The following is a 72,089-nucleotide window of genomic DNA, read 5'->3' as shown; positions in this document are numbered from 1 at the left end:
TCTTGGAATTAAAAATAAATAAATAATTAATGTAAATTACAAAAGTATAGTACTCTCGTCAATTTTACATTCACTTATTTTAAAGGTTTACGTATCCTTTAAAAGGATTCAAGTGGGGGAAAAAATCTGTACATCAAGTTACCTTCTGCACCACTTAGCACCCAGTAAGTGAGAAGCAATTATATAATTGTCCGACTTTTATGGTGAAATCAAGCCAGAACAATAAAAAGCATATGATTGTGATCTTAGGTTATTCTCCATCCTAATATATAAAAACTAAACGTGCTCTCAATAATTGTTAACATTTCCATTAAACGATTTCTAAGCATATGTTGTAGCAGAAGAATAGAGGTTATATCTGCATTAAACAAGAAACACTCTCCCCAGGCTGAACTCCAGCTACTAATGGACTTCAAATGATAAACATTGCTAAACTCTTTATAGGCTTGTAGAAATGTGCTCTCATCTCCCCCTACATCCATAATTTGTAATCAAGAGCATAACTTTGTCATTTTGAAGTACTAATTATCTAATCATGACACGCCATATAATGTACGTCTACCCAATTAGCTGGGACAATTATTAAAATTTGGAAGCCTAATTATGTCTCAATTTAATGCTGGCAAAACTCTTGTGTAGTTGTGTAATTAAAATGCTGTCTTTGCTTCTGCCTTGAGGGCAGCGGATGATTAGGACCTGTCAGGGGGTGTACTCAACCAAACCAGTGAAGCGTATGGAGCAACATGACCCTTCATTGTTAAGTGTGTCAACATATTAACCTGAATTCCCTTCAGTGCAGAAAATCACATTTGGTGGAGCTATAGAGGCTAAAACATGAAGCAATTTATTAAAAAATAATACATGCCTTTTAATTAATGCTTTAAAAGAATTGACACATCGAGTGTTTGAAGTCACAGGATCACTTCATCTAATTAGAAGCCCATAAGTGTTTGCTTTTGTCTGGGAGAGAAGCTCCTGTTTCTGTTATTCTTTTCTAGGCTTTTCATAAATGTTTTTTTTTACCTTCCTAGAAACCTGTATTGCAGCAAAAATAATAAGGTTATCCTTAAATGTAAAATGTTTTTTAATATGTGTGTACTAGTTGTATAGTTTGTTTAGCAAAAATATAATAACAATATAAATACTGAGTGGTAAGAAATTTTTTTTATTGTGGTCACTTTTTAAGATTGCAGGTTTTATGTTTCCTACAGTGAAAATGTTATGCTTGTGCTTTCGATGCTCCTATTTCAGGAGATGTACGTTGGCTTTCTTTGTGTTTCTGTGAGGTTCAGTGAATCCTGTAGTGTACCCAGTAAATTGAAGAAGACCTTTGCTTCCCTCCTGTTGTGTGTCCTTACTTCTTGAAAATGGTCTTGCATGGAATCTCCTTTGGATGGCTCACTGGAAGCGCAAATCTGTGTTCTGACTTGTTTTAGTGGCTGACAGCATGTTTCCCTCCTGTCAGCTTCAATTGACTGGCCATATTTACCCTTGTACAGCAATTACGACAGCTCATTGACAGACTAGTGACCCAGCTGGACCTGATAATAGAAACCTATTGATTTTTGTTGGCTTGGAAGATCTAAAACAAACCAATGTATTGTCATCAATTGCATCAAATTCTGACACTCATGGTGAATTAGAATTTCAGTAGTTTCCCACAGAAAGTGTAACTTAATTTGAGGTTGATTTAGACTGTGATGCACCCAATATCTCTTTTTGTATTTACTGTGTACTGTCCAGGGGTGCTGTAGAAAAGATATAAGAATAAGGACAGTTCTACCAAAATACAGTAGAATCATACAGATTTGCAAAAAGGATGAACAGTCAAAGTATCTCTCAATGTGAAATTCTTGCAATTCATTAGTTGATGATACTGCTTGTTCAAAATGAGAATGCATTCAATTTATTCACCACTGTTTATCTGCATAAAGTATCCTTTTTAAAGGGGACCTGTCACCCAAAGAAATAATTGCACAGTCTGTTCTATCATGTTAGTTGAGCAACATAAACTTTACTTACACTATATTTATTACTTGAATTTTGTTTCGTTCAGTTTTGGAATTCCACAATCACAGCAAGCAGGCAGGAGCCATTTTGTGGACACTGTTATTAAGACAAATTGCGTATAGCCCCAAAATCTTGTGTATGCACCAGAATGGGGAACTTAATGCCCATTTATAGGGAGAATGCGGGGAGAGCAGTGACATATAGAAAGTGCTGAATGGAAAGTGAAAGTAATTGACTGCCCCACCTCTATGCCTCAGACTGGGCAGATAATATTTGATTGACAGCTCAGATATTTAAATGCCTTTATAACAGGTATGGATGTTTTAATGAAAAAAATAATTCGTTTCATGTTTAATTTTCAAAGGGCTTCCATTATGCAGCTTTTTCTGTTTAGGCAACAGGTCCACTTTTAAGATACCTTTGCCGATGACTTCCATGCTAAATTCCAAAATGCAAAAACATCTGCAGTAGCTGATGCCACTGTAGCGCCTGCAAATTTGTCATGGTAGTAATTGGCTAACTGTGCCTGACTAGTATTTTTAAACATAACCCTTATAATCTAAACTATTTAGTTAACCAGGGATGACAGCTAGAGAAAACTGGCAGTTTCCAATCAGTAACACTCACTTCACGTCACTACCCAACTAACAGCATTAGTGTCTATCACAAGTGCCGCATTACTTATTCTAATAAATCACCACTGGCAGCTGGTTTCTATTTATCAGAATAGAAACCACTGGCAGCTAATATTCTAATAAATAGAAACCAGCTGCCAGTGGTAAAGGGTATTTCTGGGGTTCTTTCAGACAATAATGGAAATATAAACACTGCATGAAAGGTATGATATAAAGAATTATAAATATTCCATATCATGCTTAGTATTGTATAGCTCAAGTCATGATATTGATGGTGCTTTTATCAATATTAAAGAGGGGTAGAAGCACCTGTATTCTTAAGAAGAAGACAATAACTATGCACAAAATCATAATACATTTTATGAATACATTTATTGGCTGGAAGTGTTGTGCATCGTTTTCATGTAACTGCCAGACTATGCAACATATGTTTTGGAGCCAGATTTAAATCAAGTAGTGATGTCATACAAATGAGTGTGTGGAGCGCATGGGCATCCAAGGAACCATGAGAAAGCCTTGGAGCGTTGAATCCACCTTACAGATTGAAAGCCCTGGCCTAGATATTATCTGTCAGTCTGATCATTTTCCTTTCTGACTCAGATGAATAAACAATCCCTTGTGGCACTGTAGCTGAAGACTTCATGCACAATGTAGACTCTGAGACTGCATCTGACCCAACTGTGAGTGTCGGGAGGAGTTAAAACATAGAGTAAGCAGTCCAGTTTTGGTCTCCATGACACAAACAGGACATTATAAGTCTTGAAAGAGTTCAGAGAAGGAAATTAAGAATCTGAGTTATAAAGTTTACATGGTCAGGTTGGGATTGTTTACATAGCATAAGGGTTTCATAAATTAGTGTGTTATCATTGTATATACAGTAAAACATAAGGGGACCAAACAATTGTAGGGATCCTTAATTTGCAACAGATCTTGGTACAGGACATGAGGGCATTGCTTTAGGTTATAACCAAGACTATTTCATGTTCATGCATCAAGATGCATGAATGGTTTTTAACATGAAAAACATGAAGTTGTAGAAACGAGTGCACTGTCAAATATTTACATCGTTTTAAGTAAGCATTTCCCTGCAATGAGAACAGTCAGGGAAACACTGGGGTTCTGGCATTATTACTTGTAAAATAATGCTGAGGAGAGTCTGGTTAGGTTGATGGGAGGTTTACCTTTAACCTGGAAGGCTTGTCATCATTGATGGAACAATGAATTGTGAACTATACCAGAGAATTCTAATCAAAAATGTCAATACATCTGTCCATGAACTGAATCTCAAGAGACAGTGGATCATGCAGCAAGACAACAATCCTAAACACACAAGTTGTTCTACCAAAGAATGGTTAAAGAAGAATCAAGTGAATGTTCTGGAATGACCAAAGTCCTGACCTTAATCCTATTGAAATGTTGTGGAAAGACCTAAGGTGAGAGCTTCACGCGAGGAAACCCACCAACATTCAAGAGCTGACGCTGTTCTGTATGGAGAAATGAGCAGGACTGATCAACAAACTGCAAATGTTTAGTTGAAGTTATTGCTGCACGAGTAGGTCACACCAAATACTGAGCGAAAGAAAGTGAATACTGATTCACTTACATTTGCCACATGCAGATGTGTTATTGGATCATTTTTTTTCAATAAATACATGACCAAATAGTCAATAATTTATGTTTCATTTGTTCGATTAGGTTTTCTTCATCTGCTTTTTAAGACTTGTTTGGAAATCAGATGATGTTTTGGGTTCATATACAAATATAGAACATTTTAAGGGGTTCACAAACTTTTAGGCACCACTGTATGTTTTATTCACTCACATGTGGCTACTGGAATAAGCAACAATCATTTATTGACTAATTGTACACAATACTAAATTGACTTTGAAAACTTGTTTCTGTAAGAAGGCCACTCTACACAAAATAAAAAACTATATTGGTCAGCATATACTAATGTATATGAAGATGTTTATTTTTTTTCTAGAGACCTCATAAGGAAATTTATGCCAAAAGGCATTTTATTTGTCCATTAATTTGCTTATACTTAGCTAATCTTAAGCCCTTTCCCTCTGTTCTAAACATTATCCGCATCAGTATTCTTATCTTCTGTGATTTCAATGGTAGAGCTGTCTTTCATGTGTTAATGTCTATTTATTTTAACTTGTCTCTACATTTGCTAGGTATTGTTACGATGTCTTTGTAATGAAATGAATACCCTTTCAAATGCAGTAAGAACACAGGCATCTGTTCTGCATGTTGTCATCCATTATATGGCCTACATGGATCAACATGCTCTTGCAGCCTTTTGGAACTACAAGATACTGTTAACAACAGAATAAAAGAGCCCAGTCAATTACATTAACATGAAGAAAATAATTAAGGCAGCATTTTACTATTTTATCTTGGCAGTTTAGCCATTTTGGAGGAAATATTAAAATAGTCATAAGATCCCCCAGGGTTGTAGTTCCCACTCATACATATATATAAATTTGCAGATAAATGAGGTATTCTAAACTGAGAAGTCTGTGATATTATGTTGGACTTCATATGTTTTGAAAAAAAAAAAGAATTAAATACAAACTCAGTACATGTAGTACACCCTAAAGAGTTCATTTATAAAAAAGAGAAATTTAATTAACTTTTCAAACTTATGAAATTAGAGTGTGCAGAAAAAAAGACATTTGGACAAATCCCTGTGGCAAATGTATTAAAGTTCCAGATTGTGTTTTTTCCATCATTCAAGAAAATCACTGCAAAAAAACAAAAACCTAGGAAGCCAATAAGCGAGAAATAAGGAAGAAAGTCAGTGTTGTAACACAAAACAATTGTATGAGGATCCCAGCAGGCACCCCCCCACACACACTAAGGTATGAAGTCCAAATAAAGTGAGTTCAATACCCCTCCATAAGGGCAGTGACAGATGAGAAGATTGGAGAGATTTAGTCGCCCGGCGACAAATTGGCACTTCTTCGGGTGACTAATCTCCCCGTACTGCCTCCCCATTGGCTAGAATCTAAATCGCTGGTGGGATGGCACTCTGAGCGATTCTTTTTCCAAAATCGCCCGAAGTTGCCTCACGTGAAAACTTCAGGTGATTTCAGAAAACGAAACTCTCCGAGTGCCATCCCTCTCCTAGTGCCATCCTGCCGGCGATTTAGATTTTAGCCAGCGGGGAGGCAATTTGGGAATCTCCACATGTGTCTCTGCCCTAAAAGCTAATTTCCATGATACACTTGTTACCATGCTACACTTGTTACCTATCCCCAGCAGGCAATAATCTGCATAGAAATGTCAAAAACACAGAGCAACAGGAAAAGGCATTAAATAAAATTTCACCTTTAATAGTCCATAATAAAACATTCCCTGCACATCCGAATATAGAACAATTGATTATACGATTTACATGTTTCATGTCATCTCACAATTCCTCAGAAGAAATCACATGATCCATCTACACCACAGATAAATAAATATCCCATAACTCCACCCCTAAAAACATTAATCCTTTAGTACATCCAATATTGCCATGAACTAATAATCATTATAAATAGCATAAATAGCAAAAATCGACCTGCTGACTTACCTAATTTTCTAACAATCGTAGGGGTTTGCTTCCGGTAAAGTTCCTCTATAGTTGTGCCAGGGGAAAAAGTTGCTGTGATTTAGACTATTATGGTCTTCCAGGTGTTTGTGGAGTAACTTCCAAAACCTTCTGACCTCATTCAATACTACCATTTAATGGGCTGCCAGTTGGCCACAATGCATTTAGGGTATAAAAACTGATAGCTAGGATCATGATGCAGATCATCATAGCATTATATAATAACTTTCTCTCATTTGTGATCTATTCTTTTTACATTGCTCATTACAAACATATTTACATTCATGTACCTCTCTCATGTACCTTATGTCTCACCATTATTATAAATTAAGGGATGCACTGAATTCAGTTTCAGCCTGTACAAAAACTGTTTCCTCCACAAAAAATTCAACCAGATACCAAACTGATTCCAAACCTTAATTTGCTTCACCAGAAAATAATTTGCCGTCTCCACTAATTCGAGATTTTATGGTAATTATGCACTATGGATTCTAGATTAGTATCTATTGGACCAGATGCTTGAGTGAGTGCATTTCTAATACTACTGTTATTATGATTATGGATCCTTTTTTCATCCCTATGTTGGTGAAACATTAGTACTTCTCACTGCATTCTTTAATATATGGGAAATACCTAAAGATATTATAGCTCAACGTGTGTTACAAGTATGATCCCAGTGTTTACCAGCTTCCAGTTAAAGAAATACATACATCAACAAATACATTCTGCTGGCAGAATCGTTCTCGGGAAGCTTACAAGGCACATGTAAGAATACAAAGTCTTAGATAACAGACAGAGTAGAGCGCAAGACAACAGCGTCTTCTATACACATAACAATGCTATAATTAATGTCCTTTAGATCCTTTTGTGGATCAGTAAGAGATATTTACCCCATTTCTGTCTCCTTTTATTTTTTGTACCTAAGCCGAGCAGATTTAAGTAATCAAACAAAGGAGCTACCAATGAAATCCACCACAATGGCTGCAAAATGAAATCAATCCCCATGGTCCTTTGAAGTACAGTAATCTGGCTCTGCAACTAAGCTGGCAAAAACAATTTGTCCTAGAATGTTAGCAAATTGAAAGGCTGCTTTAAGCAGATCTACAGAGATTATTTTATTGTTTTTACAAAGAGATAACAGAGAAGCTTTAACATGTCTCCCACTATTTAGACATAAAACAAACCTATGTATTTGATTTGTATTGCTTTGCACTACACTGTGGGTTTGTTCGCCGTAAAACAGTAATAACAGTATTGATAGAAATTCATGGAGTTACATTACTCCAAAAATCAGATAATGCTAGAAATTTATGTAGACAGTAAATATTATAATGGGAATATTGAAACCATAGGGCAATGGCACATAGATTAATTGCCTGTGGTTTGCCCTCACATGATATCCAGTTTGGAATGTTGCAAAATGCTGGGAATTTTCCTTCCATTGACCTGACCAGCTATTGCCTGGAGTCTACACATCACGTATTCAGCAGAGTTGGCAGACAATCACTTGGAATTCATCACCATCAAACCAAAGAATACATTGAACTCTAGAAAACAATACCTAACCTGTAAACTGATATATTTATATATATATATATCAAAACATAAGTGGCAACATCATGGAAAGCATCTGTAATCCAAATTTCCAAATTTCAGAAAGATCTGATATTCCGGAAACCCTCAGGTCCCAAGGATTCTGGATAACAGGTCCCCATACCTGTAATTATTCTATTACAAGATTTTTAATGCAAAGCGTTTGATTCAGGGAAATGGAAAAAATATGAACCTAAATCATCAGCAAAATGGTAAAACAAAATTTTGTAACGTTCCCAACTAAAAAAGCCATTAGCTAAAAGGAAATTACAGTATAGCCTGGGGAATTTAGAAATATTGGTTGAGCAACTAAACCAATACAACCATAAACAGCTTTCAGGAAATCTAAATTTAATAACTTAAAGAATCTGACATGAACATATCCCTAAGTATTAGAGAGATTTGTGTTTTCGGTTACCTTTCTCTGTTGTTCCAATTAAAAAAAACTTTCCATTAATAAGAGCCTTACACACATAAAATTTCCAAGACAAAGTGCTGTGTAAAACAATAATTATTCTAATTGCCTGGGCAATGTGAAATGTATTCTTCTTGAGCTCAATTACTATAGTCATTAGCCTTTCTTCTTACTATCTGTTATAACCTTGTGTTATGTATTTATTTGGTTTGGGGTAATATTTATATACAAGCTAACAGGCAATGCCTTCATTTACATAATAATTTTAGCTTTGTATTCATTTGGTCAAATTAGCATACATACATTTCATAGATTTCTACTACCTGTACAAAAAAAACACTTGCATTTGACAAATAAAAATAAGATACAGTACAGGTTATATATCTTCAACCAATGTCTTTTACTCAAATTTGCATTGGTGTTGCTCCACACAATATATTTCAATCTGCATATAAAAATTGCAACCGTGTACTGGTCACTTTTTGCAATATTTTGTTAGTTTTGAGGGCTGTTCAGGCACCCACCCATACTGATTTAATTAGAGTACTTTGGCTGCCTCTACATTACAACGCTACTTCATTTTAGCATGTAGACAAAAGAAGAGAGTTGCATAATTCCATTTGATGTGGCAAGCAGCTAGGACTCAAAGAGATTTGGCATAAGGGGTACTGGCACCCGAGGAGATGGGTTGCCCACTATGATACCATAGGCAAGACATTTGCTAAATATGCCTAATTTTGCCTAATCTTTGGATCACCAGAACTAAAACTCACAGCAATCCAGTTTATTTCAAGCAAATTATGAAAGAAGACAGTGTGCTTTAAAGGAGAACTAAAGCTTAAGTAAAGAAGTCGCTACAAATGTTGTATCTTATGTTTTGGGCTTCTGTACTAACCCAAAATGTGTGCCTCCAAAGATGCCCCAGTAGCTCCCCATCTTATTTTCTCCTGATTCACTGCACATGCTCTGTTCTGCTGTCACTTGCTGAGCTTAGGGACTGACTCAAAGTTTACCATACACATAAAATATAAATGTCACAGTATAAGGCTGATTAGTAATTGATACAGATAATTACGACATTGCAGCACAGAAACTAGTGCAATTAGCATCAAAATTTAATAATTAGCCCTGTAGCATCAGCTTATATTACAGGCCAACCTCATTTTCTGCTTTGTAATTTGTGACAGTCCCTAAACTTAGCTACTCAGAGCCCATTGAGCTTGTGAGTATCTCAGACACTTTCCAAGATGGTGACCCCCTGTGACAAGTTTGAAGTCCTGGATCATTGCTGCTATTGAGAAGCTGAAACTTTAAGCTGGTGCAATAAGTTCAGTATATAAAATTTGGCATTTTTAATCACATTCATTTTTAGGGTTATTGCTCCTTTAATTACAGTGACCCGAAGGTTAGGCAAGGGGAAGGAAGTTTTAGGAGATTTGTTGCCCTTGGTATTTAAATATAGATTATATGTGCCCACAAATTGTTGGTTCTAATAATTTACCTTCTGGCCAAATTTTTAAAGGACAGCACCTCCCTAGTTGACTGTATCTTCAAATCTTCAAATGATTGATTGCTGGCTATGGTAAACATCACCAGTGATATTTATCTCCAATGTTAGTAAACACGCCTCTATATCAGCTAAAATTGTGGAAACATAGCAAAGATTACCAAAGCATTATTGGAGTTCTACTGGTCTGTCCAAAACCCCTGCAAAGACACAAAAGAATGTTCAGTGCACATACCCCGATCAAGTACATGAATTATTTAATTAATCTGTTTAACATTTCTTTTTGCATACATTATAAAAATAGGCATGTCACAATCTGGAAATTGAATCCTTATCAATAGAACATTCTGCCATCATAATGTGCCAATTATAACTTAAAAAAAAATGTTACTGCCCCATTGCATGGCAGATACCATACAACACAATACAATAATAGATCAACAATAATAGATACAATCTACAATATTGGTGTCCATACTGATGAACTTACAGTAGTACAGGTATGGGATCCGTTATATGAAAACACGTTATCCAGAAAGTTCAGAATTATGGAAAGACAGTCTCCCATGGACTCTATTATAATCAAATAATCCAAATTTTTAAAAATGATTTCCCTTTGCTCTGAATAATAAAACAGTACATTGTACTTGATCCAAACTAGGATATAATTAATCCTTATTGGAAGCAGAACCAGCCTATTGGGTTTATTTAATGTTTACGGTACATGATTTTATAGTAGTCTTAAAGTGTGAAGATCCAAATTACAGAAAGACCCGTTATCAGGAAAGTCGCAGGTCCCAAGCATTCTGGATAATAGGTCCCATACCTGTACTAACAAAAGCTATTTGTTATTGCCAGTTCTTTGACTACATTTCAATGTTATACCCTCTCTGTGTACTAACATTGTTGCAGAGTAGCACCAAAAGAAGTGTAGGGGATTGGGTTTTGTTGCTGGGACTTTTGTAAGTCACTGAAAGAACTTGATGGGCAGCTGTTACAGTATCTGTTCTGTATGGCCTTCAATCACCAGTAAGAGAGACAGAAGATGGGCAACATTTTCAGTAAACTAGGAAGTCAAGAACTATTCCCAGCAGTTCAATACATTCTTCATTTACTGACACTTTTGTGTCAAGAACATTTTCCTGACAGTCAGAAGAGTAATTAAAGGTGTTGTTCACCTTCAAATTAATTTTTACTATCATATAGAGATTGCTATTCTGAGACAATTTGCAATTGATCTTCAATTTTTATTTATCTGTGGTTTCTGAATTATTTAGCTTTTTGTTCAGCAGCTCTCCACTTTGCAGTTGCAGTGGGTATCTTGTTGCTAGGGTGAAAATGACATTTGAAAATTAGCATACAAGGCAGTGGTTTGAATGAAAGATTGGAATATGAATATAATAGGGGTCAAATTGAAGATAAGTAATAAAAAGTAACCATAATAAAATTGTTTTCTCGGAGAGCAATAGTTTTAGCTGCTGGGGTTAGTGACCCCCTTTTGGAAAGAGTCAGAAGAAGAAGGCAAATAATTAAAAAGCTGTAAGAAATAAACACTAAAGAACGATTGAAAAGCTGCAAAGAATTGGCCATTCTATAACATACTAAAAGTTAACATGACGGTGAATAACCCCTTTAAGGGACTGACAGAAAAATGAATGAAGATACATGTGTAGGTTCAGCAGAATGTGCCTCCTACTGTAAGCAGCTGAACACCATGCTGCTTCTTGGGGTGTTAGAGCTCAGCTGAAGCACTGAGCACTACTACCCCTATGAATCATTGCACAAAGAGAACAGATCCATTTACAGAGCACAAGGGATCAAATTCCTTCAAACTTTGTTTATTTAAAACTATAGTAAACTATAATATAATCATACTAACCAGATTCTAAACTATATTTAATCTGCTTGCATTGTACTGTATTAAATGATCATAAAAATCATTGTGTGTTTGAAAGTATTGAGTAAATTGTCTGACTCTTGACTCCAAGACTGATGAGTCTGGTTGGAATATTGTGCTGCAGTTTTCATGCATTAGTGGCTTTCTAATATTTGTGAAAGTCATGTATGTTTGAATGGGATGCTTCTGTACCTCTAGTATGTAGCTCATCAGTATATGAGACAGCTTCAAACCCTTTAAACTCCCTGAACAATTATGAAACTCTAAATGTAACACCTATGAACATGGACTATTAGACCAAAAATGTCCAGACACTTGCTTGTCAATCATCTCATTCCAAAACTTTATACTGAACATTGTTTGTGGGATATGCTTACTTTGTACAACAGGAAATTATCATGCTGAGACCAGAAAAAGTCTCTCCCAAACTGTTGCTACAAAGAAAGTGTAGGGACCTAAAGGGTTAATATGCCCCTATGGCTTTAAATCCCTACCCTTCCTCCTTTTCCCTAGTTGCTGGGCAAAAGCCCATGTATCTAGTTTACTTTCACCTATCGAAGTTATTGGCCAAGAGGTATAATGACCACTTCCTACCACACTTCAATATAGTGCTTGGAAAGGGGTGGATTTTCCTCTTTGGCTTCTGGTGTCCTTACCCACTGGATGTGCCCATTGAGCCTAGGTACACCAAGGCCCAGTAAAGCCCTTTTGCCCTAGAGGGACCAGTACCTCTAGTGTCTGAGTTGGGGAGCAGGGACCCCATGAACGAGGTTAGCTAGAAACAGGATTAGATCTGTTATAGTACTCTCTAGGAGAGTAAGATAGAGAGGAGAGTGAGAAAAAACAGCTTTGTGCTCCATCAAGGATTGTAGCAGAGAGTAGCTTCCCAAGGTTCCTAGATTGCTGAGCGACGTCGATTGGCGCATGCGTGTGGCGCCATTCACATATGCGGGTCAAGCAGCACCTATATGCATGCGAACCCAGCGGCGCATCAAAGTAGGGGGGCCCTGGACAGCCCCCAGTCTGACCCTGAGTGAAGGGTCCGCAGTGGATAGGGTGTCAAGCTTAGACTTCTTCTTCCTGACCACTCCACTTGGTGGGATCCGAACCACTTCAAGGTACATCTGCCTGGAGGTCTGCCTTACTACTTGACTACATCTTTATGGGAGTCACATTCCTAGCTGTCTCATCTGCCTGTCCTAGTGCGCTGGCATTTCAATACTGCAATTGCCTCATTATTGTAAGTAACCCTGTTGGTCATTTGTCTTGTTATCATCTATTTTCACTGCAAAAACCTCCTGGCGCCCATTCTTTCATGCTAGTAGCGTGTGGGAGTTGTAGTTACACTATACCACAACTTCAATCTTCCACTTAGCAAAGGCCCTGCCTTAAGTGTTAGAGTCACACGTAACCCATGCTCTAAGCACTAGCTCGACATTAACCCCTTTTGGTCTGCTAGACCAAGTTAGAGTTTAAAAGAAACACATAAATGTCGAGTGTAGCTTCAAAGTTTACTGTACACCAAGACATCATAACCAGCCCCAGACTTTTATTCCTGGATCAGCGCACAGAGGCCACCCCTTTAAACTAAAGGAAAATAACTTTCATTTGAAGAAATGTAGGTGGTTCTTCACAGTGAGGACAGTGAGGCTGTGGAATGCACTGCCTGATGCTTTTGCAATCTGATTCTGTTAATGCTTTTAAGAGTAACTTGGATGATTTCTTGGACAAGCATAGTATCCAAGGCTATTGTGATAAAAATCTACAGTTAGTATAGATATAGTTATATACAGTTTATGTGAGTGTTTGGAGGGGTCGGTGTGAGTGGGTGTGTGTAGGTATGTGTGCTGGGTTTCATTTGGTGGGGTTGAACTTGATGGACTTTGATATTTTTTCAAACCAATTTAACTATGTAACTAACTATGTAGTGATGTCACTGTGCCTATGTTGGGGGCATGGTGTGTCCTGCTGCAATGCCCACTGGCACCAATACCTTTTGTTAGGTCATATTGCCCTCAATAGTTCCTTCTGCTTGAATATATATCCTTGCTATTTATCATCTGGTATTGATGTTGGCCTACTCTCACCCCATTCCCTGCAAAATTAGCAATAACAATGCAAAAATGTAAAACAAATGCTCAGAATCTGTATTATTCTATTCAAGTCCATTTCATGGAGTCACTCACATACACATTTCCCTGCAAACCAGGCTCAGCACTGGGGAATGAACATCTTAAGCTGCAAAGGGGTTACATGTAATTAATTTCAGTGAATCATTATTAGGTTTGAAATTGAAAAAGCACAGCCGCCTGTCTGAACTAATTGTGGGGTATCCTATTAATAAATCTTTAACTAATTTCTTCTGCACTTTGTTTATTCTGGGAAGTAAACCCTTTGTTGTGTGTCCCATAATTTCCATTTTAATAATGGCTGCACAATGTATGTAAATTCTCAGCACCAGGTGCCATAGTGTCTATTAATTGACAGGCATGATATGAAGGCTCAAGGGGTTCGACAAGGTTGCATTCCAGATTTCCTTTTTATTCAAACTCAACATTAATCCACTTACTCGGACCCTCCAGGGAGAGGATTACAGTCCTATCTCAATTATTAACAGAAAGGTTGACCCTTTTTTCTTAATAAACAGATGATGCTGACTTTTCCTTTACAATAGTTGCCTACAAGCCTCCAGAGACACGTATTCCTGTATTCCCTAAGTGAAATGTCTGTTGGAGCTCACTGATTATTGGGGCTGGGCAAGGGTTCTTAGACCTGAAATGTACACCCAATATCCATGTTGTTATTTTAAGGATTAGAAATGATTTAATTAGGAACATCTATCTGTTGCCATATGAACATTTTTTTAAAAAAGCAATTTGAGATCCGGTTACTAAAGATGAATTAGCATATGAGCAAGAACAGGGAGTATTTGCCCAGGTGCAGTAACCCATAGCAACCATCAGCAGGCAGCAGTTACTGGTCACCTTTTTTTAAAAAATAAGGTCTTATTGGTTGATATAGGTTACTGCACTGGACAAACTTAGTGCTTTTATTATGGGGATGGTGTGTGAGAAATATACTGTATAAAGCATACATAAAGCTCAATAATTTTTAGTTAACTGGGGATTCATATGTATAATAATAGGTCAATTCTATTCAGAATCCTTATTTCATTTGCAAGTGTACACTGACACCCTCTGGTAAAATTTACACAGATGGACACGTTTGCTCCAAGGAAGCAAAAATGAACATTCTGATTGGAATAGACCATGGTAGTATTCTCTTGTCATCAGATTCAACTTTTCAGTGGCTCAGGGCTGTTTTATTGCTTGAATATCTATTCCGTGTGAATGTAAGGCAGTAATTTGTTTCATCTGGTCATCACTAACAGGAGTCCTCCTATTCTTGATCAGCTGACTGCTTGTGTCAGTGTCTGGACCAGACCTCACCTGGTCTCCCACCTCTTCCCACTATGGTTGCCACCTGGCCGGTATTTTACCGTTCTGGAAGGCAAAAATGATGGCTGATCCCAATGTTATTAATAGGGAAAAAAGATAAATATATAGGAAGGCCGGTATTTTTTTCCAGAAAAGTTGGCAACCCTACTTCCCACCTCTTTCTATCTGATTACAGAGAAAACTGGGGAACCCCAGGCCCCTTACCAAATCCATAAAACCCAGATAGAGACCTGCAATGGGTCAGATACCCACAAAGCAGTCAGGTTTAGGCAGGAGATTCCCTGGCCATGTGGGCTGTCCACAGGTAAGCAGTTTAGCTATGCAGCTAAAGTACGGAGCACTCCCCCCCCATGATAAAGTTGATTTTTCCCTTTACCTTGTTGATCTACGTTCTGGAGTGATGTCACTTCTGGTCAGCGGTGATACCGGTTTCGCAGGCCCCAAGTCAGAAAGTAAGTTATCCTATTGCGGGCCGGGTCAGGTGGCAGATCATTGGGGGTCAAAATACGGGTTGTGGGTCCAGGTTGCAGGTCGTGGGTATGGGTCGGGTAAGGAGAAAATGGACCTGAGCAGGACTCCTTCAGGGATCCCACACTAGTAAGTAAACTTTAACACTAAATTATTTGGATAATTGCATACAACAAATCATTGAGAAATGACCAGCTGCAATTAATCCTAATGACTTTTCCTATATAACTTAATATCGCACATTTGTAGTGTTTTTCCCATTGAATTAAAAGTTGTGTGCTACAGAAAGTAATAAGCAATAACAGATGAAATATGTTTAAAGTGGAAGTTCACCTTAAAACTAACTTTTATTGGTTTGTAGACCAACATAAATTGATTAACTTTGCAAATATTTTTTTTTCCATTACTTGCCTCTCTTTTAAAGATGTAGGCTACAAATGACAAGCTTAGCTTCAAAACAACTGCCTAGAGCATACTGAGCATGTACAATGTTGCTGACATTGGCCTAACAAAATCTAAACTGGCAGGCTCCTGTCAACAGCAGGATCTGGATCCTTACGGTAATAGGGCTGCCAATACTCTATGCTGGTACAGTAAATTCAGTACTTAAAATACAGCATTTTAATCCATATTCATTTGTAGGTTTTAGTTCTCCTTTAAATCTACATACCCATGAATGTGTATTTTTTTGTTGCTCAGCATACTTAAAATCTAATGTGCACACCCTATAGATCTTAGGGTGACATCTCATCCCACACACAATTTTTTACTGCCTGTGCAACAAAAGGGAAAAAAAACCTTTTCAAAAGAAATGTACTTTTCTATTCTATTCTACACAATACATGGACCTTCAATGAGCTGTAAGCATTGTTCAGCAGCAATACATATTGATGAGCTCCATGCGTTACAATAAATGTGACATTTGGGGTAGTTTAAATCACAATGTAATTATAAAATAAAGAAGAAACTTCCCAGGGACTTTGTGCCAAGTCCTCAGAGGACTATCTTGTACTGAGTTCATTTTAGTAAACGGCTGGGTCATTACTGCATCTTCTTTCCTATGAAGGAAAATTGCCCTTTCTCAAGAGACAAGAAGAAGAAAAGAGTTCTTTTCATAGCAGCTTAAGGGGACATTTTACATCTAGCTCTGGCCGCTGGCTCTTGACCTGACATAATTCCGGAGTCTGAACCAGTTACCAGTTATAATTGTCCAGAGTTTTTCACATTTAAAGAACTACATAGAAGGTGTGCAGCAAGTACAAATTGCGTGGGACTTTTACCAGCTCTTGGACTAAACCCGCCCAACCTTCGGGCTTACCTGCACATCACTAATCCCTAGTGCCAGCTGTATTATTATTATTTATTTAAAAAACACCAACATATTCTGCAGTGTTGTACAATAGGTGCACACATTGAACACCTTTATTAATCTGTTCATTAACACATACTGTATATGGGGCTAAAATAAAACTATGGGGCTACCATATGTGTATGTCCAAAAATGTGATCTACTTCCTTAAATACCCCTGTGGGAAAGATTATGTAGGTAAATCCAACAGGATGGTATGTGTGAGACTTCATGAAGTCAACACTGGGCAGAGTACAAGAACAATGTGCCCCAACTAGTTGTCAGGTGTTGGAGGAGGTAAAAATGAGCGGTATGAACTCGGATTAAAATAAAACCTCCTGGGAATCATATTGGATCTGGAAGTTGGACACATTGTCCCCCAAGGACTTGAATGAATGTTTAATTCATTCATTAATTAATTGGGGTTTAATTGCTTTCTGTAACTTTGTAGTGATGCACATGGTCCTCTTTTGCTTTGAGCTATGGAGAAAGTATGAATTGTGAATTAGTGAGATATAGACGTCCTTCTCCAATCTAGTCAGTGAGTAATGAATATATGTTACCTCTATGTACAATAAATGTTCAATTCTTTATATGTGATATAGGTTATTTTATGGATAATTATAGGATTATAACATTGGTATGAGGTACTTAATTTACACTATGGAATTGCTCCAGATTTAATGGGCTTCAGTTGTTGGACTATCTGTTGCACTTTTTTGGGGAATATTTAAATGACTTTGCTTTAAAAGCTTAAAGGGGACCCATCACCCCAAAAAAAATTCTAAATCCTATTTTATCACATTAGTCAAGCGAAATGAATTTTAATTAATTACACTATATAAATTATTTGAATCTTGTTTCCTTTAGTAGGAATTCTTAATTATAGCAAGCAGGCTGGAGCCATTTTGTGGACACTGTTATTAAGACAAGCCTTGCATCATCTCAAAATCTTGTTTGTGCACCAGAATGGGGGACCTGATGTCCATCCCCATGCACTGGTTACACAATTAAACAGTGAAAAGAATGGGAGAATGTGTGGACATCTAGGAAGTGCTGAATGGAAAGTAATTGTCTGCCCGCCTCTATGCCTAAGGCATAGAGGAGGGGCAGGCAATATTTGAATGACGGCAGGGATGTTTAAATGAGCTTACAACAGCTATGAATGCTGTAATAAAAAATAGGAATTGGAATTCATGTTTAATTTGAAAAGGACTTTTATTATACAGATTTTTGTGTCTGGGTTACAGGTCCACTTTAAGGATATGGGAATTCCCACCAATAAGGGGCACTGTGCTGTTACCTATAAATGATGTACAATCTCACTGGTACACCATCACTGAGGAAGGGTCATTGGGTCCCAAAACGTTTGATTGCATGTATAGTGTCATGAGCAATAATGAAGCTGCTGTGGCGGAGCTCTCTCCGGCGTGCAACGTTCTCTTTCTGGTCGCAGCTATCATAGTTGCATAGTTAAATTGGGTTGAAAAAAAACAAAGTCCATCAAGTTCAACCCCTCCAAATGAAAACCCAGCATCCATACACACACCCCTCTCTACTTTTAATTAAATTCTATATACCCATACCTATACTAACTATAGAGTTTAGTATCACAATAGCCTTTGATATTATGTCTGTCCAAGAAATCATCCAAGCCACTCTTAAAGGCATTAACTGAATCAGCCATCACAACATCACCCGGCAGTGCATTCCACAACCTCACTGTCCTGACTGTGAAGAACCCCCTACGTTGCTTCAAATGAAAGTTCTTTTCTTCTAGTCTAAAGGGGTGGCCTCTGGTACGGTGATCCACTTTATGGGTAAAAAGGTCCCCTGCTATTTGTCTATAATGTCCTCTAATGTACTTGTAAAGTGTAATCATGTCCTCTCGCAAGCACCTTTTTTCCAGAGAAAACAACCCCAACCTTGACAGTCTACCCTCATAAAGTCTTCCATCCCTCTAACCAATTTAGTCGCACGTCTCTGTACTCTCTCCAGCTCATTTATATCCCTCTTAAAGACTGGAGTCCTATCGCGAGACTTCGGGTGCTAGCCCCATACACTTCAATCAAACTAAAGACATTCCTCGCTTGCAGCGCTTGATATACAGTGAAGAGATTGATATTATTATCGACGTTCTCTTCACTGTATGGCCAGCGCTGCAAGCGAGGAATGTCTTTAGTGTCGTGAGCACCATGCAATAAAGTTGGGATCACCCCGTTTGCTGCATAAATTCAGGTATTGGTTTCCAATTTGTCATCAATGTATATTGCTTGCATGTGTATCCCATAAATATCCCTTTCTTTACATTGCACATATTATTTGCACAATGCACTTTGAGGCAGCCTGTAGTACACTATGAGACAACACAGAGCGAGTTGAGGCTCAAGGGACAAACATTTTTTTTAAATAAATTTGTTTTTCAGTAACCAAAACACATACAGCCGACCATGACCACGGATTGTATCTTTTGGTTTCCTGAAGTCTGCTTACCATTACAATCATTTGCAAGCATTTTGAAGACAAAAGATGAGACAATATAAATACAAGATGTTTTCCACTGAGTTGTGTGAACAGCGCTGGGAGCTTGTAATCCAGATGGCTAATGTAGAATCTTCTGCTAAAATACATCTTTATAAGTATGCTCCTGCTTTCTACTTGATATCTAGGCTGTCATCATGACTCTGCCATACTATTTACATCACATTAGACTTTCTTTTATTCACAATGCCCCATGTGAGCTTGTGCACATACCATGAATGCGCATATCACTGACCATATAATGTGCCAGAATAAGTCATTTTAATCCCTTCTGGGACTACAACCCCCTAGCCATGCATATAATAGACTATATTCCTTTTTATGTCCTATGATTGATCACATACATAATCTTTATGATTGCCAAACATATTATAAATTTCATATTGTCATTATTACTAACCACTTTCATACTGAACATGTAACAAAGCAACATGGGTTGCTGTTAAGATAAGAAATAAATAAATTATATATATATATATATATATATATATATATATATATATATATATATATATATATATATATATAGATCAAAATATAAAAAGGCGACACTACAGTTAGATAAAAAGGTGGTTTATTCCAACAGGTCACTGACCAACATCACCTGACGCTTTTCGGGAGTAACTCCCTTAATCATAGGCACAGGCACAACTGTGTCATTTCATTAAATAGGTCACGCAACACTGACCTATTCAGACACAGTTGTGCCTGTGCCTATGATTAAAGGCGTTACTCCCGAAACGCGTCAGGTGATGTTGGTCAGTGACCTGTTGAAAAGACCTGCATTATAAGTTACCAAGGAGTTTCATGACCATATAAAAACACAAGGCCGAATGGAACTCAGGTCATGGAACTCCGAGATAACTTCTAATATTCTCATTTTTTGCAACTGGGGGTACTTTATTTATTATAATACACAAGTTTCAGCGATTCTTGTGACAGAAATGACATCAGAACTCACCGTTTATAACTGATGACATCAGAACTCACTGTTTATAACTGATGACATCAGAACTCACCGTTTATTAGGATATAATTTACAAGATATTCATGGCTTTTATTGTGTATATGTATCCATATATTGGATATATGTACGCAATAAAGGTATTTTGACTGATTATAAACTATCCTATATAATAAAGTTGAAGTGTCTCTGCGTCCAGTCCCTGTGTCCTTGGGATTGCGCTACTGCGCATGTGCCCCACGGACCGTCTCTGGCGAATTTACGCTAGCGAAGTAGATAGACGCGCAACTTCTGTTTTTATAAATGCTTGACTACATATGTTCTAGCGCCCGATAATTTAACGGGCTTAATGTCTAGTATATATATATATATCTATATATAGATATATATATATATATATATTATACATAGTTGGGATCAAGTACCAGGTACTGTTTCATTATTACAGAGAAAAAGTAAATGTTTTTCAAAATTCAGATTATTTGGATACAATTAAGTCTATGGGAGACGGCCTTTCCTTCATTATACATTTTACAAAGGGACTAAGTTTTACCTGCAATTTTTGGCATACTGCTACTAAAAATGCCTTACCCTTTAAACAAAACAGGGATTGTTTGTCCATATATTGCAATATATTTAAGCTGGCCAACTACGTCAAAGTCATCCCATATCTGGCCAGTCCTATGCTCAATTTTCATCTGATTCCACTATTTTTTAAAACCATAAGGCAGGGGTGCAATGATATAATATGCCATATATATTGGTGGGACCACAAAGAAAGTGCTAAACGAGGGAAAACTTAAAATCAGGGGATGTAAAATTGAGTTTTCACTGTATAATGTCAGAATGAAAATTCTTCAAACAATATGTGAGTATGACAAGTTGATACAAATCTACAGTCATATGAAAAAGTTTGGGAACCCTTCTTAATTCCTTGGAGTTTTATTATTGGCTGAGCTTTCAAAGTAGCATTTAGCCTTTGATGAGAGTCTGGATTCTGGATGGCAGTCTTTTTGACCATTCGTCCAAATCTCTCCAGTTCAGTTAAATTTGATGGCTGCCGAGCATGGACAGCCTGCTTCAAATCATCCCATAGATTTTCCATGATATTCAAGTGGGGGGACTGTGACGGCCATTCCAGAATATTGTACTTCTCCCTCTGCGTAAATGCCTTTGTAGATTTCGAGTGTTTAGGGTCATTGAACTGTTGGAATATCCAACCCCTGTGTAACTTCAACTTTGTGACAGATGATTGAACATTATTCTGAAGAATTTGTTGATATTGGGTTGAATTCATCTGACCCTCTGACTTTAACAAGGGCCCCAAGTCTCTGAAGTAGCCACACAGCCCCACAGCATGATGGAACCTCCACCAAATTTGACAGAAGCTAGCAGGGGTTTTTCTTGGAATGCGGTGTTCTTTTTCCACAATTCAAAACGCTTTTTGTTATGACCAAATAACTACATTTTTGTCTCATCAGTCCAAAGCACTGACTGTGGCTTCTCTAAATGAGCTTTTGCATACAATCGACTCTGTTTGTGGCGTAAGTGCAGAAAGGGCTTCTTTCTCATCACCCTGCCATACAGATATTCTTTGTGCAAATTGTGCTGAATTGTAGAACGATGTACAGATACACCATCTGCAGCAAGATGTTCTTGCAGGTCTTTGGAGGTGATCTTTGGGTTGTCTGTAACCATTCTCACAATCCTCCACATATGCCGCTCCTGTATTTTTCTTGGCCTGCCAGACCTGGGTTTTACAGCAACTGTGCCTGTGGCCTTTCATTTCTTGATTACATTCCCTACAGTTGAAACTGACAGTTTAAACCTCTGAACCATGATACTGAACAATCTTTGTTTTCAGATCTTTTGAGAGTTGCTTTGAGGATCTCATGCTGTCACTCTTCAGAGTAGAGTCAAACAGAAGCGCAACTTGCAATTGGTCACCTTAAATACCTTTTCTCATGATTGGACACACCTGCCTATGAAGTTCAAGGCTTAACGAAGTAAACTGACCAATTTGGTGTTGCCAGTAATCAGTATTAAAGAGTTACATGCATTCATATTAGCAAAATTACAAGGGTACCCAAATTTTTGCACAGCCAGTTTTTCACATTTAATTCTATAAAACTGAATACTGCTTCACTAAAAATCTTTGTTCATAAAACATCACAGTACTCAGATGTTCTTGGGAAATGAAAGACATACCACTGTTATCTTTTTTGTTGAAAGTGGAGTAAATTATTATGCAGGCTGAGAAGGGTTCCCAAACTTTTTCATATGACTGTATAGGGTAATAACAAGCACTGGCTATGTAGTTAACATTGCTTTACAAAATCTCCATTGTATAAAAAGTACAATAGCATATTTGAATACTTAAAGGGGAAGGAAACCTAGTCGGCGCAAACCCCCACCCCCCCTCCCGTTTGTTGCCCACCCTCCCTCCTCCCCCTTGGCCTACCCGTCCCGCTGGGCAAATGCCCCTAACTTGTTACTTACCCTTCTGCGCAGGTCCAGTCCAGGGAGTTCACCGACGACATCTTCTTCCACTCGATCTTCTTCCTGCTTTGAACGGCGCATGCGCAGTAGGATCATTTCGCCGGTACGATCTACTGCGCATGCGCGTTACTTTTGGCACATGCGCAGTAGATCCCTACTGGCGAAATGATCCTACTGCGCATGCACCAAAATGCCGTTCACAGCAGGAAGAAGATCGCGTGGAAGAAGATGACGTCGGTGAACTCCCTGGACTGGAAATGCGCAGAAGGGTAACAAGTTAGGGGCATTTGCCCAGCGGGACGGGTAGGCCAGGAGGGAGGAAGGAGGGTGGGCAACAAACGGGAGGGGGGGTGGTGGTTTTGCGCCGACTAGGTTTCCTTCCCCTTTAATGAAAAGTATCCCATTTTGAAGGGATGAGCATTGGCTCAGCAGCCATTCAATATGAGGGTTCCCAAAAGAGTAATAAGTGTACTCAAAGTGCTACTAAGCCCTTTCCTAAATTACTTTTAATTAGACAGTTAATATTCTAATACCCATTTCCAGTGCAAGGCTCACTGATCTCTGTTGCATCTGGTTCCTACCTATCATTTTACTTGCAAAAGGTTTTTCTAGTCAGTAGCCTTTTCATCAGGAAATTCCCTTTAACAACTACAGTAGAACACCTATTTTACTTTTCCCAGGGGACTGCATCAAAATGGTGTAAATTCTGGGAAAGTGTAAAATCAAGGTTCTACTGTAGTTGGTACATATCAAAAGTTATTTTATTAAAAATCCTGTTCTGATTTCTTCAGAGTGCAGATATTGTCAGTTTGCTCCATGGGAGAACTACTGGAAGTACTATTATAGTTTTGAGAATTGGATTTAAGAACAAGATTTGTGTTAAAGGAAAACTATACCCCCCAAACAATGTAGGGCTCTATAAAAAATATATTGCATAAACCAGCTCACATGTAAAACCCTGCTTCATGTAGATAAACCATTTTCATAATAATATACTTTTTTAGTAGTATGTGCCATTGGGTAATCATAAATAGAAAATTGCCATTTTAAAAAATAAGGGCCGCCCCCTGGGATCGTAGGCTTCACAGTGCACCCAAACAAACCAAACATGTTGGGTCACAGAAGCCAATTAACAGACAGAGTTCTGTCTTTTGCTTCCACACTTCTTCCTGTTACAGTTGTAGTAATTCTGGTCAGGTGATCTCTGAGACAGCACACAGACCATCACAAAATGGTGGTTCAAGGCAAGAGATGTAAAAGGGCAATATTTAATTAAATATATATACTGGTTTAATAAGATTCTTTAATATGCCACTTAATATGATATAAACTATCTATTGCTTAAATATTCATTTTGGGGGTAAATTTTTCCTTTAATACTTTTTCATTTTAGTAGATATAATTAATTTGAAAGATCTCATTTTAGGTGGCAAATTATTTCAAATCTCTGGGCACTGTAAATGACCACTGTCATGGCCTTAGGTTAATGACACACAGGTCCCCCAAAAAAAAAAAACAGAAGCAGTAAAAACCACACTTCTCTTGACCACTTATTTTTTTGCATAGTTTTCCATGGCAATAATGGTGCCTGAAGAATACGTATTGCTGAGACAGACAACTGCCCAGAAATGTTCAACTGATCGCTAGTGCAAGGGTCAAACAATTAGATAAGCCCAATATGGCTAACCCCTTTAGTGGCAATATTGGGCAAATGACATCTTATTTGGCAACATGGCCAAATTAGTAGATTAGTATACTATGCCTCATCTCAAGCGAGAGATCATCCGGATGAGTTAGAACATTTCTACTGTATTTTGCGATATCTTTTCTAGCCTTTTCAAAAAATGCCTGATGAGATGCCTACATGAAAATGGCATGATTTTGGCGTACATGGACAGATAGGGTTATGGTCAGTTAAAGTCAAGACATGAAACCTTAGAGCAGGAATTCAGCTTTAATCATAGGCCTCTGATAAAGCACCTCATCTAGGCACAAAGAGTGTAAGGATATATATTATTTGTTTTGAGATGTTATTCTTGTGAATAACAATTTCTTTTCTATCTGCAAGTATCTACACTGTGTCCAGTCCCAGTTCCTCCCATAACATTTGATGTCGGTAGTTTTACTCCATGTGCACAAGGTCTGAGGCATGTGCACCCGGACCCCACATCAAAGCTGGTTGAATGCAGATTTGCAATGACAATCAAACTGTACCCATAGATAGTGACCTTTAGACTGGTCTGAGTGAACCATATGTTGGCTAAGCCATGATGTATTAATACTATTTAAGCAGAATAATGTATTCATAAATTAAATAAAATCAAAATGTTCCTATGCTTTTTTTTTTTTTTTTTTTTTTTTACTAAGCCATGTACATTGTTTTCAAGCAAAAACAGAACATTTTTATTCTGACAAATTTGTATACCACACAGTTGCATAGAAATCCAAGCAGTCTGCAACATGCATCTGAAAAAATAAAATAGTAACGTGTCATCCAAGCTATCACAGTCACCATTTTGAAGGACATCTATCATGAATACATTCTCAGCTTGAGTTGCTGGCCTCTGCTGGCAGGTATTTTTGCACATGGGTGCACAGTGATACAGGGCAAAGGATAAGTACTTGAGGGCACCTCACATGTCTAAAGCTAGGCAGGGTATACAAGTCACACATTGGATTTTCACTTGGCATTTACCAGGTCACATCAGCAGTTCTGCTGAATGGATGCTGTTTTCAGTCTAAGCATCCTTAAAGGTATACTGTCATGGGAAAAAAATTTTTTTCAAAATTAATCAGTTAATAGTGATGCTCCAGCAGAATTCTGCACTGAAATCCATTCCTCAAAAGAGCAAACAGATTTATTTATATTCAATTTTGAAATCTGACATGGGGCTAGACATTTTGTCAATTTCCCAGCTGCCCCTGGTCATGTAACTTGTGCCTGCACTTTAGGAGAGAAATGCTTTCTGGCAGGCTGCTGTTTTTCCTTCTCAATGTAACTGAATGTGTCTCAGTGGGACATGGGTTTTTACTATTGAGTGTTGTTCTTAGATCTACCAGGCAGCTGTTATCTTGTGTTAGGGAGCTGCTATCTGGTTACCTTCCCATTGTTCTATTTTTTGGCTGCTGGGGGGAAAGGGAGGGGGTGATATCACTCCAACTTGCAGTACAGCAGTAAAGAGTGATTGAAGTTTATCAGAGCACAAGTCACATGACTTGGGAAATTGACAATATGTCTAGCCCCATGTCAAATTTCAAAATTGAATATATAAAAATCTGTTTGCTCTTTTGAGAAATGGATTTCAGTGCAGAATTCTGCTGGAGCAGCACTATTAACTGATTCATTTAAAAAAAAAACAATTTTTCCCATGACAGTATCCCTTTAAAGCGATACCGACACATTACTATAAAAATCATAGAAACGTGTCAATATCAAGTAGGTGGTGTTCCCGGAATAGTTTCCCTCAAAGCCGCCCCTAGCCCCGCAAACCTGCGTTAATCAGACATTGCTAAATGATCTTCTATGCGGTTTTAGTGACGATAGGCTGGGGGCGGCACAATCCTTCCATAGGTTAAATTACAAATAAAAAACAGGACTTCAGCCTGTGGAAGGATCGCTCCACCCCCAGCCCAGCGTCACTGAAGCAACGCAGAAGATCCGTTGGTAGTGTCAGAGGGTCGGCTGCACAAAGGTTTGCGGGGCGGCTTTGAGGGGAAGTATTCCGGGTGCAGCACCTACTGTACTTGTTACGAACACGTTCCAATGATTTTTATAGGACAGTGTCGGTATTGTTTTAATATACTTTTCCTGGTGAAGAGATGTAATTAAAATCTTGAAAGCTTGTACAGGTGGGACCTGTTATCCAGAATGCTCGGGATCTTTCCGTAATTGGGATTTTCATACCTTAAGTATACAAGAAAATCATTAAGTATACAAGAAAATCATTTAAACATTAAATAAACCCAACAGGCTGGTTCTGCCTTCAATAAGGATTAATTCTATTTTAGTCTGGATCATGTACAAGGTATTGTATAATCATTTTTAAAAATGTGGATTATGTGGATAAAATAGAGTCTATGGGAGACAGCATTTCCGTAATTCGGAGCTTTCTGGATAATGGGCTTCCAGATAATGGATAAGATAAGGAAGCAGAGCTGTCCGGCACTCAAACGGATCCACAGGACCAGAGATATTCAGTTAAAAGATATTTTTATTAGTAGAAAAATTAAAAATATATTTGCATCTCCATCCACCCTATGCGTTTTGCACCTTTTGGGGTGCTTAGCATGGCCCATGACTAAGCACCTCAAAAGGTGCAAAACGCGTAGGGTGGATGGAGATGCAAATATATTTTTAATTTTTCTACTAATAAAAATATCTTTTAACTGAATATCTCTGGTCCTGTGGATCCGTTTGAGTGCTGGACAGCTCTGCTGTACCGCTCCCTAAAGCTGGGGGTCTGGGGCTGATGCACCCGGACCACTTTCACTGTATGGTGCGTTACTTTACATTTAATTTTGGAGCACCTTGTTCTCTCTTACACATTTGAATTCCAGATAATGGATCCCATGCCTGTACTATAAAAAGGAATGATTCAACCTTTCATTTTCCTGCATTTTAAAACTGGTTAGCACGTCACAATTCTCTGCTACTAAAGCCAACTCATACAACACATTTAGCTTTCGGTTAGGTGTCATGTCCTTCAGGAGTCGGCAATATCATAAAAGATTCATGGAGAATGTATTTTTCATATAAACGGCGAGGTTATAACAAAAATCAGCAGATCCCTTTTAACGCCTACATACAAATCCAATACTAATTGGATTATAAAATAGGAGTGTGTTAATAGTAATGTCAAATATTTTTGAAACATTATATATCATCTTTTTGGCCTTTTTTGTTGTCAGTTTCTGAAGTTAAACACATTCAAACTTCAAATTTCCATCCTCACAACACATTTATTTCAATATTTCTGTAAGTTGGCCCTTAGAATGAGCATAGTGTTACACAATGTTCATACACAATCACATCCAAAACAAGTTTTAAAATTTCATTGTAAACATTCCTGTATTTTGAAATATTAAACTTCTGCTAAAATGATTGAATGTGAAGCTAAACGTAACATAAAAACACCCTTTAAGTGTGGTGAGAAAGGTATATTTACAAAATGTGTGTTTAATAAAGTACTAAGGTGCCAAACTAACATAGAACATTAAAAGAGAATAGCAAATGATATTTTTTTTCCTATAAACAAAACTTTGCTCAAAATCTACATTTAAAAATGTCATAGGGTAAATACATCTTTGTTGACAAAGTAGGAGGTAGCATGGATGCACCAGTTAGTGAGAAATGCAACTGAAATAAAGGATTTCCTTTCAACAAATAGGTTCCATTAATATATATATATATATACACTTTCAGAAAGATCTGTTAAAACAATTCACCCTCCACTTTTTAGTACAAAAATTTGTGTAATAAAAAACACATACATCTATGCATACAAGTACTGATTGCCCTATTTGAATGGAACAGTCTTATGAAATTTGCAGTACATGGTAATACTTAATGCCCTAAAAATTAAATACATTGAGTATCACTTATTAGAGAAAGTACTTTAAATAAATGTATACAAGAGTCCAATTCTTCCTCCCCCAAAAACTGGATGTCAGTTCATTGTTACAAGAACTGGAGAAAAAAAAAAAAACAATTTTAAACGGTATACTATTTTGGGTTGTATTACACAGGGCGTGTAAATCAACAAAAATTAATATACATTTTAACCAAAGATAAACTGGGCATCTTATTGTAAATTAAAAGTTTGTGATACGGCAAATCAGCCTTTACTGTATCCGTTATGGTTTAACAAATTGATCAACTTTTTTTTTTTTTTTTATAGAAAAAGTATTGATGTACACTAAAACAAGTCTTGTGTTTTTAAACATGATCTCTGTTCTATGTTGTTGCTTCCATTAGAATAGGAAATGAAGTTTCAGAGATTGAGGGAGGTTTCTTTAGCAGCGATTCCACTTCAACCATACCAGCTCCAGTCCTTGGAAGATTAGCATTAACAATATGGCGTTGCAAGTGCTTTATCCAGTCTTCTTGAACAGACAAAGGCCCACGAAATACAAGTCCACAAAACCTGTGAATGGGAAGGATCAGTAATTAATATTAATTTTGTAGCATTTAAATATTATGGCTAACTACAAAGTTGGGAGTTTATGAAACAGAACACCTTCATCAAGCACAAAACAGTATGAGAAGTGCATTATCCAAAGAGGCCTGCTACACAAGCAAACTTGTCGGTGTATCAACTCAACAGATATGGAAGGGCTATAAGAAACTGGATTTGCATGTGCTGCAGTCACAAAAACTGAATAAAAATGGATTTATCAAACATTTGTGTACAAACATTTTAAGTTTAACACATCATTAAGAATATAGAAAAGATTAGCTTATGAACCGTTTAATTTAAAAGTATTTTTTTTTCTTATATGTAGTTTCTTCCATGACGAAAAAAACCCAAAAACTTATATGTTAAGGAATTTGTTGAAAATTGATCTAAGGTGATGTATTTCTGTGGGGTGGATCAATGTACACAAATTATACATGTTCAATGCTTTAAAAATTATTTGTAAATATAACAGCAATTGAGAGTATTTATTTATCCTATTCTGTTCTCTGGTTATAACATGTACCAGAACTCTGTTCTTCTCCAGGTCTTTTAATCAGCTGACTTCTGCATCCCTTTAAAGAAAAACCATTAGAATGAAACTGAGCTTTCATTTAAAGCAGTGTAGGTGGGTTGTTCATGGTGAGGTTAGGGAGGTTGTGATGGCAGATTCTATTAATCAAAAAATGTATATGTAGATCATTTTCAGATACTTTTTTGTGCAGCAGAGACTGTGGAAAGATTGTCAAGGGAAAGCGATTTTAAAGGACTAAATATTCTAAATTTAAATTCCTAAATATTTTCAGATTCTATTAATGCATTTAAATGAATTGTTCAGTGTAAAAAGGAAACTGGGTAAATAGATAGAATGCGCAACATAAAAACATGTTTCTAATAGAGTTAGTCCAAAAAATTTATTTATAAAGGCTGGAGTGACTGGATGTATAACATAATAGCTACTTATTCCATTATAACTCTTTAACCTTTTCCCAGTTATTAACCAATCTGCGACTTGAAGGGGTGCCATTTGGGACATGAATGTTCATTTAGTATACTTCTAAATCGGACCTGCATACTAAGGATTAAAAGCAAAAAAAGAACACTAATTGGTCCTCCGAGTTGATGTGCAGGACTGATCAACCGTTACCACAAAATTCAGTTCCAGTTATTGTTGCACAAGGGAGTCACACCAAATACTGAGCGCAAGTAAGTGAATACTGATTAATTTACTTTCCCCATACACATATGTTATTGGATCCTTTTTTCCCAAATAAATGCATGACCAAATATAATAATTTTTGTTTCATTTGTTTAAACTAGGTTTGGTCCTAGCTACCTTTAGGACTTGTTTGAATATCAGATGATGTTTTAGGTCACCTTCATATAAAAATATAAAACAGCTTGAAGGGTGCACAAACTTTCAAGCACCAATATCTTTTTGCTTGAGCCACAATTTTGTGAATTTCTGTGTCATTCGCTGGTCACCTGACAGTAAATTATGCAGGTTCAAATAGGAAGTAGTGTGAGTAAAAGATACTGCTTAGCCCCTTGGTGGTGATTACCTGGAAAACGTAATAATCCTTTTTGGGGCAATGGCACATGTGCGGTTTCCTTCCCACCAACAGTCATGTGAATCACCAGTGGGAAAACATACATATCATCTGCACTTTTCAAAGTATGCCAAACTTGCCTCATATGGAAACTTCGGACTACTTTGCAATGTGTATATATACCCGACTTTGATTCACATTACTGCCAGTGGGAAGGAAACCAGGGACATTTTGTTGCCCGTGGTAGGGCAGACTTACTATGATAAGCTGTGACTTAAGAGCCCATCACAATGCAAGACATGCAGTTTAAAGACTTTATCAAATAGAAGGTATTAGCTTCACGCAGCATTGCCTTAAATCCAAATCCTTATAGAACTTTTTATCCTACCAGCCATGACTCCATTGCTTAAGGGTGGTGGCACATGGGGAGATTAGTCTCCCAGCGACAAATCTTCTCTACTGCAGGCGACTAATCTCTCAGAAATGCCTTCCTGCCGGCAAGAATATACAGGTGGGATGGCATATGTATCGCTTCGGAATTCCAAAGTTCCAACCATGGGCGACTTTGTAAAACCGAAGCGATACGTATGCCATCCCGCCAGCGATTCACATTCTTTCTAGCGGGAAAGCATTTGGGGAGATTAGTCGCCTGCAGTAGAGAAAATTTGTCTTTGGGGCGACTAATCTCTGTGTGTGCCGCCACCCTTACGGTCTTCAAGCCCTTAGCCCTCAGAAGCCATCTTCTTGTAGCCTGCACTGATAAGATTTAAAGATATCAAAAGCGGCTGTCTGCAAGTTTGGATATATGGCTCTTATATAATCAGCAGTTCTGGATGCATAGTTGGCCACATAAGGAGGAATTTGCAATATCAATTACTGTAACTTCATATAATGTACTGGAACAATACAATACCCAAATAACCCTTCTGAGCAAAAGCCAAGACAAATATTCCTCGGAAAACTTGCAAAACAGTTTGTGTGCTCTTGAAATTCAGCAAATCTGCTTGTATTATGTTCCTTTGCAACTAGCAAAGTATGACAGTTCAAAAACTGAAGACAGTTAAAAATTGGTAAATTACAATAGAAAAACAAATTCTTACCACGTGCGCTAAAGAATATTTCAAATGCAGGTAGAACAATACATTTTTAAAACTCTTTTGAAAGAAGTACCTGCATCTTAGGATGTAAACCTCATCAGCACCATGAGACATTGGTAATCCTTTCTTCTTACTTCCAGACCTTGATCTTGATTTCTTTTGCTTGAATTCTGTACAGAGTTAAGGTTATTAGAATGAATACATTATAGAGAAGATCAATGGATAAAAAGTGAATATTTGTCATTAACAATTATATTATATAATAATAAAGGTTTATTATTTGAAAAGAAAAAGTTTCCCTAAGCAATGTTGTCACTTGAAAGTAGAAGTACCTATCTTGCATAAATGTGAAGCTCATCCTACATGGGAAGATCTACATGTATGTATTATTGTAAAATCATGGCTTTTCTAAACACAGTTCTGTCCAGCTTCTCCTACATGCATTGATTATCTGATAGAGGACATGTTAGTAAGATTTACAATAAAATATAATTTAAAAAATCATATCTTTGGATTCCATGGGCATTCTGCAGGCTAGAATGGCAGCATCAAGCCTGTGGGTCTCCAGTTAGACAAAGAAATTTAAACCGGCATATAATAGCAAGTGATTCAGGGACAACTCCTGCACATTTATTATATCACACTGTAACATTTATGAGGCACACTCCTTCATCAGACACGTGTGTTGGTGTAACTTTCTTTGCTATAATTGTAGTAGAGGTGCTGATCCATCCATACGATGTACTAGACGCTATCTAGTAGAGAAACTAGGGGAACAAGCACTTTTTTGTCTGTAGATGCACAGCCATATCCTAAAATACACATTATCTCATCACCTAAAACCCAACTTATACAAAGAACTACATATGTACGTAGCAGCAATAAAATGCCCCCAAAAAACATGTTATAAGCTATTTTATAAATATTATATATATGGTTAGTTTTTGTCCCTGAGGATCACTATGATGTGATCGAAACATTGGATTTCTTTTGTTTTTCTATTAAAATCAAGCTACTCTTAACTGAGCCTGCTGAGTGTTGTACAGAATGAGGAGTCTAGTTGGCACTGAGGTAATAAAAAAGTGTTTTACCCACAAGACTGCAAAAGGCTCAGTACTAAATTAGGCTGCTGATGAAGACTGGGAGAATAGGTGACAAAACACAGCACCTAACAGCTGTTAGACAAAACATTGTATTCAGTGCCTTTTATACTCATTACTCTGGATGCGCAAGCAGTAATGAAAATTAATGATCTGAAGTTTGTGCAAAATTCTTTGTGCAAAGCAAATGATCAACAAACTAGTTTTACTTATCAAAGGGAGAAAAAATATCAGCTCTGAAGTTAACAAAACAAGCAGTTGTTCCTTTGTATGGAATAGTCTTAAGTGAGAAAAAAATCTTCATATACTATCTCCTTTTACATAGATTTAATGAATATATATATTACTGTTTTCTGTTTCTACTTTAAAATGTTATATGTAACAGATTCTGTAATTACAAAACAAAAAAACAGAAAGTAACGATCAAGGAAATAAAAATATTTTAGCTTCCGCTTGGAAGCCACAAGGGTTGTTAACTTTATGGATACAGCTCTTCTACAGGGCTATGGAATCTGGGGCATTTAAAGCGAAACTACTTATAGTGGAAATCAGCCACCACCTACCTGCCACAATTTGCTTTCCTATCACATGAATGAAATCTTCAGAGCCAACAGAGGATTAGTTACATAATAGTATCCCTTTTGTCAGGCTGCAGGGCCTGAATCAGTGCATGTTTGTATTTGAAGGCCAGAGTGAGACCATTTGGTATTTACTGCCCTGGTCTTTCCAATAGTAAAATGACTGCCTTGCGTCAACAATTTATTCTGCCTATTTTTTTCTGTTATGGAGCATACTTGTTTTGTTTTTACATTTACTACCTTCATTCACCTCCCACAGTAATCACAAGATTACATAAAAGCCCCCTTAAGGGTGGTGGCACATGCTCCGATTCCGAGAGGTTAGTCACCCAGCTATAAATCTCCTCTTCTTTGGGCGACTTATCTCCCTGAAATGCCTTCCCGCCAGCTAGAATGTAAATTGCTGGCAGGATGGCACTCAGATCACTTTGCCTTACGAGGAAACTTCAGGCGACTTCGGAAAGCCGAAGCCATCCGATTGCCTTCCTGCCGGCGATTTACATTCTAGCCGGTGAAAGGCATTTCGGCGAGATTAGTCGCCTGTAGAAGAGGAGATTTATCGATGGGCGACTAATCTCCTTGCAATTGCCACGTGTGTCACCAGCCTTAGGCCATGAGCACATGACCTTCCTTGTCAGTCAGTTAGTCTTCCTTGTCACAAGCTTTGAGATTAGTTCAAACTGGTAATATAATTAACAACCTACTCCTCCTCCCCCTGCCACAGTGGCTCTGGAGAACCACAGAAAGTTGAAAATGTAAACTGCTTTTAATTTTGGTGTTTCCCCCAGTTTATTGCAAGAAACAACAAAAGCAACAGATATTCCCTATATAAAGAAATAGACAAAGGCATCTTCAGTACAAGCCTTATTCATTGAACTTGTGTTAAATAGAGGGCTATCCAGCTCCTTTAATGTAGAATAAGGTAAAGGAAAAAAAAAGTCAAAGTTTGAATTTAAAATAAAAATACTTAAAAAATTAGAGGATTTTACCTGCATGCATAGCATAGTCCATGGATTTATGTGGATTACACATCAACGTAGAGTCTTCATTTAGTGGATGAAGGCATTTTTGAATGAACCTTTTTCTTGCAGTTTGACTGATCTTTTGAGTGGAATGTTCTACATTCTTTCCTTGACCCAATCGTTTCATTTTAAGCAGTTCAATTAGTGAAAAGGGTTGATCTGTGTCACCATCAATGCTGGTTTTATTACATTCATTTGATAGAGTCAATCCCTCTAATTCTGATGCTGCTCCAACCTTTAAGCCATTATAGCGAGCTTCAGGAGGCAAAGCAGTGCTCGCTGAATTATTACTGGAAGATTTCTGAGCTATATACGGTTTGTGAATTTTACGTCTGTTACTCAGTGCTTTCAATATTTGTTCATATTTTTCTTCGTTTTGCAACATTTCATTAAGGACACAGATAGGTGACTTGTTTGCATCCCACTTCGTTTTGCCAATTCTTTTTAAATGCCCACGAACATGATTTGATAATCCAATTTTAGTATCGAACCATCCTCCACACAGTGCACAGGTATGTTCTGATGGACTTTCTGATTTTTCTATTGCTAAAAAACAGTATGAAAAAAAATTAGTTATTTTAAAATCTTTTGCAAAATTAGAAGTCCAATTATATTACATGGGGACTAAAATACATACAAGCACACACACTGCCACACACTAGGCTCAACTCAGGACTAGAAAACAAATTTTTTTTAAAAAAAAAAACGCTAGTGCATCAGTAAATATTCTATGTTCAGGCCTTCATCAGGGTAACACGGATATAGGCCCCAAGGTAGGGCTGAGAAATTGGCAACCCTGACAAAAACCACAACAAAAGACAAAACAGTGCCTTAAGCTGAGGCACATCATTTTATCTAAAGATACTCTGTCAGTAATGTTTAGCTTAGGCAGGGTCTCTTTGTAGATATCTCTCATCAGCATCAAACAGACAATTCTTCTTCTACTCACTGCTTCACAACAGTCCAAACTGGAGAGGGCCATACAGTGATATTATTATAAAAAAAGGGGTTATCTTCCAGCGCACTACCTTTGCTGTGTATTAACCAAGTGCATCAATCCTTTAACGGGGTACCGCTCACCTTGGATATATTACCATGAATTGTAGAAAGGGGAGCACTTGACAAAGCAGATTATTGCTGAAATGACATTATTTCAGACTTGCTGACACTACATGTTTCGTGGCCCAGAGCGGTGCCCTTTCTCAAGTGTAACAAGTATTTGGAAAACACTTAGAAGCAAAATTGCTCAAACATTACTCTGTTTGGAAAAATTGGAAGGCAGTGTTTACAGACCATTCTGCAGATAAGAGTTGCTCAGTGTGGACAGAAAATCTCATCTACCAATGCATCCCACTAGAATGGCAGGGAAGTTCTCTTCTAATGTAAACTGAGAGGTGCTATCCAAACAGACTAATTCCCCCTCCCTGCCTCCCCCCTGCTAAGTGTTACCCCAGAAGTGTGTACCCTGTAGGATTACTGAAAGCATATGCAGAGAGAGCACAGCGGAGCTCATGGGCGACATCTTCTTCTCTTCGGTAATCTTCGTAAGGGTAGTGACGTATTGGCACCTTCGCAGTTGGAGCAATTTTCCAGTTCGCGACAACTGCGCATGTGCTGGAAATTGCCGAAGGGAAGGAAGAAGACCCAAAGATTATGAAGAGAAGATGGCGCCCGTGAGCTCCGCTCATTTTGCATATGCGGTCAGTGATCCTACAGGGGACACAATTCTGTCTGTAGCAGGGGGGAGGCAGGGAGGGAGGCCAGTGGGGACTTATCACAGTTGGGGGTCGAATTCTCCTTTTATCTGTAAATTCTGTCCTATGCCAGAAAGAGAAATCTTTGTTGCCAGTTCTACAGATTGCCAAATAAGTTCAATGCAAGGTAATCGGGCTCATGTATGAACTTAATAAAAAGAGCTGTTTTACAAAGATTTCAGATTGAAAAAGAAGGGTATCAGAGCGGCTGTACGTGTCAGCAACAATTCAGTAAAATCTAAACACTCTAGCCAAGTTCATTCTTACCTTTTCGTACTCGTTTTGTTGGTGTTCCAGTTCTCTTAAAGTGCTGCATTTTATCATTAGTTGCAATCTGTTCTGGTGACACCACATGTCTAGCTTCGTATGTTAATCCTGCTCTGTGAAGATGTCCACGAACATGATTGGACAGTCCAACCCCAGTTTCAAAGGTTGCAGGACAATAAGGACAAGATTTCTTTTCAAGAGACAAATCACTCCAATGGAATATAGAGTCATGCTCTTGCAGCATAGAGTCATCATCTTCAAGATGATTAGCATCAGGCATGTCTTGTATAAATACATCCCCCTCACCATCTTCATAATACTCAAAGTAAAAACCATCACTGCTATTATAGTGCAGGGTGGATTCATCACCATGCTCATCATTCACTTTTTCCTTGAATACAGGATACATAGACTGTTTTCCTGTATTGTAGGATACATCAGAAGGTTCTGCATATTCATATATTTCATCATTTTCCCATGCATCATATTCATCCTTTTGTTCAGAGGGGTCCATTTTCTTCAGTACAACAAATGTCATTTTTTTAAGGAAATCTGGATAACAGTCTAAATTTTCTTCAGTGGCTGAATGTTCATTTTCTGAATTAAGCACCTTTTCTACAGCAAGCCGTCTCTGATCTTTAAAAGCAACAAATTTCCTTGGCTGTAAAGTCTGAGGATCCATAACCATGCAATCATTCTGAAGATTACCGGATGCTGAAAGCAACTCTAAAGCACTAGATGAATCTTCCTTTTTTAAATTCTTTAACATTTTGAAATTCTGGCCATATCTGTAGCCATGATTCGCTCTCGCATATTTTTGTTTTGTAATGTGTTGATTATACCTATGTTTTTGGTCATTGCTTGTAAAGAGAAGGGCTTTATTTGGGGATATGGATGGACTACAAACTACAGACTGAGCAGCACTTTTCCTTGCTTTTTGAATCTTGTGCTTGCGATGTAACTTTGTAAAACTGTTTGTTTGGGATATAGAACCATAATGGTTTTTCATATCCTGTTTTAAGACAGAATTCTTTGGAAATGAAGAGGAAGGTTTTTTAAATGGTTTTGTTTCCTTATCAACACTTAAAAGTTCGGAATCTGTGAAATCCTGTAAAAGGGAACCATTAAAGCGATCAGGGGAAGATGACTGATGCACATATTCAATATGTTTTCTTAAAATGTTTCTGGTAGAAGTAGTAAAAGGGCACAGCTTACACATATAATTTGCAGACTTTTTGGATGAAAGAAAAAGTGAATTTTTTAATGAGGCTTTTTTAATACCTTTCCTCTGTGGTATATCTGAAGTGAGACTTGCACATTTGACCACTGCTCCATGTGCAGCACTCCTGTGGCACTCCAGTTCATTTTCAGTAACTGCCATAAAGTTGCATTCTTCACAGCAATAGTACCTTTTATCTTTCTCATGGGTTTTGGCATGCTGCACAAATGTCTTTGGACAGTTTGTTCCAAATACACACTGAGGGCACTGCAGTCGTGCATTTCGGCCTTCATCCTGAAGTTCTTTCAATTCTCTTATTTCCTCCATTAGTTTCTGCCGTCGTTCCTGGTGGATTATCATATGTTTAAGAAGTGAATTACGGTCTCTAAATGTTCTCCCACATTCTTTACAAGCATATGGCCTTGGAACATTAACATGCCGAAAGTGATTATTCCCATCCAAATGATACATCATATGTCTATGAAGATGTTTCTTCTCCCTAAAATTTACATTGCATTTTGTGCATGGATAAAATGATGGCTCTTGATCATTAGTGCAAGTTGGAGGTGACAATGAATCACAATCATCATTTGGAAAAAATGATCCAACATCATCAGGTGATGCCTCATCTGAAAAGTCACAAACAGGGCTACATATATAATGTGTGATAGCATCTATCTCTTCTTTTGGAAGATGATCTTCCGTGTCATCATGATTGGATTCAGATTTAACCTTCGTTAATTTATAATTGTGAGAAGCTAAGAGTTGCTCTTCATCACTCTGTTCTATCATATCTAGACTTAATAACTTTGATTTCTTTGAAATATAATCATCATTGTAAGCATCTTCTGAATAGCAACGAGTTATCTTACTACCATCCATTTTACGCTTTCTCTTTTTCTCTACCTTTACAACAGAGTTTTTTTCAGATTCTTCAACTGCATTTTCAATATTTACAAGTTCTTTTTGACCATTCAAATTGGTCTCATTTCCTGTTACATAATCACCTTTTCCACAGCCATTTGGATTATAAACCTCTTTGACAGGCATATTATTCCTATCATCACAGACATCTACAGGCTCTATTAAAGTGCTATCCAATGTGAAAATATTTCCATTAGGTGTGTCAGAACAAATAGAAGAGGTAGGAAGTTTTACAATGGAATGGGGTTCTTGCTTTGCATGTGCTATATCTGGTATTAAAAATAAAACTTGTTGACTGGACATCTGTGCAGTTTTTATTGTAGGCTCATATACCACCTTCAAAGATGAACACAAATCTTTTTGCTGAACCACAGATTGTTCTGAGGTTTCTGAAATGCTATCTGTACTCTTGATGGAAGTGATGGCTGGGGAGCAAGAAACTGGTCCATTTATAGACGTTTCTTTAGTCAAGGAAAGGTTTTCACTAGGGCTAGTAGGATCACCAGCATTAATAAATAGAGATGGCTGGACTCTGCTTAAGGTTTTTTCAGACCTCTGTAATTCTTCTGGCATAGTCAATGAACTATTTTTCTCAAAAAGTATTTTTCCGGATTGTATACTTTTAAATACTAAATCATTTTCTTCAACAAAGTTGAAATTGGTGTCCTCTTTGAGACGCTCTTTAGCACCAGAACCTTCAGTATTTATCTGGGATTCCTCCATCCTGTTAATGTTCCCATTAACGAAATGTGTTCTAAAAAGTAAAATGAAAAAATAAAAAGATAAGAATGTGCATTAGAGTATTAAACAAGCCACAATAAAACAAACAAACAAAAAACACTACTGGTTTATAATTCCACTGATATATTTACTTTACATTTTTAATTTGCTCCACAATAGAAATCTTAATACATATGGTTCATTACTGCAACTATAAAAACAAAAAACAATGTACTGCCTTTGAACATTCCTAGGCTGAGGGCACATGCACATAGAATGTTGGCTCCGCTGCTCTCAGCCAGTGGGTATTTTTTATTTATTTTTCTTAAGGCGGAGAGAAGATCTGCTATTGCCCCCAGCTCTATTAATCTGTACTGGAAAGTAGAGCTTCCGCTTGCATGCAGATACATGTAGCAGAAATCAGCAGGCAATTTTTTACGTGCACGCAATCTGAGTATGTACTTTTCAGTGCCAATCAACTGAGCTGGGGAAGGTAACAGATCTGCTTCTCTCAGCATGCAAAAAAAAAATAAAACAGGCTGATGGCACTGAAACCAACACTGTGCCCTGTCCCTTAGCACAATAACTGAACATCATCATAAATGGAAAAAAAAAAAAAACACATCCGTGCTTGTCTACAGCACAAAGTCAAGCCTATGTCAATCAGAATGTCCTGTCTGGTGCTGCTAATGCCATATCTGGTTGGTTGTCAAGTTCCCCAGACACAATGCATGGCTGCAAGACGTACCACTGTTCAATCAGCTTTGTTGAGTGCCCAGCACTATATATATGTACCTACCACTGTCAGGCACAGCATATGTAACGGGTGGCAACTGGGTAGACCTCAGGTGTCTCGATTTAAGCCTTTGGCAAACAAGATATGTATTATGCTCTCTATGTATTGACAAGGTGCATCAGTAGCTCTGTAATGATGTCCTGCTCCATGAAAACATTATGCACGAAGCACACGCGTACTATACTGAAGTGCTATGTTCTGTGCCCTGCATGTATGTTTTAATAAAAGCACAAACACCAAACAGCCAGCAAGGTCTCTGCATGTGCAAATGGTATGGCACACTAATGGGTGTCATTTTGTTCTCATAAGTGTACATACAGTACATTCAAGCTTTACTAATTCATAAACCGCCCACGGAATTTCCATGTTCCTTGAGAACCTACCAAGTGTTGCTAAGAAAACCGCAATGGATGCATTTCCCCTGAGAGGCTCATGTTCACCTATATCACTGAAAAGTACTTCTAAAGAATTTTTCAAGAATTTAATCCAGACTTGAGCTATCTGGCCACAGTCTAAAGTGCTACAATCAGAAACCTCAAATTGATGTTAAGGGTCCATAACCTATTTAGTTCTGCAACATGGCTTCCAAATTAAACAAAGAAAGAAAGAAAGAATGATGGTTAGCGGATGAAAGGAGGTTAAGCCATCACCTGTATTCAACTACATCTCTCAGCAATAGGACAAAAAACATTTATGCTAAATAAAGAACTCTAGTGGTTTTAAGTGTAAATGCAGTTATTAAAAACAACGTCAGATGCTATGCAATAAACAAGATAAAATAGCCTCTTGGTTTGTAGCATGTGTTGTATTAAACACCCCCTTTATAAGTAACTTTGCTTTCACTAGTCGTCCCCCTCCGTATAATTCAACTGATTTGCCTTAAATATTGGACACTACAAAGAAGCCTTTAATGCTAAAAGTTGTAGAGGTTCAGATGCAATGCACTAATTTCACAAATGTAGGTTAATAGTTTAATATATTATACTTAAAAATAAATAAGTGCTTTGTTTGGTGATTTCAGTGCATTGAGAGAGCAGTAACCCACCCTCTGCCACTGGACTTTTCATTTGTTAGGTTTCATTTGAATGAATATTTACTTTATTACAGTACACATTAAAATGTTCACTTTGACGTGTGAAGCAAACGTTATTGTAATTGCATATAGACATAAGAGTTACAGGCCCTTGAAAGCTGAATTAAACCCTAAAAATGAATGTGGCTAAAAATGCCATATTTTATATACTGAACTTATTGCAGCAGCCTTAAGTTTCAGCTTGTCAACAGCAGCAATGATCCAGGACTTCAAACCTGTCACAGGGGAGTCACCATCTTGGAACGTGTTAGAGATACTCACAAGCTCAATGGGCTCTGAGCAGCTGTTGAGAAGCTGAGCTTAGGGGTTGTCGCAAATTATCAAGCAGAAAAGAAATTTGGCCTGTAATATAAGATGATGCTACATGGCTGATTATTAAATTATGATGCTAGTTGCACTGGTTTCTTTGCGGTCATTTAGTAATTATCTGTAATAATTACTACTCTGCCTTATATTCTGAGATTTATATTCATACCCCTATATGTAATAAAAGTCAGTAAGTTTGCCCAGGAGCAGTAACCCATAGCAACCAATGAGATGTTTTGCTTTTAAACAGATGACCAGTAAATTTTATCTGCTTATTGGTTGCTATGGGTTACTGCTCCTTGGCAAAAGTATTGGCTTTTATTACATAACCCCTATGTGTACTGTATATTTTGAGTTTGTCCCAAATTTCAGTAACTGACCGCTGCACAAAGAACGTGCAGTGAATCAGCAGAAAAGAAGATGGGGAGCTACTGGGGCATCTGCAGAGGCACAGATCTTCCCTGTTAAACAGGGCCGGCTGGGCATCCTAGGCAACCCGACACATGCGTGGCAAGGCAGGGGGAAACAAGAAGAGCGTCCAGTAAGAGGACATGGGTCAGGACTAGGGATAAGTGATGAAAGATACGTAACTGGCAACCCCCCCCCCCATAAAAAATAGATGTTGACAATCTCTTTTAGTAGATACTCTATTTAAAAGTTGTTCCATTGATTTCACAGTGTCTCATCTGCATCTAGTATAAATAAGCCTTTGGTGCTGTTATTTTGCGTTCACTTATCTTATGACAACTTTTCAGATGATTACAACTTCCTAAAATGAATTATTCCATTTATATTCAAGAATAAAAAAAATATATAATCTGCTAGTGCAGTTTTCATTTTTTTTCCAAGTCTTACTTTAAAATGCCATTTTACACACACAAATATATAAACACATTTTCCTTTCATCATTCCCCTGAACATTTAAGAAAACATAACACATTCTACTTGAGGCATGTTTCAGCAGTGAAAGATGATCAGTCAGTTTTAGCACCCCAAAATGGTGCTAAAGCTCTACTCAGCAGGACACTGCATTGCTTGTTAAATCTAAAAAAATATGGCATATACAGAAGGTAGCGCAGCATAAACAATAATAATACCAACATCTTTCAAGCAAAGTTCAGTATGGGTTATTTAGTTGCAAAAATAAATGTAGCCTGTGGGAACTTCAGTATAGTGAAATGTGTGGTGTGTGTCACAACTTATTATAAACGATAGGCAGACAAAGTGTATGCTCATTCCAATTCAGATTCTAAATTAGTGTTTCTCAACAGGAAGCAATGCTGCTAACGAAGTGGTAAATTCGGTGTTAATGAGTGGCTTCACTGTTACCACCTCAGAGGTAAAACCTTACATGCGCCATCCATCTGTTCCAGTGTTAGGGGTTTAGGGAAAGAACAGACGCTTCTACGATTTCAAACAAGTTCAAGGACGGACTTGAACAGCAGGGTGGAAGCATGTAACCAAGCATCTATAATCTTTATTAATAAATAAATCACTATTGTCGGCTGACCCAAACCTATACCTATTTTAGAGCAATAAATACAAAAGTATGACTTAAAGGGGAGGTTCATCTTCGAGTTAACTTTTAGTATGTTATTGAATGGCCAATTCTAAGCAAATTTTCAATTGGTCTTCATTTATTTTTTATATTTTTTGAATTAATTGCCTTTTTCTGCCAATTCTCTGCAGCATTAAAATGGGGGTCACCAACATAATTTTTAACAACAAATGCTCTGAAAGGCTACAAATATATTGTTACTGCTACTTTTTATTACGGATGCTTCTTTTCAGCACCTCTCCTATTCATATTCCAGTCTCTCATATCTATCGATGCATGGTTGCTAGGATTTTTTGGATCCTTGCAACCAGATCACTGTAATTGCAAACCGGAGATCTGCTGAATAAAAAGCTAAATAATTCAAAAACCACAAATAATAAAAAATGTAATCCGATTGCAAATTGTCTAAGAATATCACTCTTTACATCATACTAAAAGTTAATTTAAAGGTGAACAACCCCTTTAACAAGATAAAATCAAGCCTGCACTTCAAGACAATGTTATTTAAAGAGGAATTTGGGTCTTGTATGATGGTGACAAAACTGGTGCTACAGTATATGCATAAACTATTGCACCAAATTCCCTTTTTTAAAGGGGAACTATTGTGAATCTGAAACTGTAATATAAGCATCATACTGAAATACAGCTTGCTAAATATAATACATTTATATTCTGTACCATTTCTGAAATAACGTTTAGCTTCACTATCCCTCTCTCAGCATGCCTCTCTTGATTTTCTCTTCATGCAGGAGTTGGGTGTCAGATAATCATTGACAGTTAGACCCTACATATCTTATAGGGGGTCCTTTTGCCTAAAAGATGCATAAGAGCTCACTCATTTTGTCAGTTATTTTAGAGAGCTCTAATTCATCTGCTAGGAAAGGAACCCCCCCCCAATAAGATATATTGGATCTAAATGTCAATAAATATCGGACACCCAACTGCTGCAAGTTGAAACAGATGCTGAGAGAAGGATAGTGAACATAAATTTGATTATTTCAGAAACAATGCAGAAAATGTAATTTATATATTACTGTGAGATTGTATTTACAAAGTTTTTCAGTATGATGAAGCTTATGTTACATTTTCATTTTCGAGCTAGTTTCCCCTTTTAACATTCACCTTAGTTACAGTCAAACTCTCAATTTGAAATAACCTTAAAGTGCTGTATGGAATTTACAAGGGTTAATAAGCAATTTAGAATGTGGTCTTGTTTTTGGTCTAATATTTGGCAGGTTCTGATATTTGTCCAAACACAAAAGATTATAGATACTTTTTTCTGTATACAAATCAAGTAAAGCTGCTAAGACCTGCTTATAAATGTTTAGTGTGGCTACTTAAATGAATAGTATTCTGCAATACTTTATTTTTATTGTTCAGCTGATCTACCCACTAACCATGCTAAGCCATGTTTACAATAATTTGATCTTTTTGTGACAACCATACGACAAAATCACTGGGAAATCCACAGGGTAAGTATTGTCTCTCGTTGTTTGTCTGCTTATTACAATTATTTCTATATATTTGCTAACTTATCAGTTAGAAAGGAACAAAGGTCAGACCTTTCTTTATAGTGGCAGATTATTTAAATGCTTCAAGCTATTCTTACCAATTCATAAAGTTTAAACATCAGTATTTTTGCAAACTATAAGCACTTGCTATAACACCCTTGCTACACTGCATCTTGAGGTTACTACTGAAGAAAAGAGGTGATAATTGCATTTTATCATAATTATTCTGCAAGAAAACAGGCTGGGTCACTTAAATACAAGTTACATTTAAATAAAAGCTCTCCACTATGTGGTTCCCTATAAAATAGTGCACTAGGTCAAACAAGGAAGACTGCAAGATAAATAAACTCCAGCGCAGCACTTTAAGGGAGGTGCAGTTTTGTCAGAAAATGAGAATGGACCTCGGGGAAAAACAATTTATCTCACTGGGGGTACCTAACATTTTGACAACCCTGTAAAATATTATTTTTTTGGCATTTAAACTCTTAAATGCACCCGACAAAAACTCACTGGGTCACCTAGTCTAGGCTTAAATTAAGATCCTGCATAATAAATTCCATTACCTTAAAATAAAAATCAGGAATGAGGGCTCTGTGACTTTTCCAAAATACACTTTTCACAATACTAAATAATGACAACAAACACTAGGATTTCCAAAAAGTATAATGCAAGCGTGTGTTGTATTGACAGCAATCCTCTTAATGCACTGATCTCTGTATTTTGGGGAAAATAATCACCCTTTGATATAAAAGCAGGGGCTAGTTTTTTTTTTAAGCTAAAAACAGAAAGAATAAGACAACAAAAAAATGGTTGGGTTAGGACATTCTATATAATAGTAAAGGTTAGCTTAAAGGTAAACTAACCCTGTAATTGAAGGATAGGATTTTGCGATATTGTCCTTTTTTATATTTTGTGATATACAATGACCAAATATTTCTATATCAGGTTTACTACCTTTTCTTCCTTTGCAATCTGGGCAGGAAGGTGCCCTGGTGACATCAGGGTGGACCAATAACATACAGGGGCCAACCATAATTGTCGTTGATTGGGCTATGACACAGAGACTTGTGATTGGCCACATCAGCTGTCAATTAGGGTAAGACCTGCTTGGTTTCGAGACATTTAAAAATTGGACAGCTGGTGTCCCTACCTTAGAGGACCCTAAGCAGTGTCATGAGGATGAGGGCTGGTTTTATAGGCAGTTAAAATGAGACTTAAATAGAATGTCTATATATTCTAGATACACACAGAAGCCAAGGGTGAGGGATAATTTAGGGCAAACACGTATTCTTTAAACTAGGGTTGAATTTCTCGTAAAGCAATGTATTTATAGGAATGGGCTCCTGACCAAACCCTGGCGTTAGCAGAAAAAGAATACACCTATTATTGATGAAGGCAGTAGGTTTAGAACAACACAAGTTGCAAAATGTCTCAGGTTTTTGCACAATAAACTGATGGAATGGGGGATAACAGGGCAATGGAAAGGCAGAAATATGGATAAAGACTTTTTAATTAGAACTACTTTATTTACACACACCTCCAAGTTTTAAATCTTTAGCACTATATAAAAATATATTCCCTTCCCACGTTCCCCACATGAAGCCATGAATAATTACTGCTTACAAGATAGCACTGAGTTAATGCCACACATAACAGTTTTTATAAAATTGGCTTATTCTGTAGTGATTCCTGTTTGATGACCAAAATAGAGCACACAGAGGTTTTGTACTTGAACCTTTTAAATGCAGATCTGTACAAAATCCTCATACGAAAAATTGGATCAGACAGTCCGGATATAAGCATGATTTAGTGTAAACTGGTTGCAGAAAGCTTGTGAACTGGTTCTGTTCATCAGGACATCCTGGTGCACATGGTTTTCACAAAAGTATAGTTGTTGCCAGGGCATTGAAGTTTATAAAAAATTTTGTACCGTACTTGAAGAGCTAATAAATGTATTAAGGTTACTAAAGAAATTATCAATACTATTACTTTCTAAATTTTAACAGGAATGTGTTCCTGAGCCTAAAATCTACCTCTTTAATTTTTACTTTGTAAAAGTTCCCACCCAATGACCAGGGTCATTCAGCAACACCATTTTAGGCTCAATTTTGTGCAAAGCTTGAACAGGCTAGGGTACCGTTGTCCTACAGCCTACTGGGAGTTTGCCCCACCTCCCAAGCTCAACATCCTTGTTAAGTGTACTGCAATGTCAAGGAAGGGTTAAACACACACAGATCAATCATACCAGTAGTGCATATTTTGAAACCCAACATATCAGATTTACATTCTGCCAGTTTGCAGTTAATTTAACCAAATCTACTTCTAATTAAAGGGAAACTCTGGCTTCCAAACCAAAATTTGACACAGAAACCCCTAATATACCCATCACAGTTACCAGTTTCTTCAAAAAGTATGAATACATGCCATTTTCTATGCAGAAATCCAGCTGTTTAACAGTTCTTCTCTGTATCATTTGAAATCCTGGCAGGGAAGGACGGACTAAACACTGATGTTATAAATTGTAACAACTTCTCCACAGCTTACAGGAGCTACATAACCCCCAATGCATTGCACTATGATGTTCTGTTCCTTATTGAAATCATGTGTGCAGGGAATTGTGGAGGTTGGAGGATGCAGGCTAAGGACAGATGGCTGCTGATACAAAGTAACAGTAGTCAGGCAGCTCAGCAAAGTAGTCAGACAGATCAGAAAGAGAGCAGGGGGCTAGGCTTAGAGGACTGTTTCAAACCATTAAAAATGATGAAAAGTCTGCATATATCTAATGTATATTGCAAAGTTGCTTGAAATTATGTTTACTTTTCAAAAAGCTTAAATAATGTTTATGTGGAGTTCCCCTTTAGCCACATGGCTTTTATTTTAGTGGACTGTCAATTCTACTTATATGACTTTCCTATAGTTTATACAGCTTTAGAAGATGGAATAACCAACTGTAAATGGATGTTACAGGTGGGGTGTGGTTGTCAATAAGTTTTTCATTTCCTAAAGGTGTTAAATTTTAGGGCATTCTTTTGTTTAAAAGGCTAACTAGTACATGTCAACATAAATGTTTGTGTATTAAACATCCCAATAATGAAATCCAGTAATAGAGAAAAGGGTATAAGAGTTGGGTAAGGGCAGTATCACAACAATGCTACTCTGGGATCTCAGGCACATTAAAGAGTTAAACTCAGATCTTTTCCTTACATAGTCAGTACTGTACAACTAGACAGATGTGGGATTTACCATTCTCATTCATCCCCAAGTCACACTGACATCATTGCCACTAAAAATGTACAGGGAGAAGTTTTCCTTTATAATTTAAATGCTTCTAAAGTATGCACCCAAGTCTTTAAAGTCTAAAATTGTTTACCTTTTAGGTGTTCCTCAAACACAGCCAACCGAAGCCTTGTATCCTCTTTTCCACCCAAATATAGAGGAAGTACTAAAGGAACAACAAATAATAATAACAGCTTTTCATTAGAGAAAAAAGTAAACAGCAGTTTTCATTATAGGCTTTCCTAGGTGCAGTTAAACAGCAAAGGCGCAAGCTGAAAAGCTGCTTATAAAAACTTTCTGAAGTACATACACACACACAAACTGACCACAGATGCAAAGTATATTCTACATTCAGTATTCTTCGGGAAGTGAATGCTATATTGGCGCATGCGCAGTTGGAGTAGTGTTCCAGTTCGAGCAACTGCGCATGCGCCAAAAGTGCTGGAAATTGCCAAAGAGAAGGAAGAGGAAAAAAATAGAAAAATAGAGCCAGAAGATGGCGCCAATTTGCTCTGCTGCGCTTACTCAGCACCTATACATGAGTAATGAATTAAAGGGCACTTTCAGGTGTAATCACATAAACTTTATCAGAAAGGTCTATATGAATACACCAGTAAATCCTCAAAGTAATGCTGCTCAAAGTGCTCAGTGAAAAGAAACACCACATTTCTTTCCTTCTATTGTGTACACATGGGCTTCTGTATCAGACTTCCTGTTTTCATCTTAAACATCCAGGGCTTGGGCATGCTCAGTTTGCTCCTCTCCCTCCTGCTGTAATCTGAGCCCAGAGCTATGAGTGAACAGGGAGAGACTCAGGCAGGAAGTGATGTCACAGCAAGCTAATATGGCAGCTGCTATCCTAAAAAAACAATGTCTAGAGCTGTTGTGGGTAATCTATTGGCAATAAACTGACTTTGTAACTTTCCTTCACCACTGTTATGGATGACTGAGCTGGCATCTTATTGGCTGATGTATGTGTCCAACAGCCTCCCTGACATATCTGTTTAGGGGCTTAGCTGAGCATTAATTTAGAAACTGCATAAAAGGAACTGTTCAGTGTAAAAATAAAAACTGGCTAAATAGATAAATAGATAAACTAGCTGTGCAAAATAAAATATGTTTCTAATATAGTTAGTTAGGCAAAAGTGTAATCTATAAAGGCTGGAGTGACTAGAAGTCTAATATAATTAGGGATGCACCGATTCCAGGATTCGGTTCGGCATTCGGCCTTTTTCAGCAGGATTCGGCCGAATCTTTGTGACTGTCCGACCTGAATCCTAATTTGCATATGTAAATTAGGGGCGGGTAGGGAAATCAGGTGATTTTTCATCACAAAAGAAGAATTTTTTCATATGCAAATTAGGATTCAGATTGGTAATAGGCCGAATCTTTTACCAAGGATTCGGCCGGATCTTTTACCAAGGATTCGGCCGGATCTTTTACCAAGGATTCGGCCGGATCTTTTACCAAGGATTCGGCCGGATCTTTTACCAAGGATTCGGCCGGATCTTTTACCAAGGATTCGGCCGGATCTTTTACCAAGGATTCGGCCGGATCTTTTACCAAGGATTCGGCCGGATCTTTTACCAAGGATTCGGCCGGATCTTTTACCAAGGATTCGGCCGGATCTTTTACCAAGGATTCGGCCGGATCTTTACCAAGGATTCGGCCGGATCTTTTACCAAGGATTCGGCCGGATCTTTTACCAAGGATTCGGCCGGATCTTTTACCAAGGATTCGGCCGGATCTTTTACCAAGGATTCGGCCGGATCTTTTACCAAGGATTCGGCCGGATCTTTTACCAAGGATTCGGCCGAATCCCAAATAGTGGATTAGGGGCATCCTTAAATATAATAGCCAGAATCCAACTTCCTGCTTTTCAGCTCTCTAACTCGGAGTAAGTCAGCGACTTGAAGGGGGGCCACATAGGACATAACTGTTCAGTGAGTTTGCAATTGATCCTCAGATTCAAAAGCAACAGTTATGGCCCATGTGCCCCCCCCCTTAAATCACTGATTGGTTACTGCTTGGTCACCAGGGTAACCAGTCAGTGGAAACCAAGAGAGCTGAAAAGCAAGAAGTAGTATTCTGTTCTGTTCGACATCCAGTCACTCCAGCCTCTATACATTACATTTTTGCCTAACTATATTAGAAACATTTTTTTTTATTATTCAGCTGATTTGTTTTGATTTTGCTCATAGGAACAGGAAGTAGAATGTGAATATTTCCAATTTTACCTTGTTCAGTGTAAGAAATAAAAACCATACAGGTTGCTAATTCAAACAAGACTATTTTCAGCACAAGCCCTAAGGGTGAAAAAGGGATTACTACTTACATGCTGTTCTTGGTATGCCAAAATGCTGAAGACCCTATAAAAAAAAAAAAAGGAATCTATTACTGTGCAATTACATTTTTTAGAGTTCCATTTAGAAGAATTTCAGGTTATATCTGGGGATGTTTTCTTCAGCAAAATGGTAAAGGAGATGTACAAGTTTTCAAGTGGGCAGTCATTTCATACAAAGGGTAGACGACTAGTCCCACTTCTGATTTGTCTAGGGCCTAGGCGAATACAAAAAGAAAACCCACAAAGCTGGTTGCCATTAACACTGGACAGTTTTTTATATTTTAATACTCCCTTTGTTTTTAGGATAGAAGAGAGGTCCATGTACCTCAGCAGTCTATTAGGGAGAACCTCTAAAAGGGAGAACAGAGTGAGTTACAGGACAGGGAGAATTAATAAGTTGGAGCAACCATCCCATACAAGTAGTTACTGCGTACCCTTAGATAAAGATGGTGTTAAATGTCTTATTATTTAGTCAACCTTTTGGATGGGAATGGAAGACATAGTTTTTAGAGCCCTCATATCTCACTCCAAACCAAGCTTAAGGGTAAACAGTGTTTTCTTTTGTTTTCATACTCCCTATTTTAAATGACAATTGCATAGCAATATATTGAGTAGTAGGCAGAGCTGTGGAGTCGGAAGCAATTTTGGGTATCTGGAGTCGGAGCCAAAAATGTACCGACTCCGACAAGCACTGAAAATAATCAAATCAGATTTAAGAGTTTCTATTAAGGAGAATATGGCAGAAGCATTTCTGTTTCTAAGAACAATACTTTAGTTTAACTTTGACTTTGTTTTAGAATTACCAAAGGATGTGGTATTTATTTGAGCTTTGGCAGTGATAACATGATTTGTATGTTTTGTACTTAACTTCTTTCAATTAACAAAGTTTGAGGCACCATAAACGGAGGAGTCAGAGTCGAAGTACTCATGTACCGACTTTACAGCCTGTTAGTAGGGGGGTGAAAACAAAAAGATGTGTTGGAGGCAGAGAATAGGGGTGCCAGTGTGGATCAGGTCACAGCATGATTTCTGGTAACAGACTTAATTTTTGCTTGTGGTACAGGTATCGGACTAATAATACAACTATTTTCTCATTAATAAACAAATAAATTATTCAAACGAAGTAATTTACTGTGTGCGAACAAGGAGATTATTTTTCACCAATTATACGTTAATTTTGATTTAATTCAGCTACTGTCAGTTGCACCTCAGCCTCTTGGAAATACCTCAATTTGTAAAACAGTTTTAAGGCTATGTCAAATTAAAGGGGAACTCCGGCTTCCATACCAAAATTTGATAAAGAGGCCCGCCCACATAACACAGAAACCCCTAATATACCGATCACAGTTATCTATTTCTTCAAAAAGTATGAATAAATGCCATTTTCTATGCTGATATCCAGCTGATTAACAGTTCGCTTTCTGCATCATTTGAAATCCTGGCAGGGAAGGAGGGACTAAACACTGATGTTACAAATTGTTACAACTTGTCCACAGTTTACAGACAGCATGCAGGAACTACATAACCCACAATGAATTGCACTATGATGTTCCATTCCTTATTAAAATCACATGTGCACGAAACTGTGGGGTTTGGAGGACGCAGGCTAAGGACAGATGGCTGTTGATACAGTAGTCAGCCAGTAACAGTAGTCAGCCAACTCAGCAAAGTAGTCAGAAAGTAGGGATGCACCGAATCCAGGATACAGTTCGGGATTCGGCCTTTTTCAGCAGGATTCGGCCGAATCCATCTGCCCGGCCGAACCAAATCTGAATCCTAATTTGCATATGCAAATTAAGTCCGTGGATAGAAATCGCGTGACTTTTTGTAACAAAACAAGGTAGTAAAAAATGTTTTTCCCTTCCCACCCCTAATTTGCATATGTAAATTAGTATTCAGATTCAGTTTGGTATTCGGCCGAATCTTTCGAGAAGGATTCGGGGGTTCGGCCAAATTCAAAATAGAGGATTCTGTGCATCCCTATCAGAAAGATCCTTTAATTTTAACCATTTAAAGACCTAGGAAACTGTGAGGAATCTACAACTTGTCTCAATTCCACATCTGTCAATTCTCCACCAAAGAAGAAGAAGCATCAGCAGATGACATTTTTCAAATGGAACAGGCCAACAGTGACACGATTGTCGGTAGTAGATTCTGTATGTACCCATAGAGCAAGGCATTATGGTTAAAATCTGCATCAGAAACAACCTACTAATTTTCCTCATGACCTGTCTAAAGATAAATTCCAGCACATTTAGGAAAATAATCCACGTTTCCAATTAAGCAAATTCCAAGTTCAGATCTGTGTCAGGATAGATGTTAAGAAACATCAAAAGAGGCTGGCACAAGCCTGGACCCACAAAATTGTAAAGCCGGAATCAGATTTGAAAAAGGTTAAAAGGCTTACATTTTATTCTCCATAATTAAGAACCTGACACGTTTCGTGTCTACCAGGGACACGTATTCAGACACGAAAAGTGTCAGGCCTTGGTTCTTAATTATGGAGAATAAAATGTCATTTCTTTTAACCTTTTACAAATCTGACTCCGGCTTTACTTTACTTGGTGTCTATTCCCTTTGCTGAAGGTCTGGGGTGTGAGCACCTGGGCCCACCACGTATAGCGGTAAGCTCATTCAAAGTATTTAAAACACTGCATATACTGGTTACATATTTGTATAGTCAGGATAGATATTGTCAGAAACTAAGCACATTAAGACTTGGGTGCATACTTTAGAAGCATTAAAATTATAAAGGAAAACTTCTGCCTGTACATTTTTAGTAGCAATGATGTCAGTGTGACTTGCTTAGGGATGAATGAGAATGGTAAATTCCACATCTGTCTAGTTGTACAGTACTAGCAATTTCAATTATGGATCCGCACACACCAATTTTCTGCAGTTTTCTTTAATTTTTATTCACCACCAATATCAACGTTTCGGGGGGTACAACCTCCCTTCGTCAGGATATCCTGACGAAGGGAGGTTGTACCCCCCGAAACGGTGATATTGGTGGTGAATAAAAATTAAAGAAAACTGCAGAAAATTGGTGTGTGCGGATCCATAATTGAAATTGCTACTATTGGAGGGCCTCGTCAGGCCGGAGGATAACCAGCACCACTAAAGCAGAAGAAGTGAGTAAAGTTCCAGGAGTGCGGTGTAACCACTTCAATATAGTTGTACAGTACTGACTATGAAAGTAAAAGATCTGAGTTTAACTCAATGTCCCTGAGACCCAAGAGTAGTATTGTTGTGATACTGCCCTTACCAAACTCTTATACCCTTCTCTCTATTACTGGATTTCTTTATTGAGATGTTTGTTAATACCATTTATGTTGACATGTACTACTTAGCCTTTTAAACAAAAGAATGCCCTAAAATCTAACACCTTTAGGAAATGAAAAACTTATTGACAACCACACCCCACCTGTAACCATTCATTTACAGTTGGTTATTCCATCTTCTAAAGCTGTATAAACTATAGGAAATTAATCTAAGTAGAATTATCAGTCCACTAAAATAAAAGCCATGTGGTTAAAGGGGAACTCCACACAAACATTACTTAAGCCTTTTGAAAAGTAAACATAATTTCAAGCAACTTTGCAATATGCATTAAAAATATGCAGACTTTTCATGATTTTTAATGGTTTGGAACAGTTCTCTAAGCCTAGCCCCCCTGCTCTCTTTCTGATCTGACTACTTTGCTGAGCTGCCTGGCTACTGTTACTTTGTATCAGCAGCCAACCCCCACAATTCCCTCCACACATGATTTCAATAAGGAATGGAACATCACAGTGCAATGCATTGTGGGTTATGTAGTTCCTGCATACTGTAAGCTCATGAGAAGTTGTTACAATCTGTAACATCAGTGTTTAGTCCCTCCTTCTCTGCCTTGATTTCAAATAATGCAGAAAGAGAAGAACTGTTAAACAGCTCGATTTCAGCATTGAAAATGGCATTTATTCATAATTTTTGAAGAAACTGGTAACTGTGATGGGTATATTAGGGGTTTCTGTGTTATTTGGGCCTGTTTATCAAATGTTGGTTTGGAAGCCAGAGTTCCCCTTTAATTTGAAGTAGATTTGGTTAATTTTAACTGCAAACTTTTCAGGCAGAATGTTAATCGGATATGTCGGGTTTCAAAATACACTACTGGTATGATTGATCTGTGTGTTTTTAACTCTTCCTTGACATTGCAGTACACTTAAGAAGGATGTTGAGCTTGGGAGGTCGGGTAAACTCCCACTAGGCTGGAGGACAACCTGTCCAAGCTTTGCCCCAGCCCTTCAAGCACAAGATTGAGCCTAAAATGGTGTTGCTGAATGACCCTGGTCATTGGGCGGGAACTTTTACAAAGTAAAAATGAAAGGGTTAGATTTTAGGCTCAATAACACATTCCTGTTAAAATTTAGAATGTAATAGAATTGATAATTTCTTTAGTAACTTTAATACATTTATTAGCTCTTCAAGTACGGTAGAAAAGTTTTACAAACTTCAATGCCCTGGTAACAACTATACTTTTGTGAAAATCAGGTGCACCAGGATGCCATGATGAACAGAACCAGTTCACAAGCTTTCTGCAACCAGTGCACACTAATTCATGCTTATATCCGGACTGCGATCAAATTTTTGGTATGAGGATTTTGTACAGACTTGTATTTTGGTCATCAAACAGGAATCACTACATAATAAGCCGATTTTATAAAAACTGTTATGGGTGGCATTAACTCTTAAAGAATCCATGTTGGCCTGGAACATAGTATTTGTACCTGGATAGAGAACTGGCTAAAAGATAGACTACAAAGAGTGGTGGTAAATGGAACATTTTCTAATTGGACCAGTGTTGTTAGTGGAGTACCGCATTGCTTCCAATAAGGATTAATTATATCTTAGTTTGGATCAAGTTCAAGCTACTGTTTTATTATTACAGAGAAAAAGGAAATCATTTTTAAAAATGTGGATTATTTAGATAAAATGCAGTCTATGGGAGCAATTCCGTAATTTAGAGCTTTCTGGATATCGGGTTTCTGGATAAGGGATCCTATACCTGTACTAACAGCAATTAATGGTGGGGAAAATGTGAAGGGAGGATCACCGCAAGTAATAGATTTTTATTTGCGGCAAAAGTTATATTACAGCAATCTTTTTCGGGACATTTGACACCCGCGGCAGTATAGATTGAACCATGAGTGACAAATCTTACCATGTGCCATCACCCGAAGGCTATCCCGATGCATCTACAGGTTCTAGTTTTCTACAGAGGCTTAATACAAATAGTTTCACCAATGCTTTTTTACTGTTAAATTACATACAGAGATTACTGTGCCATAAATGCTTCGTTATTACACTGTAATCAAGCCAAGAACAAAGAATATAGATTCAGTTTTACACAGATCGGGTGGGATTCTCAGTGGAGGATTCTTTTTGCATTTTAACTGCTAGCTGTGGAGAGCTTGTGAAAATTTTTATTGAGCAATATTGCTTTAAGAATACAACCCTGATGTTTCTGGATACGTTTCCAGCATGCCTTTAACTTGAAAATATGTTACATTATTTTGAGATTTGTAGCCCAGCATATGAACAGCAACTGCATTAAAGGGAATCCAAAGTCTCAACTAAAATGCACTCCCCAAGACTTTAGGTGAGTAAAGCATTAGCTTCTCACGTAAAGCTTATGTACATCATACACCCCCATATGGTCTATGGGGAGTAGGGTGCTTTGCTGCTTAAAACAATTTTAAACGTAAATTATTGTACTTTTGTCATGAAAAATGTACCAAAACAGTGTCAGTTAGGCTGATTAGAAATAAAGTAACAGCTGACACAAGAAATGTCTGTTGCACATTAGCTTCTAATATAAATAAATATTAACGGGAAAATATATAATTATTTTACTTTTTCCCCTAGCTTCTGTTAATATTTTACAGACTCCTCCTCTGTTTAATTCTGGTCTAAGATGCCAATGTCTTGAAGGCTTGCTACCAACAGGTTTTCTAATGACTAGCCTTATGTACGATATAACACCTTACCAAGAAAACAGAATCCTAGCATTAAAGGCATATATGTGAACAACATTAATTAATGTTTTTAGGGTGAAGACACGAAGAGATACTAGTAGCAGCTTCTTGTCACTGCTACAAAATAGACTATATGGATTATTGGCTTTGCTAAGACACGGAGTGTGTTTTAGCAGAGGCAATTCTCAGTATTGTCTATGACAGGGTATTTTTGGCATTCTGTAGCAGCTACTAGTAGCTCTGTGTGTCGTTACCCTAAGAGTGGCTTGTATTATTTCTTGAACAAGCATAATAGCCAAGGCTATTGTGATCTTAAGATCTACAGTTAGTACATATATTGGTATATATTGTTTGTGTATAGATAGGTCTGTATAAGTATGTGCATATATATTTATTTGCGTTCATTTGGAAGGGTTGAACTTTATGGACATTGGTCTTTTCTTCAACCCAATTTAATTGTTCCTCCACCATCTCTTCCCTTGTCCCCATAAAGCACTTGTAATTTATTTTCTATCTAAGGACATCGCTGGGGGGGGGGCAACAGAAGTGAAAGAGCATATATCATGTATTGCTTTGCATTAACCATTACCACCTAAAATATCAAAGCCAGTACTGAGGAATATGCACAGACCATGCATAAGTATACGTATGTTAATCAAAGTCTTTTTCTAGGAGTTCATGCACCTATGATTCTGTAGATACATTTGTTACATGTGTGATTTTTTTATCTAGTTGCACTACATGTTTCGGATTTAACTGATCCTTCTTCAAGTGCCAGTGTACACTGTGCTTTACAAGAAATAAAGGCAAACAGGCGTATGGTTAGCATAAATCAAACAGTGAGAAATATGCATATGCTCTAGAAATTTTTAACAGGCAGTTGGAAAGAAGTCCCCAAAGAGCTTACAATATATTATCTGTTCACTCACTAGTGATGTTTAGGTCAGAAAATCTTACACCGCACCCGACCCTAACCCACAAAACCTTAACTGCCACCTGACCCTAACCTGTAAAATGCCCAACCCATACCTGAATCTTCTCGCTCGGTGCGCTACTTCTGTCTGAGCTCCATATATATAATTACATATATAATTAGGATGGTTGGTGATTATAGTAACAAAAAGCTAGACTAACTGGGATAAAATACATGTCTGACATATGGCTTTGGGTTATAAACAGGCAGACTGGAGTAAATTAAACAGTATCTATACAAAAACAGGAGTGGCATGCTGATGCAATTCAATATGAAAATATACCCATGTGGTTTATTACATGGCTCGTTATGGGGTATATCCCAGCATCTAATTGCATCAGCATGGCAGTCCTGTTTTGGATAGCTACATGGAGAGGGTGGGATGCCGAACCCTTCCAACACTGAAGAACTCGAGAAAGGATGAGAGGGTGTGCCTGTGGGTAATAAAGTCAATGAATCAGGTTGCCAAATAAGTGGATCTTTCCCCCCAATATGCCCCCCAAAGATAAGCGATATTGGGCTAGTCTGACAATTTGGCCAAACAAATAGATAACAACTATGGGAATAAAAGCCCTGGAGTGACTTCGATCACATCTGGTCGATTCACATCTGGTCAGATAGTGGTTGGGTGAGCCAGTCGGAGGGCCCCATATGTGGGCAAATAAGTTGACAAAACAGTCTAAAGATCCCAAATCGGCATCTTAAATCTCCCTGTGTATTGCCACCATAAGGGCAACTTCATCAGGCATTCCTCGGGTCACCCTAGACTAGGGATGCACCGAATCCAGGATTCGGTTCGGGATTCGGACAGGATTCGGCCTTTTTCAGCAGGATTCGGATTCGGCCGAATCCTTCTGCCTGGCCGAACCGAATACGAATCCTAATTTGCATATGCAAATTAGGGACGGGAGGGAAATTGCGTGACTTTTTGTCAGAAAACAAGGAAGTAAAAAATGTTTTCCCCTTCCCACCCCTAATTTGCATATGCAAATTAGGGTTCGGATTCGGTTCGGTATTCGGCCGAATCTTTCGTGAAGGATTCGGGGGTTCGGCCGAATCCAAAAAAGTGGATTCGGTGCATCCCTACCCTAGACTGCAGTCTGCCAGGACAAAAGTTCCTTTTGAAAAATGAGCTTTGTAAGAGAAGACATGAGAGATCATCAGCAGGGAGAAACACAAACACAGGGAGCACTCACAGACCTTATGGATCATCCTCCTGCTGTGCTGCCACGTGAAAAATGCACCCGATACGTACAGCCTCCAAGTAGAATTATTAGACGGAGCACCAGCAGTCGTTAAAATCCGTATTTTATCGATTCTTCATTAAGAGGTTGAGCAGGACATGTATCCCAAAGCACGCTTGACGCGTTTCGTGGGCTAAGCCACTTTCTCAAAAGCTCTTTTGAGAAAGTGGCTTAGCCCACGAAACGCGTCAAGCGTGTCTAATAATTCTACTATGAGAGATCATCACTCTGGAAGTCACTAAAAGATTGTAATACTAAATAATGGCATAGGTTAAATGATTAAACCCCCAATAAATGTTAGAGATATAGACAGACTGAACTATTTCATAGATTGCAAACAGAGTATACTTTCAAAATACTTTCCAACATAAAAAGAACACATATTCAGCTCAGACAAAATAACGGAGTCACCCCAATTATTCAACATGACAGACCCATGTGTTCTATATAAATGAACAATAACATACTAACAACAAATTAGATCTACTTTTAATGGATACAATATCTGCCAAGTGTAGTTACCTATAGAAAGTTACTGAAGGAAAAGGTGGGTACAGGTATGTGATGTTTATAAACAGTCGAGCTGCCCCAGTAACCACGTGTAACCGCTGCCTTTCTGTATAACGGACTGCAATTATGGCATTATGCTATAAAAAAAAAAAGAAAGGTATAAAAAGGTATTAGCAAACACATTAAAAGATTTTATTTTGACGTGTTTTGTTGCCCTCCCTACTATATGCCAGGCCAAAAGCTACATACACACTAAATTATATAGCTGTCACCTCCAACCTGGGGCTCTCAGTGAAGCTGGAGAGCAAATAATAATAGCAAATGGAAGGCCTGAGTATGCTGTCAAACGCCATTGTTATGTACAGTTGACGGCACCTTACTACACGCAAATACTATACAGTTACTACACACAATGCAGCAGCAGCAGCCGCCGTTACTACAACCCGAATATTGTCCATCCTTCTGATCACATGGATCACAGTGGTTCGTACATAGCGGCCAGAGGCCTCAGGGAATAGCCTATAATTAGGGGAAGCATGCTGATGTCACTAAAGACAAAGGGCTGAACGGGTAAAACTACATGCGGCCCTCACTTTCCTTCCCACTAGACGTTACCCAAATTACTAGCAATGGCGGCCGCCAGATTTGTACGTCCACCTTATATTTATACCCTTCCTCACCCTGCGTGTGCTGGGATTGGCTGCAGACAGTCATGTGACTAAACAAAACCGTCACAGCTAAACCTAAAATGAACCCTTTGTCCACGATAAATCCAGGGAGATTCTACCTTCGTTCCCTTTGTTGCCCCACCAGCCTCCTCTCCCACAAAGCCATCATTGAGCCTCCAGGCCGCCATCGCGAACTAAGCCTCCCAGCAATATAGGGTGGGCTAAGCAGGCAATTCCAAAACTAGCGTTATGCCCCCTCCTCCCCCTTCTAAACATCAGCCATCCTGTCAGAGCACTTTAATGGGCGCCATGTTGGACCGCAGAATAAATTGGGTGCCGGTGTCAGGTCCACACGCTGTTTGATTCATTGTTTAACAAGACATTCATTTATTTAACCCGTCAGGCGGTTCTTGTCCCGCAACCTCAGCTGGTCATGACGATAATGAGCTTGCAGGTGTAAAGGGAGGGCGTCAGGTCACTCACCTCAGCTATCTTGGCATTCCGGCCGCGGCTCACACACAGGCCTAGCCGTCGGCTGCCCACTTTTTTCTCTCCCTCTCTTCAGTTTTGGACTAGACTAGACGTGGAGACAGACGTTCCCCTCACGTGACCTGCTTCCACTCCCACTCTCTGTATTCTCCTTCCCCTCAGCGCCGCCGGAATGTGGAGCGCGCGCAGTTTTGGGAAGGGAGGAGGCGCTAGAGGAGAGGTGTGTGAGTCGAGCGCTACTGCTGCACATGAACACTTGTCTGACACACCGGCCTGTCAGCTTTGCACATATGTCCCGACTGCGGCCACAGCTTGAGGTTAAAGACAGGGCATTGACCATGGGGGAGACAATGCTTATTTGGGCAGGAAGTGTCGGGTAACAATCAGCTCTTGTCAGCTGTTACTATACTGGGAGAGAGTTGGCTGCTGAACATTGAAGGACACTTTACTTTGGTTGACTTCACCTCACAACAAGGTGCTGACTGTACTAGTGTTTGCTTCCTTCACTAAAGTGCTTACCCTAGGGGGGCTTATCAATATCTGGATTGAAATATTGTATTATCTTTACAGGTCACAATTGCTATTTGTAGTTTATTTGTTACAATCTGGTATGGATGTGTCAAGAGGATAAATTCTATTCTGGTTCCATATGTTATCCCCTCAGTGGAACCCTTACCTGTATCTATACTTTTTTCTCGTCCAATTTCTAATTTGCCCATTATTCTGTCTTGTCAAGCAGGGGCAGAACTAGGGGTAGGCAGAAGAGGCACTTGCCTAGGGCACAAAATTGAAGGGGTGCCAGGCACGGTACCTCTTCTGCCAGATTCCCCCTAGTCCAGACTCTTGTGCTCCTACCGCCGGCAGCAATTCAAGCCGCTTGTGCTTCACCATGCATGCGTACACATGCATGGACGCATCTCCGGCACGCTGGCTTGATCGCACGCATGTGCGCGCTGGCTTGATCGTGTGTCCTCTTGTGGAGGGGGGGCAGCATAGTCGGCTGGGTTGCCAAGGTCGCCCAGCTGACTCGGCCCGGCACTTGTCTAGTTGAAACTATGGGGCAAATTTACTAAAGGGCGAAGTGACTAACGCTGGCGTAAATTAGAAAAGGAGATAGACTGTAGTGCTACTTCGCACTCTTAACGCCTGGCGAATTTTCGCTCTGGCGAATGGACGTAACTACGCAAATTCACTACAGTGCTTTGCCCTCGAGGAGCACTTTACAAATCAAAATATACATACATACATACAAGATGCGGATTTTACTGACCTTTACCTCTTGCACCAGACTTGCCTTCACCACCTCAGACCAGGCAAAGTGCAATAGAGTAGATAGGAGTTCCTCAAAAAACTTTTGAAAATTTTTATTAAGTCCCAAAAAACACTGGCGACTTTTCAGTCTTTCAGGGTGATAGGCTGCAAAAGTTCATACATTTTTTTTAGGGTACCCGGCTTCCCCCCTACATTTCCTTACATATAGGACATAAACTATACACTGGGCTCATGTGTAGGGCATTATAACAACTTTGGGGTCCGTTTACTAAAGTGCGGTAAATCTGACTTTAAGTTTCCACATGTTATCGCTGAGAATATTTTTACGCCAGAACATTCGCAGCGACTAAGTTTACTAAACAGCGATGCGCTCAGAAGTCATTGCGATCACTTGCGGTAACTACGTTAAGGAACCAGCTTACGTTAACGGTAATTTTAGCGAATTTTCTGGCAAAAAATTAAGTTTTTGCAAAATTTATGCTATAAAATAGTCTTGTTTTATGGCGGTTATTATGGCAAATTTTACTGTGACATTTATGGCCAGAAATGCATCTTCAAAACTCATAAACTTTATTGACTGATGATTATACCATCCAACAACATCACCAGAGTAACACCAATCAAACATGTCTGCATCATATAAACCCTTCTGCCAATAGAATCATAGGAACAAGAAATGATACCAGTCAATCTCTTTGCTTCATAGAAATGCACAGTTTAATGTAGCCAATCACAATGAAACCAAAAAAGTGTAAAGGCTGACGAATCCTTGGACTGTGATGCCGCTGCCAATAATACGCCTCTGAGCTGAAACTGCTGCTGTTGCAACAGATAGAAGCAGAAGCCAAAACATCCTGTCAGCAATAGCTACAGATCTCTCTCCTGTCAGCAAAGAATGATGGGTAAAAAAAAAACAGTATTATGGGATATTTCCTGCCCCTTGAGAATTTTCTGGCGAAAAAAATACTTTTACACCACTACATAGGTGGCGGTAAAAGTTTGCGAATATTCTGGCGTTAATTTTGTCTATAGCACATTTTGCTGTTTAGTAAACCAAGCGTTAATGTGTACATAGCGTTATTTTCAGCGAATGCGATAACTGGCGAACCATTAATCTTGCGCAAGAAAATTCGCAAATTTATATTTACCGCAGGTTAGTAAACTGGCGATAGCATATTTGGCGAAAATTCTGTCTATAAATTGTGCGAATATTTTTAACGCACTTTAGTAAACGGACCCCTTTATTTTCTTTTATTAAGCTTCCCTGGGCTTGTGTAGTGTAATGTATTTGCTGCAACATATACGTCCATTGAAATTTAACTTGCTGCCGTATGCAAATTAGCCAACGCTAGCGCAACTTCGCTTTGTTTGCCGAATTAACGCTATCGAAACTTCACCATCGTTCGGCGCCCTGGACGCAACTTCGCATTTTAGTGAATTAGCATTGTCCTGGCGAATTTTCGCCTGGCGAAGTGTTGCGATGTGAGCGAAGCCGTCGCTGGTGAATTTCCGGAGGTTAGTGAATTTGCCCCTATGTGACCTGACTGTATCCAGACCCCTGGACTATTTACAACCCACCCTAATTACTTTTATTATCTCTACAAGTTATATCTGTCTATCTGTAACTTCCTAATTTATTGCCCATAAAACCTTTTTCAGTAATCTAACAGTATATATAATGTGCCTTTTCAGCTTTCACTTGTATTTTGCCTGACGAAGGAGCCTGTGTGCTCCGATAGCTTGCAATTGTTACTTATTCAGTTAGCCAATAAAAGGTATCACCAAATTTTGCCTAACACACCCAAATGAGACTCCTGGATTAACCTAATTAATCAAACAATACCTAAAGTTAAACTTACCATTTGGAAAAATATGGAGTCCCTGGTTGGAGTCAGGGCCTGGAGCAGAGCCAAGGGATAAGGATGGAGTATGATGTGTTGCATATATAAATTTATATCACCTACTAAAGCTTGTAAAGTTGTATTGCCTGTTGTTTCCACTGAGTGAACAAAACCAGGGACAAATGTAATTTCAAGTACACCTGTTTATTGGTCGTTTTGTTATGAAAATAATAAAGTTTACCTTAAAAAAAGGTGTAACCAAACTTTAAATTTTCTGCATTTTTTCAATGGTTAACAAGGTACAACATCTTAAAACTACCGAGCTTTGACAATCAGAGACTTCAGCTATAGCTGGTGAATGACAGGGGCACTGTATTGGTGGGGCCTGCAAGCAAAATGCTGTGTGGAACGTGGGGACAGAAATGTTGTCAGTAGGCTGGGCCACAGTGGAAATAGTGGGGTGGTCGAGTATCTGTAGAGTATATTCATTGTATTTCTCTTCAGACCTGCCCCCCAGACATGCAGATAATGGGCCCCAAGCAATGCAGTAACTTTAGCCTTAAAAATAGTTCTTCTGCAAATGGAAATACATTTGTGTCACTTCACCCCAACCCATTGCTTGATGGGAGATACACTGGCATGGGACTTGTGCACAACATTGTAGACAAAGGGTAAAGACCTAGCCCTTCTACTGTGGACTACAACTCCCAGCATGCTCCCATTGGCCTTTACTGATTTAGACAAACTTCTTGTTAAAAATATTCTTTTTAATTCCTTTCTAATTTATTCTCCTCTCCCTGACTTCCCTAACATTCTTTAATTTTTATTTAATTTCCTGCTTACTTTAATTTTCTTCTCTTGCCTTATCACAACCTTTCTCTACTTATTTTTTTGAATACTAATTTCTGTTGTTCCCCTATTTTCTATTTCTGCTTAACTCTAGTTTGTACCCTTCATTTTTTTCTAGGGATGCACCGAATCCATTATTTTGGATCTGGCCTAACCCCCGAATCCTTTGCGAAAGATTCGGCTGAAACTTCATTTGCATATGCAAATTAGGGGTGGGAAGGGGAAAACGTTTTTTACTTCATTGTTTTGCGACAAAAAGTCACACAATTTCCCTCCCTGCCCCTAATTTGCATATGCAAATTCAGATTCAGTTTGGCCGGACAGAAGGATGCGGCAGGATCCGAATGCTACTGAAGAGGCCGAATCCTGGATTCGGTGCATCCCTAATTTTTTAATCCGTTCCATCCTCAGGTTCCCATCACAAGGTCCTTAGTGCAGGCATAAAGTACAGGGTGCTATAAGTGCAGCATAAAGGTGGTGAGCATTGACATACATAGTGCTGGCACCAGGCATTGGTAATTTAACTTCAGTTCTGGGTTTGCCCTGTGGTCTTCTCCCATTCTGGAGGCACAGTTCAGATGAAAGGTTAGCAGGATTATAGTTATCTGATGCCTGCTCCACTTAAATAAGCCATATAGAATAAATTTAAAAAAACTAATTTTGTATGCAATTATAAGATTTTATATGGTGCTAAAAAGTTATATTATCCTTAAAAATAGCCCCCATATTGGAGCTCCCTATAGATGTTCTCTGGTCCCTATCCGTGTTTCAAATGAGGGGTGGGCGTGTCCTAACGGCCCCTGCCTGTTTTTGTAGAAATATTCAATATATCAGCCAGAAACACTACTTTTTTAAGCACAATTCTTCTATATCTAAATGAATATAATGCACTGGTAAGTTCTTATTTTTTACACAAAATGTCTCCTTTAACTGTCTCCTCCCAATGTGTAGTAGTGGTGGCTATTCTTGTTTCATAGAACCCCTTACCATACCCCAGAGAGCTGGCCTAATGACCCTGCAGAGGAACTACACTTTAGTCTTTGACCTTGTTGCTTCATTCTGTAGTCCATAATTATAGGAGTGGGTAGTGATTTAGAGCAGGGGTGTCCTACTAGAAGCTGGTGTGCCAGATGTGGCCCTCCAAAGAGCTCATGTTTTCCTGCTATACAATGGTGCTAAAAAGTTTGTGAACCCTTCAAAATTTTTATATAAATGTGACCTAAAACTTCATTTAAATTTCAAACGAGTTCTAAAAGGTGATGAAGGTAAAATCAGTCTGGCGTTTCTTGTGAAATGGCAAAAAAAGTCGTCAAGTGCATTGAAGTCAATGGGCGTCAGACACCTCCTTTGTTCGAGCCATGATACACATCGACAAATGTGTTGTGTTTGTGATTAGACTTTGCTGGATCCCCTTTAAATATTTAATTCTTTGAATAAATTAAGGGTCTCTCACTCACACCTGATTGTCATCCCATTGACTGAAAACTTGGGATGAGTGAAATATTTTGCCAAGTTTCGCCAAGAAAAAATGGCCATAGTGCATAGTAAAAAAAAAAGTGATGTGGTTTGACTGCAATGCGTTTGGCGACATTTTTGCCGTTTCACAAATTTTTGGTGAACCAAAACAGGTCAGATTCGCCCATCACTTTTGAATACATTATATGATAATCTTAGGGATTCATTTAATTTTGCCACACGCAGATATGTTATTGGATACTTTTTTGTACAATAAATACATGACCAAATAAAATAATTTTTGTTTCATTTGTTTAACTAGGTTTTCTTCATCTGCTTTTAGGACTTGTTTGAAACTCAGATGATGTTTTAGGTCACATTCATATAAAATATAGAACATTTGAAAGGGTTCACACATTTTTAAGCACCACTGTATGTACTGATACAGCAACAAAACCGCAACTACTGACCTTTTTCAATTGTGAATATCATGTTCCCTTATCCTAAGCTCATAAACATTGTCCCAACGTACTTGAAATTTGTCAGTGATGGAGCATTCTCTCCACATACCTGAATGGAGCAATACACTTACCGGGATTGTATCAAGTCTTCAGATTTAGAGATGCCGCCCTTAATTCCTCAGCATCACAGCATTGTTAGCAACTTGCTGAAGGGCAACTGGTGGTCATAGTTGTGTAGTGACAAAAATGAGTCTTCTGTAAATAACATACATGTGACTTAACACTAGACCTGTGCCTGTGGCATTGTAAGTTTGGAGCAATTTTACTGGTCCATTTTTCCGAGTGACTGAATTACATGTTAGAGAGCGGGCAGTTTAAATGGCAGAAAACATTTTTTTTTATTGTGCAGTGATTCGTTAACATGCAGCATCACAAAAATGTCCTTCAGATATTAAGTTTGTGAATTGTGTTTAAAGAAGGTGTAAAAGTTGAAACGCTGGAGAGTGGCAATATATTGGCCAAACCCCATATTTTATCCATTTTACAGATATCTTCATAATTTTAATTAAAAAAAGTCATTATTGAACATAGGCCTTTAAGTGCAGATAGTGGCCTATTCATCCTCGCAGTGTCTCTCTGATTCACTCTGATTCACTGTTTCAAACTGAGGCTGACAGTAATACATTTTGCCCTTTCCCTCTCTTTTACCCCGTCCCCCTGCTCACTGTCACACAGTTTTTCTTTTCCATAAAACAGTTTTTTGCAAAAATTAAAAAGATGTCCAGGTTTTATAGGGTTGGTTTTTTTTTCTTCATGTGTTTTCAGATTGTTTACTAGAAATAAAGACTTTTTTTTATTTTTTACCATTTTCCTAAAATTGTGGTTTAGGGCTAAACTCCACAGAAGATTTTGTAGACTAGTATCAGTTTGACAAAACTCATCTTACAAGTTGGATGCAGCTGTATGGGTCAAAAAATAATGGGACTGATACAAAAATCTGATGTGTAAACAACATGGACATTTTTCCATCTGATACGACACGACTGTCAGACGGGAACGCAGCATCTTCATCCAATGAAATAAAATTTGATGGTGTCTGAACAACTTTTTTTCCCCATTGAAATATATTGACTGTTGGATATACAGTAGATGCATGAACAAAACACACCATCTGACTTTATCTGATCTGGCTATACATTCTAGCTATAGGGGGATCAGATTTTGTAGGATCCTACGAATCACATGCAGTTGCGTGGTGTTGCATGGCAAGATCAGATAAAATCTGACCCACAAAATCTGATCAAAGTTTAGTGTTCTTTATCTGGTGTTTTATTCGGGCAACACAGTAATCCAGGCTCAAATTCTGAACTGTTACAATTTGCTACATTAGTTGATACATTTCTCAGCAGCATCTGTGGAGTATTAGCAACTATTATATCAATTATAACAGTTGCCTTTAACAAAACTCAGTTATTCTGCTCAGCAGTGCCAACAATAAGTAATGTATCAACTACAGTCATATGAAAAAGTTTGGGAACCCCTCTCAGCCTGCAAAATAATTTACTCCACTTTCAACAAAAAAAGATAACAGTGGTATAACAGTGGTATGTCTTTCATTTCCCATCTGAGTACTGGGGTGTTTTCTGAACAAAGATTTTTAATGAAGCAATGAAAATTAAAAATTAATTAAATGAAATGTGGAAAAACTAACTGTGCAAAAATGTGGGTACCCTTGTAATTTTGCTAATTTGAATGCATGTAACTGCTCAATACTGATTACTGGCAACACCAAATTGGTTGGATTAGCTTGTAAAGCCTTGAACTTCATAGGCAGATGTGTCCAGTCATTAGAAAATGGTATTTAAGGTGACCAATTGCAAGTTGCGCTTCTGTTTGACTCTCCTCTGAAGAGTGACAGCATGGGATCCTCAAAGCAACTCTCAAAAGATCTGAAAACAAAGATTGTTCAGTATCATGGTTTAGGGGAAGGCTACAAAAAGCTCTCTCAGAGGTTTAAACTGTCAGTTTCAACTGTAAGGAATGTAATCAGGAAATGACTAGGGTTGCCACCCGACCGGTATTTAACCGGCCTAGCCGGTAAAACACCTGCCAGGGCCGGTATTACAAATTTACCGGCAATGTAGCTGCCGGTAATTTGTAATACTATTTACAAAATCCCTTGCCTGCCGATGGTGACAAATCTCCCCTTCTTCTGTGCGACTAATTTCCCTGAACTGCCTTCCTGCCGGCTAAAATGTAAATCGCCGGCGGGATGGCACTCAAAGTGATTTGTTTTCTGCAGTCGCCCGAAGTTGCCTCACGAGGAAACGAGCTGTTATTGCTGCTGAAAGCTATTTTTGTTAAAAATGTTTTGGAAGAAAACTGCCTTTCTTTTTCAACCTGTTTGCTGCCAGCCTTAATAAAAGCCACCCAGTAAAAATATTCCAAATCCTATTTTATCACATTAGTCAAGTAAAATTAACTTTAATTACACTGTATAAATTCTTTTTATATCAAATGAACAGGTTTTAATATAATTTTAGAAGAGTAAAGTTGGCCATAGATATAGTCATATGAAAGGTACGATTTTTGTATTGTGTGTGGAGTGTCCCAACATTTTTCGTGCCATGGCGATTGGTTGTTAAATCGATTGGACAGGTAAAAAGATTTATATCAGCTACCAATAAGATCTCTGCATGTATTGCCCATCTGACGATATCAATGGCCAACCATCACTACTAGTTCTGGATCATAATTTTTGTACAATTGCTGTCTGTCAATTAATGTCCAGAACATTGTCTGATTTGTTATTTTTTCTTCTTATTTAATCTGAATGGTTAGATGTAGATTAAACTGACACGAACGAGCGTTCATCGCACAACGAATAAAATCTGCCAGATTTTTCTGCCAGATAAAATATTGCCATCTTTACATATCTGCACTTTCAATCAATCATTGTACAATGGATCCCATTTGTAGGCCTCATTTGACAGCAGGTGGATGGCCAAATTGGGCCTAAAGCCACACACTTGGCAGCTTTATCAAACTAGCAGTTCTGGCTTTTTAGATCCAGCTAAAATCTGCAGTTGGTTTTTGTGCTATAATAAGCTTAACATTGCCCTGTCTTGGTCAATAATTCATTACTATATCTAAAGCTTTAATTGCAAGAGTGATTGCTGTTATCATCTCCTAAAAAAACTTAAACTATCGCATACAATGATGATACAATTATTAGATCCCTTATCTAGAGAAAGCTCTGAATTATAGGAAGGCCATCTCCAATGGAGTCTGTTTTAAACAAATAATTACATTTTTTTTAAATATCCCTGTTCTCAATAATATTGGCATTGATATGGGAATCCTTCAGCTTGTTTTGTAGGACACTGCTGTTTATTCCAAGCTAATGCTATTCTGACCGTTCCCAAGATCGCCTTCTCAGTGTGACACAAAAATGGCAGCAGTGCAGTGTCGATGAAAAATGGTTTAAGGGATCCATTCTATAATAAGAAATAGTACAGGTATGGGATCCATTATCTGGAGACCCATTATCCAGAATGCTCGAATTACGGAAAGGCTGTCTCCCATAGACTCAGTTATATAATAAAAAAAATAATCCGAATGTTTTGAAATGATTTCCTTTTTCTCTGTAAAAATAAAACAGTACCTTGCACTTGATCCAAACTAAGATATAATTAATACTTATTGGAAACAGAACCAGCCTATTGGGTTTATTTAATATTTACATGATTTTCTAGTAGAGTTAGGGTATGGAGATACAAATTATGGAAAGATCTGTTATCCGGAAAACCCCAGGTCCCGAGCATTCTGAATAACAGGTCCCATACCTGTAATTATACTTGCATGACTGCTTCACATGCACTCATAGAAATGTATCCCCTGTAAAATATATTGATATTAGAAGTCACTGAGCAGTTCTGGATTATTTATGGACAAAAAGCTACTGTTTCAGTTCTTCTATGTCCTGAAATGAAGAGTTAACTTTTTATACCATTGTTTCAACACACAAGATACATACTAAATATACATTTCAATAACCGTTCAATAACCATACAGGTTATTCTGTCTCTCCTTCTCATTCTCCTGAGCCACAAAATACATATTTAGCCAGTAGATGGCACTGTAGTGGTGGTATAGGGTTTAATGCAGTTTTTGTTTTCACTGAGAAAAGTGAAAGGAACAGTTACACCAAAAAATGGAAGTGTTTTAAAGTAATGAAAATATAATGTACGTCACCCTGCACTGGTAAAACTGATGTGTTTGCTTCAGAAACACTACTATAGTTCATATAAACAAGCTGCTGAGTAGCAATGGCAGAAATTGAAAAAAGACTATATGGCACAGGTTAAATAGTGGATAACAGATTACACCATTATGTTCTACAGAGCTTATCTGCTGTGCTTGAGCCTTTTCTCCTTTGAATGGCTGCCCCCATTGCTACACAGCAGCTTTATTTATATAAACAATAGTAATGTTTCTGAAGCAAACACAGCAGTTTTACCAGTGCAAGGCAACAATGAATTATATTTTTCAATTATACTTTCATTTTTTGGTGTTACTCCTTTAAGTATAAAAGTTTATACTCATGAATATATTTTTTTTAATTTATACTCATCATAGACCAAGCAAAGTACAGTCGCAAACATTGGCTTCTTATTCCCAAAAAAACTGTGTTTCTTTTTAGTGTTGTTGGATATTGCAATGGTAAGTACTGCTGCCTTGCAGGTGTCTATGATTAGCAAGGGCATTATTTGCAATGTTTCTCCCCACACATAAGGAGGGTCTGTAAGCATATATCTGTACTATAGAATTAATAATGCTTATAAATGACAGAGAGTATTTTTCTGGTGATAGCTTACAATTCAACTCCACCTAGCGGCAGAATGCATTATTAAAAAATATTGAAGGGGAATTTTAATAGTGTATTATTAGTAAAAATATACTAAACGCCTTCTATTATAAACTTTTTTTTAAACTACAGTTGAAAATATATAAAAAGTTGTTTGTGAGTTGCTCAACCTAACATTTTTCAGCTGCAACCGACACTATGAATCATTGACAGATTTCACCTGCTGTCACTGGCTGATTCCAGCATCAATTAGCAATTTTAATGCACTTACTAGGTCTCGTAAACTCTGCCATTTTCTCCTGCGCTCCCGTGTCACGTTTTTTTCTGTTCAGCCGCAGGGGAGAGCAAGAGTAGACACTGGGGGACATTTATCAACACTGGGCAAATTTGCCCATGGGCAGTAACCCATGGCAACCAATCAAATTGCTGCATTCATTGTTCTACTTGCAGCTGGCTTTAAAAAGCTATTCACTGATTGGTTGTTAAGGGTAACTGCCCATGGGCAAATTTGCCCAGGGTTGATAAATGAGCCCAACTCAATTATTGTGAAGGGGGCTGTACGCACACAGACACATGCATGTTGCATTTCACCTGCGTTCAGCGCAAACATGCGTCTGTGTGAGTACAGCCCCCTTCACAATAATTGAGTGCGTCTACTCCTGCACTTCCCATGTGGCTGAATGGAAAAAAGCACAACGCAGGGGAGCACAGGAGAAAACGGCCGTGTGTAAGAGCCCTTACCAGCAGCAGTTTTCAGTAGAAACATTTTTAGGTGAGGAAGCATAGGAAACTGTTTATATTATAAATACTAGAACAAAATAAAACCACTTATTAAAGGAGAAGGAGAGGCTAAAAGTAAGTAAGCTTTATTAGAAAGGTCTATATAAATACACCAGTAAACCCTCAAAATAATGCTGCTCTGAGTTCTCTGTCAAAAGAAACACCACCTTTCTTTCCTTCAATTGTGTACACATGGGCTTCTGTATTAGACTTCCTGTTTTCATCTTAAACCTCCAGGGCTAGGGCTTGAGCATGCTCAGTTTGCTCCTCTCTCCTCCTCCTCCCCTTCTTGCTGTAATCTGAGCCCAGAGCTATGAGCGAGCAGGGAGAGACTCAGGCAGGAATTGATGTCACACCAAGTCAATATGGCAGTTGCTATCCTAAACAAACATAGAGCTTCTAGAGCTCTTTATTAAAGTATGGTTAAGCATTCTGCAGAATA

At 38.1% G+C, this 72,089-nt stretch overlaps 1 protein-coding gene across 1 annotated transcript; it reads right to left on the bottom strand.

Moving 5' to 3' along the window:
* Window positions 1-27,875: 27,875 nt before the first annotated feature.
* Window positions 27,876-60,085, bottom strand: znf644.S (zinc finger protein 644 S homeolog). Its single transcript, XM_018261027.2, has 6 exons — window positions 59,753-60,085; window positions 58,978-59,102; window positions 36,478-39,374; window positions 34,424-35,002; window positions 31,830-31,926; window positions 27,876-29,079 (listed from the first exon to the last, which is right to left on the bottom strand). The coding sequence occupies exons 1-6, from the start codon at window positions 59,819-59,821 to the stop codon at window positions 28,890-28,892; spliced, it is 3,957 nt and encodes a 1,318-aa protein (XP_018116516.1). The 5' UTR covers window positions 59,822-60,085; the 3' UTR covers window positions 27,876-28,889.
* Window positions 60,086-72,089: the final 12,004 nt, after the last annotated feature.

Source organism: Xenopus laevis, chromosome 4S, assembly GCF_017654675.1.
Source record: "Xenopus laevis strain J_2021 chromosome 4S, Xenopus_laevis_v10.1, whole genome shotgun sequence".
In the NCBI taxonomy this organism is placed as follows: domain Eukaryota; kingdom Metazoa; phylum Chordata; class Amphibia; order Anura; family Pipidae; genus Xenopus; species Xenopus laevis.
The sequence above is the reverse complement of the archived record's forward strand: the minus strand, read 5'-3'. Positions and strand labels throughout refer to the sequence as shown.

Coding starts and splice junctions, on each gene's coding strand:
- znf644.S (XM_018261027.2), bottom strand. CDS start 59,821: ATGGCGGCCTGGAGGCTCAATGATGGCTTTGTGGGAGAGGAGGCTGGT. Junction 35,003..36,477: donor AACAAAACGAGTACGAAAAG/GTAAGAATGAAC, acceptor ACTGTTTTTTAG/CAATAGAAAAATCAGAAAGT. Junction 29,080..31,829: donor GTTTACATCCTAAGATGCAG/GTACTTCTTTCA, acceptor TCCCATTCACAG/GTTTTGTGGACTTGTATTTC.